At 43.3% G+C, this 72089-nt stretch overlaps 8 pseudogenes; all 8 read right to left on the bottom strand.

Moving 5' to 3' along the window:
- Positions 1-21578: 21578 nt before the first annotated feature.
- LOC128651030 (uncharacterized) lies at positions 21579-21697 on the bottom strand (annotated as a pseudogene).
- Positions 21698-51184: 29487 nt separating this feature from the next.
- LOC128651105 (uncharacterized) lies at positions 51185-51303 on the bottom strand (annotated as a pseudogene).
- A 360-nt stretch (positions 51304-51663) lies between these two features.
- Positions 51664-51782, bottom strand: LOC128650916 (uncharacterized; annotated as a pseudogene).
- A 358-nt stretch (positions 51783-52140) lies between these two features.
- LOC128650891 (uncharacterized) lies at positions 52141-52260 on the bottom strand (annotated as a pseudogene).
- A 356-nt stretch (positions 52261-52616) lies between these two features.
- On the bottom strand, positions 52617-52735 carry LOC128650907 (uncharacterized; annotated as a pseudogene).
- Positions 52736-53087: 352 nt separating this feature from the next.
- On the bottom strand, positions 53088-53206 carry LOC128651007 (uncharacterized; annotated as a pseudogene).
- A 352-nt stretch (positions 53207-53558) lies between these two features.
- Positions 53559-53676, bottom strand: LOC128651059 (uncharacterized; annotated as a pseudogene).
- Positions 53677-54007: 331 nt separating this feature from the next.
- Positions 54008-54126, bottom strand: LOC128651079 (uncharacterized; annotated as a pseudogene).
- Positions 54127-72089: the final 17963 nt, after the last annotated feature.

Genomic DNA, 72089 nt, shown 5'->3' with positions numbered 1-72089 from the left:
TTTCATGCCACCATTTAACTGCCAAACTCGATCAAATAAAAAAAAAATCAGTTAGGTGAGCCACACTGCTCCAAAGAGCAGAAGAATGGTGCCACAGTGAAACACCTATAGCATGGAAACACATAGACAACATGATCCTTAACTCCAGGGATCTAGCCGCACTATTATGGACAAATGCACAATACAGACCCAGGCTCCTGTCGGCAGATTAGGGGTTAATAATTGAAGTTAGGTGTCGGCGATGTTAGGGAGGGCAGATTAGGGGTTAATACTATTTATTATAGGGTTAGTGAGGCGGATTAGGGGTTAATAACTTTATTATAGTAGCGGTCAGGTCCAGTCGGCAGATTAGGGGTTAATAAGTGTAGGCAGGTGGAGGCGACGTTGTGGGGGGAAGATTAGGGGTTAATAAATATAATATAGGGGTCGGCGATGTTTGGGCAGCAGATTAGGGGTACATAGGGATAATGTAAGTAGCGGCGGTTTACGGAGCGGCATATTAGGGGTTAAAAGAGGGTCAGCGATAGCGGGGGCGGCAGATTAGGGGTTAATAAGTGTAAGGTTAGGGGTGTTTAGACTCGGGGTACATGTTAGAGTGTTAGGTGCAGACGTAGGAAGTGTTTCCACATAGCAAACAATGGGGCTGCGTTAGGAGCTGAACGCGGCTTTTTTGCAGGTGTTAGGTTTTTTTTCAGCTCAAACAGCCCCATTGTTTCCTATGGGGGAATCGTGCACGAGCACATTTTTGAGGCTGGCCGCGTCCGTAAGCAACTCTGGTATCGAGAGTTGAAGCTGCGTTAAATATGCTCTACGCTCCTTTTTTGGAGCCTAACGCAGCCTTTATGTGGACTCTCAATACCAGAGTTATTTTTATGGTGCGGCCAGAAAAAAGCCAGCGTTAGCTACGCGGGTCCTTACCGACAAAACTCTAAATCTAGCCGTAAGATAGCTACAATATAATTAATAATTACATTGTAGCTATTTTAAGGTTTATATTTATTTTACAAGTAACTTTGTATTTATTTTAACTAGGTACAATAACTATTAAATAGTTAATAACTATTTAATAGCTACCTAGTTAAAATAATTACAAAATTACCTGTAAAATAAATCCTAACCTAAGTTACAAATACACCTAACACTACACTATCATTAAATTAATTAAATAAACTACAATTATATAAACTAAAATACAATTAAATAAACTAAACTAAATTACAAAAACAAACAAACAAACACTGAATAACAAAAAATAAAAAATATTACAAGCATTTTAAGCTAATTACACCTAATCTAAACCCCCTAATAAAAAAAACCCCCCCAAAATAATAAAATTTCCCTACCCTAAACTAAATTACAAAAGTAATCAGCTCTATTACCAGCCCTTAAAAGGGCCTTTTGTGGGGCATTGCCCTAAAGTAAAAGAACAACCCCCCCCCACATTACAACCCACCACCCACACACCCCTACTCTAAAACCCACCCGATCCCCTGTTAAAAAAACCTAAGTCTAACCCCCAAGTGGTCCTTACCTGTCCTGAAGACCGGCGGAGAAGGTCCTGTTCCAGGCGGAGAAGTCTTCTTCCAAGCGGCGACCTCTTCTTCTTCCAGGATCCAGCTGGCATGGAGCGGAGGAGTTGAAGACCGATGACCGCGGAGCTGAAGACCGTCGACTCTGGAACTGAAGACTAGCCACGCTGGAACTGAAGATCGGCGACGCTGGAACTGAAGACTTCGGAGCCATGGAGCGTGGAGGATCCTCTTCATACGATCTCCGCCGTACACTGAATAGGAATTCAAGGTACGCGATTAAAAATGGCGTCCCTTGAATTCCTATTGGCTGATTTGAGCCTTCAAATTCAAATCAGTCAATCGGATGAGAGCTACTGTAATTCTATTGGCTGATTTGAATAGCCAATAGAATAATAGCTACTGTAATTTCCGGATTACTCCTTTGAATACTACATTGTTTATTACCCCCTAACTTAACCCCAGTTAAAATACACTGAAATAAAATGACAAATATATTAATTACCTTAAAAAAATAATACAAAATTCCAAAAATAAAAAAACCTAATATTACAAAATATGACAAGCAGAAGGAAATCTTGGTAACTATTGTGTGATTGGAGGAAGGTAGAATGGGAATCTAGAAGAGGGGGTCAGCTTGGAGGGAAAAAATAGGGGTTAGGAATGGAGGAGCAGTCTGGCTAGAGATGAAAAACTGCATACCCAATCAGACTACACCACCCAATTCATTTCCTGCCTTAGCCCAGCATTACTACTCCCACAGCAACAAATTTAACTCCACTAGCCCCTCTTTTTTCCTAATGAGCCCTCTCATTCCAGGCTCCACACCATCACATTTTTATCCTGCTTCCTTACTCAGTTCCTCCTGCTTCTATCCGGTCTACTCAAACACCTCTTCCTTCTGGATGCACATTCTATTCTCCCTTCCTACCCAACCCCCCCAGACTACTCCCGCCCTTAACAGACCCACTCCGACGTCACCTAGCCAGACTATTGCCCCACATTCCCACCCCACTTCCAAATCCACATCCTTTCTTCCCTAATCACACACCACCCAGACTTCTCCCACCCTTGCCGCACATCCATATACTAATCCCATCATGTTTTGCATATCACAGGATCATATTCCAGAATAATCCCATACCCACTTCAGCACACTACTTTCAGGAGAACTACTAGCACATTATTTCCAGGAGAATCACTGGAAGTCGCTCTGTAAGTACTGTTTGCAGTGTGGATTTGAACCACTGACTGAGTGCTTTCTAGCACAATAACTTATCCCAGCAGCTACCTAGCAACTAACTGTGATACGACATTGGAAATAATATGTACTGTCGTTTTTTATACCAGCTCACAGATCTATGGTGGCTTAGTGGGTTAAAAAGCAACCTTGTAAGCAACCTTGTAAACACACGGCTGAGAGTGTTAGTCCTGCTGGGGGAACAGGGCTATTGTAGTGTATTGCATTCTAGGGACATATCACACCTAGATAAATAATCATTTTATTTCCTGAAAGCAACTCACTGCTTATATACTATCGCTTCAAATATTGGTCTAAAAGTAGAAAAACAATGGATGCAGATCCTGTCTTCCTTTGGCATTGCAAACCATTGTGGCTCAAGTACTTATATACTTTTACTTGCTTTAATGTTCTAAATTGGTCAAAGTAATGGGTAAAAGCCCTGCAAACTCCTGACAGGGTGTGCCATTGTGGTTGAGTGGTTTCTTCTTACAAGCCAGTGGTTGTGGGTTTGATTCCAGCTATTGGTGCTAGACCATGGCCTGTTTTATTTCCTTAAGACTACCCATTGCTTGTATGTTAAAAAAGGTCAAACAATAAAAAGGACATTTGTGCGTTGATGCAATAAGGGTAAAAAAACAAAACAAAACAAAAGATCCTCTGGCACTGTGTTGTGCAAATGGAGTTTTTTTTGTTTATTTGTTTTTATTAAAGCTAGAAGAATGTCTTTGGGTGGCAAAGCTAGGGTGCGCTATAATCCGTAAAGGGATAGGAAAGTCAAAATGAAGCGTACATGATTCTGATAGAGATTGTCATTTTAATAGACTTTTAAATTCACTTCTATTTTCAAATGTGCTTTGTTCTCTTGGTACCCCTTGTTGAAAAGGAATACGCACATATTCTACACTAGTGGGCGCTGCTGCTAATTGGTGCCTGCACACAATTGTCTTTTGTAATTGGCTGACTAGATGTGTTCATCTTGCTGCCAGTAGTGCAATGCGGTTCCTTCAGCAAAGGTTTTCAAGAGAACAAAACAAATTTGATAATGGACAGCTTGTTATCAAATGTGACCAGAAGGACATGCAACGTAAGAAATGGAAGCTGTAGCCAAGTTCAAACTCACAACCGTTGGATTGTGACGCAGTTGTCCTAACCACTGAGCCGCAACAACCCCAAAGATTGAGGGCTTGCTGGGCCAGTATCAATTATTTTGCTGCTTTTAATCCAGCAATGCAATAAACGGTAAATACCGTAAGTAGCAAAGAGTCCAGTTGACTAAAAGAAAAAAAGACATTTGCTAAAATACAATTCCACTACTAAACTACCAACTGTAGACAGGCAGATCACCATGCAGAAACATAATTTATGCTTACCTGATAAATTTATTTCTCTTGTGGTGTATCCAGTCCACGGATCATCCATTACTTGTGGGATATTCTCCTTCCCAACAGGAAGTTGCAAGAGGACACCCACAGCAGAGCTGTCTATATAGCTCCTCCCTAACTGCCATTTCCAGTCATTCGACCGAAGACAAGCAAGAGAAAGGAGAAACCATAGGGTGCAGTGGTGACTGTAGTTTAAAGTTAAAAAATACCTGCCTTAAAATGACAGGGCGGGCCGTGGACTGGATACACCACAAGAGAAATAAATTTATCAGGTAAGCATAAATTATGTTTTCTCTTGTAAGGTGTATCCAGTCCACGGATCATCCATTACTTGTGGGATACCAATACCAAAGCTAAAGTACACGGATGAAGGGAGGGACAAGGCAGGTACTTAAACGGAAGGTACCACTGCCTGTAAAACCTTTCTCCCGGGACTTCCGGTTGACGGTGCTGCAAGATGGCCACTGAAAGACAGAGCTCCAAGTAAATTCTCTACTTTTTTGAGCATAGCTGTGGCTACACTCTACGCCATCCTATCCTCCTTGGCAGTTTAGGTGCCCGGAAACTTTTGTGGATCAGACATTCCAACGTCTGGCCTCCGTGAAGTCAATTAACAAGTTTGAAGCAGTTTGGCGGTTAATCTGTAAAGCAGCACACTACCAAGATGGCGCGCAGTCTTAATGACCTAACCCTACTACTTCTACCGCTACTTGATGGGCTACAACACTCACTTGAGAACTTAATACGGGAAGCCCGGTCTTCTAAGGGTTTGCTTGTTAAAGATGACGCTTCTTGCGTGCCCGAAACTAGTTATGACTGTACTGGTTTCGATTGTGAGTTCCCCCCCACATCTACCCCCTGTGATAACACCATTGCAGAAAGAGCGAAAATAGCACTAGAAGACGGAAGAAACTCAGTGGAGAAAATCGACCCCGCGCTGTATTATACTGAGCAGAATGCAGCGGCACCGGGGAACCTTCCCTGACACTGCACATTAACAACGGGGAGAACTGTGTACACGATAAGGCTATGGAAGGGAATGAAGATCATGCCTCTATTCTGCCGGACTGGGACACACTACATACCGACAGACCGCGATGGCACTTTCTGTGTGCAGTTCCAGAGACGGACCTTGTCTTGCTCCCTCCATGTCTAAAACAAGCGGACATGTGGCCTAGCACTCCTGCACAATATGATCCAGAAAGAGTCGCCAACATCACTTTCAACTCAGCAATGGCGGAGGATGTATCTCTCAGCTCCTTACACTTGTGTCTCATTGTATATGGGGCTTTACAAGAGGTAGATATTGTTAAAATAATGCCGGCACACGTTGCCATCAAATCCCCGCTGCACAGATCTGTTCAACTGGAGGGGAGACTCACAAAGGGGAAACACGATATGGACTGGCTGAAATCACTTCGTTATGGTATCCGCAAGATACCCCGCTGTTGGAAGCAGTGTAAAATCCATTTTGCTAGGGGTATTGGCTAAACAATAAACCTTTCCCCTGTCTCAGCATAATCAAACCCCGCTACCTCAAACAAGGAGATTCATATGTAGCGATGCATAATGCTAATATCATTTAATTTCAGTGAATATGAATGCTGCTATAAAACTCCAATGCTGCTTATCTTTATAATTAAATATGCATACTCAATGGACTTTACATATAAGTTGAACATGCCAGACTGCCTGATTTTACATATTTGTTTTAGATTTGTTTGTTTTTTCCTTTTCTTTCTTTTTTCTCCCTCCCTTTCCTTTGATGTATGCTGTTAGCTTAACTTACCTAGCTCATGATTGCTATGAGAAAGAAATGTGTATGTGTTCTTATCACTTTAATGTTATAACTCTGCTATCTACCCAGTAGAAACCACACTAAGCAGCCTGCCCATATCCTAATTATATCTACCAAGAATTAATTGTCATTGCGGACGGACAGGTAGCATCACGGCAGTTACATTATTCATAATGGCTTATTTTTTGATTTGTTGGTGTTGTTCTAATTTTATATACCTGCTTGATTAGAGTTATGAAACTTGAAACCCCCTGGTTCCTTCCCCTTTAGCCAAAAACTCAGTCAGGTTTTGTATCAGTTCTGGTAGATTTGGCTATCCCCTGTCTGCTTGACTGCTTGTGTTTTATGTTTTGTGTAACAGTCTGGGAGGTCGCTGTAATTAGTCAGTACCCTGAGAAGGGGCCACTAAACCACAACTATACTGCAGATCTAATAGGATTCTATCCCCTGATTGGCAACAAGGGTGAGGAGGGTTATGAGGACAATGCTGCTCTGTTTCACTGTTTGGTTGTGTGTTAAGGTTGTTTGGTCATTTGTTATGTTTGTCTTTGTCGTTCAGTTTTGTTATGTTTTGATTTTGCCCTCGCTGAGATAGCTTTCAAGTTACGCCACCATCCTACCACTATACCTACACTGGTCAACTACTAACTTAACTGTCTGAGGGGTTGGCACCGTTTGTAAGACCTGCAAAACTATTGTGACCGCTGTTATGGTTATTTTGTTATTGGTCATGTCTGTCTATGTCTTTGTTGTTTTACTTTGTTTTTGTTCTGCCCTTGCTGAGATAGCTTGCAAGCCACGCCATCATCTTATCACTATAACCGCACTTGTTAATGCGATGACAAGAAGGTTGACAACATTGGATACCGCTCTTTGGCCCACTACTGTGCTAACTCCTTTGATAATTCTGCATAACACACACTCAAATATCCCATCTGCTTGATTGTATTCCATTATATATTTAACCTTATACAGCGTCTAGACTGAGCACACAATCTCTACATTTAAATTACGATAACATCCACTCAGCTAGCAGGGCTAAAGCCTTTTTGTCACGTTTTATTTTGGTTTTGTTTTGTCTATGTTTCTGTTTATTGTTGTTTAGTTCAGTTATGTTAGAAAAAACAGAAAAATCCCAATTCTGTGTACAAATACCTCTCGAGTGAAAATTATTGATTTCTTAGTACTGTACAAGGAAAGCATACCAACAGGACTTATCTTTATGTCTATACTCACTAAAATGTGCCTGTTTTTCCACCCTTTTCACTCAATGTATGATACTAAGCCCTGCATGGCGCAATTACGTGTACTGTTTTGTGATCCTGTATACAGTGTTGGATATAAATAAAAAAAAATTAAAAAAAAACCTTTCTCCCAAAAATAGCCTCCGAAGAAGCAAAAGTATCAAATTTGTAGAATTTTGAAAAAGTATGAAGCAAAGACCAAGTCGCCGCCTTGCAAATCTGTTCAACAGAAGCCTCATTTTTAAAGGCCCATGTGGAAGCCACAGCTCTAGTAGAATGAGCTGTAATCCTCTCAGGAGGCTGCTGGCCAGCAGTCTCATAAGCTAAGCATATTATACTTCTTAGCCAAAGTGAAAGAGAAGTTGCCGAAGCCCTTTGGCCTTTCCTCTGTGCAGAGTAAACAACAAACAAAGCAGATGTTTGACGAAAAACTTTAGTAGCTTGTAAATAATACTTTAAAGCACGAACCACGTCAAGATTGTGTAATAGACGTTCCTTCTTTGAAGAAGGATTAGGACACAATGATGGAGCAACATCTCCTGATTGATATTCTTATTAGATACCACCTTAGGTAAAAACCCAGGTTTGGTACGCAAGACTACCTTATCTGCATGGAAGATCAGATAAGGGGAATCACATTGGCCTAGATTTAGAGTTGGGCGGTAGCCGTCAAAACCAGAGTTAGAGGCTCCTAACGCTGGTTTTTACCGCCCTCTGGTATTTGGAGCCAGTCATTAAAGGGTCTAACGCTCAATTTACAGCCGCGACTTTTCCATACCGCAGATCCCCTTACGTCAATTGCGTATCCTATCTTTTCAATGGGATCTTTCTAACGCTGGTATTTAGAGTCGTGGCTGAAGTGAGCGTTAGAAATCTAACGACAAAACTCCAGCCGCAGAAAAAAGTCAGTAGTTAAGAGCTTTCTGGGCTAACGCCGGTTCATAAAGCTCTTAACTACTGTGCTCTAAAGTACACTAACACCCATAAACTACCTATGTACCCCTAAACCGAGGTCCCCCCACATTGCCGCCACTCTATTAAAATATTTTAACCCCTAATCTGCCGACCGCACACCGCTGCCACCTACATTATCCCTATGAACCCCTAATCTGCTGCCCCTAACACCGCCGACCCCTATATTATATTTTTTAACCCCTAATCTGCCCCCCTCAACGTCGCCTCCACCTGCCTACACTTATTAACCCCTAATCTGCCGAGCGGACCGCACCGCTACTATAATAAAGTTATTAACCCCTAATCCGCCTCACTCCCGCCTCAATAAGCCTATAATAAATAGTATTAACCCCTTATCTGCCCTCCCTAACATCGCCGACACCTAACTTCAATTATTAACCCCTAATCTGCCGACTGAATCTCGCCGCTACTGTAATAAATGGATTAACCCCTAAAGCTAAGTCTAACCCTAACACTAACACCCCCCTAAGTTAAATATAATTTAAATCTAACGAAATAAATTAACTCTTATTAAATAAATTATTCCTATTTAAAGCTAAATACTTACCTGTAAAATAAACCCTAATATAGCTACAATATAAATTATAATTATATTATAGCTATTTTAGGATTTATATTTATTTTACAGGTAACTTTGTATTTATTTTAACCAGGTACAATAGCTATTAAATAGTTAAGAACTATTTAATAGCTAAAATAGTTAAAATAATTACAAAATCACCTGTAAAATAAATCCTAACCTAAGTTACAATTAAACCTAACACTACACTATCAATAAATTAATTAAATACAATACCTACAATTATCTACAATTAAACCTAACACTACACTATCAATAAATTAATTAAATACAATATCTACAAATAAATACAATGAAATAAACTAACTAAAGTACAAAAAATAAAAAAGAACTAAGTTACAAAAAATAAAAAAATATTTACAAACATTAGAAAAATATTAAAACAATTTTAAACTAATTACACCTACTCTAAGCCCCCTAATAAAATAACAAAGCCCCCCAAAATAAAAAAATGCCCTACCCTATTCTAAATTAAAAAAGTTTAAAGCTCTTTTACCTTACCAGCCCTGAACAGGGCCCTTTGCGGGGCATGCCCCAAAGAATTCAGCTCTTTTGCCTGTAAAAACCCCCCACATACAATACCCCCCCCCCCAACATTACAACCCACCACCCACATACCCCTAATCTAACCCAAACCCCCCTTAAATAAACCTAACACTAAGCCCCTGAAGATCTTCCTACCTTATCTTCACCATACCAGGTTCACCGATCCAAGCCTCGGAAGTGTTGATCCAAGCCCAAGCGGGGGGCTGAAGAGTGACGTCCATCCTCGGGCTGAAGTCTGGATCCAAGCGGCGGCTGAAGAAATCCATCATCGGGATGAAGTCGGAAGTCCATCATCGGGAAATTAGATTTGGATGGTTGAAAGGACCCTGAAGTAGAAGGTCCTGTCTCAGCGGCAGAGTCCATGGTGGAAAGGATGACATGTCCACCAGATCTGCATACCAAGTCCTGCGTGGCCACGCAGGTGCTATCAAGATCACCGATGCTCTCTCCTGCTTGATTTTGGCAATCAGACGAGGGAGCAGAGGAAATGGTGGAAACACATAAGCCAGGTTGAAGGACCAAGGTGCTGCTAGAGCATCTATCAGCGTTGCCTTGGGGTCCCTGGACCTGGATCCGTAACAAGGAAGTTTGGCGTTCTGGCGAGACACCATGAGATCCAGTTATGGTTTGCCCCAACGATGAATCAATTGTGCAAACACCTCCGGATGGAGTTCCCACTCCCCCGGATGAAAAGTCTGACGACTTAGAAAATCCGCCTCCCAGTTCTCTACACCTGGGATATGGATAGCTGATAGGTGGCAAGAGTGAATCTCTGCCCAGCAAATTTTCTTTGAGACTTCCAACATCGCCAGGGAACTCCTTGTTCCCCCTTGATGATTGATGTAAGCCACAGTCGTGATGTTGTCCGACTGAAATCTGATGAACCTCATTGTCGCTAGCTGAGGCCATGCCTGAAGAGCATTGAATATCGCTCTTAGTTCAAGAATATTTATCGGAAGGAGTGACTCCTCCTGAGTCCATGATCCCTGAGCCTTCAGGGAGTTCCTGGTCTCTTGATCCAGATTTAGTAGAGGGGACAAATCTGTGTAATCCCCATTCCACTGACAGAGCATGCAGAGTTGCAGCGGTTTGAGATGTAGGCGGGCAAATGGCACTATGTCCATTGCCGCTACCATTAAGCCGATTACTTCCATACACTGAGCCACCGAAGGGCGAGAAGTGGAATAAAGAACACGGCAGGAATTTAGAAGTTTTGATAACCTGGACTCTGTCAGGTAAATTTTCATTTCTACAGAATCCATTAGAGTTCCCAGAAAGGAGACTCTTGTGAGAGGGGATAGAGAACTCTTTTCTTCGTTCACCTTCCACCCATGCGACCTCAGAAATGCCAGAACTATGTCCGTATGAGACTTGGCAATTTGAAAATCTGATGCCTGTATCAGAATGTCGTCTAAATAAGGGCCTTAGGACCGCCAGAAGTGACCCCAGAACCTTCGTAAAGATTCCTGGGGCTGTAGCTAACCCAAAGGGAAGAGCTACAAACTGGTAATGCCTGTCTATGAAGGCAAACCTGAGAAACCGATGATGATCTTTGTGTATCGGAATGTGAAGATAAGCATCCTTTAAATCCACTGTAGTCATGTATTGACCCTCCAGGATCATAGGAAGGATGGTACGAATAGTCTCCATCTTGAATGATGGGACTCTGAGGAATTTGTTTAAAATCTTGAGATCCAAGATTGGTCTGAAGGTTGCCTCTTTTTTGGGAACCACAAACAGATTTGAATAAAATTCCTGTCCCTGTTCCTCCTTTGGAACTGGATGGATCACTCCCATAACTAGGAGGTCTTGAACACAATGTAAAAATGCCTCTCTCTTTATCTGGTTTGCAGATAATTGTGAAAGGTGAAATCTCCCTTTTGGAGGAGAAGCTTTGAAGTCCAGAAGATATCCCTGGGATACAATTTCCAACGCCCAGGGATCCTGGACATCTCTTGCCCAAGCCTGGGCGAAGAGAGAAAGTCTGCCCCCTACTAGATCCGTTACCGGATAGGGGGCTAATCCTTCATGCTGTCTTAGAGGCAGCAGCAGGCTTTTTGGCCTGCTTACCTTTGGTCCAGGTCTGGTTAGGTCTCCAGACCGACTTGGACTGGGCAAAAGTTCCCTCTTGTTTTGCATTAGAGGAAGTTGATGCTGCACTCGCCTTGAAGTTTCGAAAGGCACGAAAATTAGTCTGTTTGGCCCTTGATTTGGACCTATCCTGAGGAAGAGCATGACCTTTTCCTCCAGTGATATCAGAAATTATCTCCTTCAAACCAGGCCCGAATAGGGTTTGCCACTTGAAGGGAATATTAAGCAGCTTAGACTTTGAAGTAACGTCAGCTGACCATGATTTAAGCCATAGCGCCCTGCGCGCCTGAATAGCAAAACCAGAATTCTTAGCCGTTAGTTTAGTCAAATGAACAATGGCATCAGAAACAAAAGAATTGGCTAGCTTAAGTGCTCTAAGCTTGTCAAGTATGTCATCCAATGGGGTCTCTACCTGTAAAGACTCTTCCAGAGACTCAAACCAGAAATCCGCAGCAGCAGTGACAGGGGCAATGCATGCAAGGGGCTGTAGAATAAAACCTTGTTGAATAAACATTTTCTTAAGGTAACCCTCTAACTTTTTATCCATTGGATCTGAGAAAGCACAACTGTCCTCGACAGGGATAGTAGTACGCTTAGCTAGGGTAGAAACTGCTCCCTCCACCTTAGGGACCATTTGCCATAAGTCCCGTGTGGTGGCATCTATTGGAAACATTTTTTAAAAATAGGAGGGGGAGAGAACGGCACACCTGGTCTATCCCATTCCTTAGTAATAATTTCTGTAAACCTTCTAGGTATTGGAAAAACATCAGTGCACACCGGCACTGCATAGTATTTATCCAATCTACACAATTTCTCTGGCACTGCAATTGTATCACAGTCATTCAGAGCAGCTAAAACCTCCCTGAGTAACACGCGGAGGTGTTCAAGCTTAAATTTAAATGTTGACATATCAGAATCAGGTTTAATCCTCTTCCCTGAGTCAGAAAAATCACCCACAGAAAGAAGCTCTCCTTCCTCAGCTTCTGCATATTGTGAGGGGGTATCAGACATAGTTAATAAAGCGTCAGTATGCTCTGTATTTCTTCTAACTCCAGAGCTGTCTCGCTTTCCTCGTAACCCAGGTAGTCTGGATAATACCGCTGCCAGGGTATTATCCATGACTGCCGCCATGTCTTGTAAAGTAAACGCCATGGACGCACTAGATGTACTTGGCGCCATTTGAGCGTGTGTCCCTTGAGCGGGAGTCAAAGGGTCTGACACGTGGGGAGAGTTAGTCGGCATAACTTCCCCCTTGTCAGATTCCTCTGGTGATAAATTTTTTAAAGACAGAATATGGTCTTTATTACTTAAAGTGAAATCAGTACATTTGGTACACATTCTAAGAGGGGGTTCCACCATGGCTTCTAAACATGGCTTCTCTTTTGCGCTCTCTCTCCCCCTCTCTTTTGTGCTCTCTCTCTCTCTCCCCCTCTCTTTTGCGCTCTCTCTCTCCCCCATCTTTTTTGCGCTCTCTCTCTTCCCATCTCTTTTCCGCTCTCTCTCTCTCTCTCCCCCATCTCTTTTGCGCTCTCTATCTCTCTCCCATCTCTTTTGTGCTCTCTCTCTCTCCCCCTCTCTTTTGCGCTCTCTCTCTCCCTCTCTCTTTTGCACTCTCTCTCTCCCCCCTCTCTTTTGCGCTCTCTCTCCCCCCCTCTCTTTTGCGCTATCTCTCTCCCCCTCTCCTTTGTACTCTCTCTCTCCCCCCTCTCTTTTGCGCTCTCTCTCCCCCCTCTCTTTTGCTCTCTCTCTCCCCTTCTCTTTTGAGCTCTCTCTCACCCCCCTCTCTTTTGAGCTCTCTCTCTCCCCCTCTCTTTTGCGCTCTCTCTCTCCCCCTCTCTTTTGCGCTCTCCACCCCCCTCTCTTTTGCCCTCTCTCCCTCCTCTCTTTTGCTCTCTCTCTCCCCCTTTCTTTTGAGCTCTCTCTCTCCCCCCCTCTCTTTTGAGCTCTCTCTCTCCCCCCTCTCTTTTGCGCTCTCTCCCCCTCTCTTTTGTGCTCTCTCTCCCCCCTCTCTTTTGTGCTCTCTCTCCCCCTCTCTTTTGCACTCTCTCTCTCCCCCTCTCTTTTGCACTCTCTCTCTCCCCCATCTCTTTTGCGCTCTCTCTCTCCCCCATCTCTTTTGCGCTCTCTCTCTCCCCCATCTCTTTTGCGCTCTCTCTCCCCCTCTCTTTTGCACCCTCTCTCTCCCCCTCTCTTTTGCACTCTCTCTCTCTCCCCCCTCTCTTTTGCGCTCTCTCTCCCCCCTCTCTTTTGCTCTCTCTCTCCCCCTCTCTTTTGAGCTCTCTCTCTCCCCCTCTCTTTTGAGCTCTCTCTCTCCCCCTCTCTTTTGTGCTCTCTCTCTCCCCCTCTCTTTTGCGCTCTCCACCCCCCTCTCTTTTGCCCTCTCTCCCTCCTCTCTTCTGCTCTCTCTCCCCCTTTCTTTTGAGCTCTCTCTCTCCCCCCTCTCTTTTGAGCTCTCTCTCTCCCCCCCTCTCTTTTGCGCTCTCTCCCCCTCTCTTTTGCGCTCTCTCTCCGACTCTCTTTTTGTGCTCTCTCTCCCCCCCCCTCTCTTTTGCGCTCCCTCTCCCCCTCTCTTTTGCGCTCTCTCTCCCCCTCTCTTTTGCGCTCTCTCTCTCCCCCATCTCTTTTGCACTCTCACTCTCTCCCCCCATCTCTTTTGCGCTCTCTACCCCCCTCTCTTTGTGCTCTCCCCCCCCCCTCTCTTTTGCGCTCTCTCTCCCCCCTCTCTTTTGTGCTCTCTCTCCCCCCTCTCTTTTGTGCTCTCTCTCCCCCTCTCTTTTGCGCTCTCTCCCCCCTCTCGTTTGCGCTCTCTCTCTACACCTCTCTTTTGCGCTCTCTCTCCACCCCTCTCTTTTGCGCTCTCTGTCCCCTCTCTTTTGCGCTCTCTCTCCCCCTTCTCTTTTGCGCTCTTCCCCCACTTCTCTTTTGCGCTCTCTCTTCCCTCCCTCTCTTTTGCTCTCTTTCTGCCCACCTCTCTTTTGCTCTCTCCCCCTCTCTCTTTTGCGCTTTCTCCCCCCTCTCTTTTGTTTTTTCTCTCCCCCTCTCTCTTTTGCTGTCTCTCTCCCCCTCTCCCTTTTGCTGTCTCTCTCTCCCCTCTCTTTTGCTGTCTCTCTCCCCTTCTCTCTTTTGCTATCTCTTTCCCCCTCTCTTTTGCTGTCTCTCTCCCCCCTCTATTTTGCTGTCTCTCTCCCCCTCTCTTTTGCTGTCTCTCTCCACCCTCTCTTTTGCTGTCTATCTCCCCCCTCTCTCTTTTGCTGTCTCTCTCCCCCCCTCTCTTTTGCTGTCTCTCTCCCCCCTCTATTTTGCGGTCTCTCTCCCCCTCTCTTTTGCTGTCTCTCTCCCCCTCTCTCTTTTGCTGTCTCTCTCCCCCTCTCTTTTGCTGTCTCTCTCCCCTTCTCTCTTTTGCTGTTTCTCTCCCCCCTCTCTTTTGCTGTCTCTCCCCCTCTCTCTCTCTCCCCCCCTCTCTCTCCCTCCCCCCCCCCTCTCTCTCCCTCCCCCCCTCTCTCTCTCCCTCTCTCTCTCCCCTCTCTCTTTCCCTATCTATCTCTCTCCGCTCTCTTTCTTTCTCCCCTCTATCGCACGACTGCACCCACCCACGCCCCTCTCGCGGCTATTAACGCATGACCACGCCCCCTCCACGCCGACCATGCCCCCGCTCACAGCCGGCCACGCCCACTTCTGCCGCAGCTGCAGATCAGCTAGGGACTCAAAGGCCAGGTGTGTTTTTCCTTGTGCTGTCTCTACTGCGCATGACAGCTTCAGACAAACAAACACACTTGGCCTTTTATTATATAGGATGATGAAAATAATGGTATTAATTTAATGCAGAGAAAACGGTATATAATTTGTGGGTACAGTAAATGATTAAGAGGAAAATTACAGCTAAACACAAACACTGCAGAAAACTAAAAAACATAAATTATGCTTACCTGATAATTTTATTTCCATCGTGGGGAGGAGAGTCCATGCCATCATTCATTACTTGTGAGAAATTAGAACTTGGCCACCAGGAGGAGGCAAAGACACCCCAGCCAAAGGCTTAAATACCTCCCCCCACTTCCCCTATTCCCCAGTCATTCTGCCGAGGGAACCAGGAACAGTTAGAGAAATATCAGGGTATAAACGGTGCCAGAAGAAAAAAACAAAATTTAGGTCGGGCAACTGGAGAAACGGCCGGGAACTGTGGACTCTCCTCCCCACGATGGAAATGAAATTATCAGGGAAGCATAAATTATGTTTTCCATCTAAAGGGGAGGAGAGTCCACAGCATCATTTATTATTTGTAGGAAACAAATACCCACGCTCTAGAGGAGACTGAATGATACACGGGAGGGTAGAAAGGGAGGCGGACCCTAACATAAGGGCATCACAGCCTGCAAATCCTTTCTCCCAAAAGCAGCTTCTGATGAAGCAAAAACGTAAAATTTGCAAAACTTAGTAAAAGTATTTAAGGAGGACCAGGTGTCCGCCTTACAAATCCATTCTTAAATGCTTAAAAAGAAGCCACAGCTCTAGTTGAATGAGCCGTGATCCTCTTTGGAGGCTTATGTCTCATAAATCAAGAAAATCATGCTCCTCAACCAAAAGGACAAAGAAGTGGAAGAGGCTTTCTACCCCTTGTGTTTTCCTGAATACACTATAAAAACAGATCTAGTCTGTCTAAATTCCTTTGTAGCCTGAAGATAAAACTTCAAGGCTCAAACTACATCCAAATTATGAAGCAACCGCTCCGCAGAGGAAGAAGGGTTAGGACACAAAGAAGGAATAACTATTTCCTGATTGATGTTATGATTAGACACAACTTTGGGGAGAAATCCCAAACCAGTGCGAAGAACAGCCTTATCAGCGTGAAAACCAGATAAGGAGGCTCACATTGCAAGGCCACCAACTCAGATACCCTGTGTGCTGATGCAATAGCCAACAAGAAGAGAACCTTCAAAGACAGAATCTTAATGTCAATAGAGTGCATAGGCTCAAACGGAACCCTCTGCAACACTTTAAGAACCAAGTTCAAGCTCCAGGGAGGAGCAGAATTTCTAAAGACATGCCTGATTCTAGACAGAGCCTGAACAAAAGAATGAATATCAGGAAGCTCTGCTAGCCTCTTGTGCAACAAAACAGATAACGCCGAAATCTGTACCTTTAAGGAACTGGCAGCAAGCCCCTTCTCCAACCCATCCTGGAGGAAGGACAGAATCCTTGATATCCATGTTTCTCACACAAGGACAAGTAAGTCCTCCACACCTTATGATAGATGCACCAAGTGACCGGCTTCCTGGCCTGAATGAGAGTATCAATCACTCTCTCAGAGAATCCTCTCTTGGCTAGGACTAAGCGTTCAATCTCCACGCAGTCAGCCTCAGAGAATCTAGGTTTTGATGTTGGAAGGGACCTTGAACTAGCAGATCCCTGCGACAGAGTAACCTCCATGGAGGAGAAGATGACATCTCCACCAGATCCGCAAACCACGTCCTCCTCGGCCACGACGGAGCAATCAGTATAGCCGAACACAGAAAGCTACATTGCAGGAAGGGAATAGTAATATATCACAGTTGTTATCCATGTATCTCCAATTGCAGTCTAAAAATATTGTCTTGTTTCATGAGAAGACATAGAAAAACTATTCTTTAAGACTAAACAGACTAAAAAAAAAAAGGAAAAAAGGCAAATGTTTTCTATCTCCACTTACTTCTAGTTAAGTGGCTTAACCCCTTAGTGACCAGACCATTTTTTCAATTTTCTTAACATTAAGGGCCAGGGCTGGTTTTACATTTCTGCGGTGTTAGTGTTTAGCTGTAATTTTTCCTCTTACTCATTTACTGTACCCACACATATTATATACAATTTTTCTCACCATTAAATGGACTTTCTAAAGATACCATTATTGTCATCATATCAATATCATATAATTTACTATAAAAAAATTATAAAATCTGTTGCGCATCTACAACCAACAAAAACACAAATGCCAAATAGTTTCTAAATTTGTCCTGAGTTTAGAAATACCCAATGTTTACATATTATTCACTTTTTTTTTGCAAGTTATAGGGCAATAAGTACAATTAGCACTTTGCTGTTTCCAAACAATTTTTTTTTTTCATAATTAGCAAAAGATACATTTTAATATCTGCCAGGAATCCCTGAATAACTGCTCACATGTGTATATATCTTTTTTTTTTTTTTTAGTAGACAACCCAAAGTATTGATCTAGGCCCATTTTGGTATATTTAATGTCACCATTTAACTGCCAAACGCGATCAAATAAAAGAAAAAAATCAAATTACAAGATATTTAAACTAATTACACCTAATCTAATAGCCCTATCAAAATAAAAAAGCCCCCCAAAATAATAAAAACCCTAGCCTAAACTAAACTATCAATAGCCCTTAAAAGTGCCTTTTGCGGGGCATTGCCCCAAATAAATCAGCTCTTTTACCTGTAAAAAAAAATACAAACAACCCCCCCAACAGTAAAACCCACCACCCACACAACCAACCCCCCAAATAAAATACTATCCAAAAAAAACCTAAGCTCCCCATTGCCCTGAAAAGGGCATTTGAATGGGCATTGCCCTTAAAAGGGCAATTAGCTCTTTTGCGGCCCAAACCCTAATCTAAAAAATAGATTAGGGCTATTGATAGTTTAGTTTAGGCTAGGGTTTTTTTTTTTATTTGGGGGGGCTTTTTAATTTTGATAGGGCTATTAGATTAGGTGTAATTATTTTAAATATCTTGCAATTTGTTTATTATTTTCTGTAATTTAGTGGGTTTTTTTTGTACTTTAGCTAATTTAATTTATTTAATTGTTTTTAATTTAATTAAAGGGACACTGAACCCAATTTTTCTCTTTTGTAATTCAGATAGAGCAGGCAATTTTAAGCAACTTTCTAATTTGCGCCTATTATCAAATTTTCTTCATTCTCTAGGTATCTTTATTTGAAAAGCAAGAAGGTAAGATTAGATGATGGCCCATTTTTGGTGAACAACCTGGGTTGTCCTTGCTGATTGGACAGCACCAACAAACACGTGCTGTCCAGAGTGCTGAACAAAAAATTGACTGGCTCTTTAGCTAAGATGCCTTATTTTTCAAATAAAGATAGCAAGAGAACAAAGAAAATTTGATAATAGGAGTAAATTAGAAAGTTGCTTACAATTGCATGCTCTATCTGACTTATGAAAGAAAAATTTGGGTTTAGTGTTCCTTTAATTTATTTAATTGTAGGGTTAGGTTAGGTGTTATTGTAACTTAGGTTAGGTTTTATTTTACAGGTACTTTTGTATTTATTTTAGCTAGGTAGTTATTAAATAGTTAATAACTATTTAATAACTATTCTACCTAGTTAAAATAAATACAAACTTGCCTGTAAAATAAAAATAAACCCTAAGCTAGATACAATGTAACTATTAGTTATATTGTAGATAGCTTAGGGTTTATTTTATAGGTAAGTATTTAGTTTTAAATAGGAATAATTCAGGTAATAATATTCATTTTTATTTAGATTTATTGTAATTATCTTTAAGTTAGGGGGTGTTAGGGTTATACTTAGGTTTAGGTGTTAATAAATTTAATATAGTGGCGGCGACGTTGGGGGAGGCAGATTAGGGGTTAATAAATGTATGTAAGTGGCGGCGATGTTAGGGACGGTAGATTAGGGGTTAATAATATTTAACTAATGTTTGCGAGGCGGGAGGCGTTTAGGGGTTAATATGTTTATTATAGTTGCGGCAATGTCCGGTGTGGTAGTTTAGGGGTTAAAACATTTATTTTAGTGTTTGCAATGCTGGCCTCGGTTTAGTGGTTAATAGGAAGTTTATGGGTGTTAGTGTACTTTTTAGCACTTTAGTTATGATTTTTATGTTACGGCGTTGTACCATAAAACTCTTAACTACTGACTTTTAAATGCGTTAGGGATCTTGGAGGTAGAGGGTGTACCGATCACTTTTTGGCCTCCCAGGACAGACTTGTAATATCAGTGCTATGGAAGTCCCATAGAAAAAAGACTTTACAAAGTTTGCGTAAGTCGTTTTACGGTAAGGCCAAAGAAGTGTGCGGTGCCCCTATACCTGCAAGACTCGTAATAGCAGCGGCGTTAGGACCTCTGAACGCTGCTTTTTTACCTTAACGCACAACTCGTAATCTAGCCGTAAGTTGCCGGTCTGTAGGCTTTGATAAATAAGGCGAATCAAGCTCTCCTCAATTAAGCTGCGGAATTCCAGCGTATTTGCGGTTGACGGCTTGATAAATAGGCCCCTCTGTGTGTCTTTGTGATTAGTATGATTTGTCCAAGTAATACTATTTTGTGCAGGCGTTAAAGGCTATACTGAACCCAATTTTTTCTCATTCATGATTCAGATAGAGCATGCAATTTTAAACAGATTTCTATTTTACTCCTATTTTCTTCATTCTCTTGGTGTCTTTATTGGAAAAAGCAGGAATGTAAGCTAATGAGCCAGCCTATCTTTTGTTCAGCACCTGGGTAGCGCTTGCTGATTGGTGGCTAAATGCAGCCCACCAATCAGCAAGAGCTATCCAGGGTGCTGAACCTAAAATGGGCCTTACAGTCTTGCTTTTTCAAATAAATATACCAAGAGAACAAAAGAAAACTAATGATAGGAGTAAATTAGAAAGTTGCTTAAAATTGCATGCTCTCTCTGAATCATGAAATACAAATTGTTATGTTCAGTATCCCTTTAAGGTTCTGTTAATGTTCTGTTAATGTTCATGGTAATAGTAGGCTTGTCGCTTTATCACTACTTTATGCATGTTTGTGCATACTGTTAACTATCCCTTTAAGACTTTTTTGTCTACTTTAATGTTCTGTCCCTTTTATTTTATACTATATATATATTTTTTAAAAATATAATTTTTAATTGATACACTGTGTAAAATACAAACAATATATGCTACAATTTATGCATCTTCATTCAGTATGAGAAAATTAGTTTAATCTGATAAGAGTACAATGAGTACATTATTTACACAGTGATTCCTTTCACAAAGGGGGGGGGGGGGTAAAATACAAACAATAAATGCTGCAATTTGTACATCTACACTCAGTATGAGAAGTTAACATTTTGATTTTATCTGATAAGAGTACAGCGAAACAAAAAGAAATCATGTGTCTGATCCCAATCCCCTCTCACCCTCCTATTTCCATTTGAAGCTTAAATGATCTGGAACCCCCCTCTTAGAATTGCTTCCTGTATATAAACTGTATTTGATTAGGGGTTAATAAATATAATATAGGGGTCGGCGGTGTTAGGGGCAGCAGATTAGGGGTACATAAGGATAACGTAGGTGGCGGTCGGCAGATTAGGGGTTAAAAAAATTTAATCGAGTTGCAGCGATGTGGTGGGACCTCGGTTTAGGGGTACATAGGTAGTTTATGGGTGTTAGTGTACTTTAGAGTACAGTAGTTAAGAGCTTTATGAACCGGCGTTAGCCCATAAAGCTCTTAACTACTGACTTTTTTCCTGCGGCTGGAGTTTTGTCGTTAGATTTCTAACGCTCACTTCAGACACGACTCTAAATACCGGAGTTAGAAAAATCCCATTGAAAAGATAGGATACGCAATTTACGTAAGGGGATCTGCGGTATGGAAAAGTCGCGGCTGAAAAGTGAGCGTTAGACCCTTTTTTGAGTGACTCCAAATACCGGAGGTAGCCTAAAACCAGCGTTAGGAGCCTCTAACGCTGGTTTTCACGGCTAACGCTAAACTCTAAATCTAGGCCTCTGTGTGCACAGGAAGTCACCCATCCAGGTACTGTCCGGCCTGACCCTGCTTAACTTCTAAGATCAGACGGGATTGGGTGCATTCAGTGTAGTATGGCGGTAGGCATTTTCTGTTTGTACCCAGCATTAATTAAGCTTGCTCATGCCTTCATTCACAGCATTGTAAGCAGTGGAAGAGCTAAAATGGGGATAAAATTTTGATCGCAAATGAAAAAATAAAAATGCCAGTACAGGTCCAGAATAACTAACTCGCTGACCTATGACAAAAAGTATACACGGATAAGGTTACCTTCCTCTCTGTCTGTCTGCCTGCTAGTCTGTCTGTCTTTACAAAAGATAATTATCTTTATTTCAAATTGACGTGTTTTTTATGGAATTGCAAGATACAGTTGTTTCAATGAATATTTCCCCTTTCAGGAGATATTATGCATGCATAGTTGTTTTAAAAAATGAAAGCAAAAAGCCTACCTCACTCAGTGTTCCCAGGTTGCCACCCATTCAGGTACTGTCCGGGCCTGACCCTGCTTAACTTCTGAGATCAGACGGGATCGGTTGCATTCAGAGTAGTATGGCGGTAGGCATTTTCTGCTTGTACCCAGCATGAATTAGGCTTGCTCATGCCTTCATTCACAGCATTGAAAGTAGTGGAAGAGCTAAAATGGGGATAACATTTTAACCCAAATGAATAAATAAAAAATGCCAGTACAGGCCCAGAATAACTCTGTGACCCATGACAAAAAGTATACACGGGTAAGGTTACCTGCCTCTCTGTCTGTCTGCCTGCCAGTCTGTCTGTCTTTACAAAAGATAAATATCTTTATTTTATATTGACGTGTTTTTTAAGGAATTGCAAGATACAATTGTTTCAAAGAATATCGCCACTTTCAGGAGATATTACGCATGCATAGTTGTTTTAAAAAAAATCAAAGAAAAAGCCTACTGCACTCTCGGCTAGATTTAGAGTTTTGTTGGTAACGACCCGAAAAGCTAACGCCGGCTTTTTTCTGGCCGCACCATAAAAATAACTCTGGTATTGAGAGTCCACATAAAGGCTGCGTTAGGCTCCAAAAAAGGAGCGTAGAGCATATTTAACGCAGCTTCAACTCTCGATACCAGAGTTGCTTACGGACGCGGCCAGCCTCAAAAACGTGCTCGTGCACGATTCCCCCATAGAAAACAATGGGGCTGTTTGAGCTGAAAAAAAACCTAACACCTGCAAAAAAGCCGCGTTCAGCTCCTAACGCAGCCCCATTGTTTGCTATGCGGAAACACTTCCTACGTCTGCACCTAACACCCTAACATGTACCCCGAGTCTAAACACCCCTAGCCTTACACTTATTAACCCCTATTCTGCAGCCCCCGCTATCGCTGACCCCTGCATATTATTATTAACCCCTAATCTGCCGCTCCGTAAACCGCCGCTACTTACATTATCCCTATGTACCCCAAATCTGCTGCCCTAACATCGCCGACCCCTATATTATATTTATTAACCCCTAATATGCCCCCCACAACGTCGCCTCCACCTGCCTACACTTATTAACCCCTAATCTGCTGAGCGGACCTGAGCGCTACTATAATAAAGTTATTAACCCCTAATCCGCCTCACTAACCCTATAATAAATAGTATTAACCCCTAATCTGCCCTCCCTAACATCGCCGACACCTAACTTCAATTATTAACCCCTAATCTGCCGACTGGAGCTCACCGCTATTCTAATAAATGTATTAACCCCTAAAGCTAAGTCTAACCCTAACACTAACACCCCCCTAAGTTAAATATAATTTACATCTAACGAAATTAATTATCTCTTATTAAATAAATTATTCCTATTTAAAGCTAAATACTTACCTGTAAAATAAATCCTAATATAGCTACACTATAAATTATAATTATATTATAGCTATTTTAGGATTAATATTTATTTTACAGGTAACTTTGTAATTATTTTAACCAGGTACAATAGCTATTAAATAGTTAAGAACTATTTAATAGTTACCTAGTTAAAATAATAACAAAATTACCTGTAAAATAAATCCTAACCTAAGTTACAATTAAACCTAACACTACACTATCATTAAATTAATTAAATAAAATATCTACAATTACCTACAATTAAACCTAACACTACACTATCAATAAATAAATTAAATACAATACCTACAAATAACTAAAATGAAATAAACTAACTAAAGTACAAAAAATAAAAAAGAACTAAGTTACAAAAAATAAAAAAATATTTACAAACATAAGGAAAATCTTACAACAATTTTAAACTAATTACACCTACTCTAAGCCCCCTAATAAAATAACAAAGACCCCCAAAATAAAAAATGCCCTACCCTATTCTAAATTACTAAAGTTCAAAGCTCTTTTACCTTACCAGCCCTGAACAGGGCCCTTTGCGGGGCATGCCCCAAGAAGTTAAGCTCTTTTGCCTGTAAAAAAAAACATACAATACCCCCCCAACATTACAACCCACCACCCACATACCCCTAATCTAACCCAAAACCCCCTTAAATAAACCTAACACTAAGCCCCTGAAGATCATCCTACCTTGTCTTCACCTCACCGGGTATCACACTGATCCGTCCTGGCTCCGATATCTTCATCCAACCCAAGCGGGGGCTAGACATCCACTGAAGAAGTCCAGAAGAGGCTCCAAAGTCTTCATCCTATCCGGGAAGAAGAGTAGATCCGGACCGGCAACCATCATCTTCCAAGCGGCATCTTCTATCTTCATCCGATGAGGACCGGCTCCATCCTGAAGACCTCCACCGCGGACCCATCTTCTTCCGACGACGACTTCCCGGCGAATGACGGTTCCTTTAAGGGACGTCATCCAAGATGGCGTCCCTCGAATTCCGATTGGTTGATAGGATTCTATTAGCCAATCGGAATAAAGGTAGGAATATTCTGATTGGCTGATGGAATCAGCCAATCAGAATCAAGTTCAATCAGATTGGCTGATCCAATCAGCCAATCAGATTGAGCTCGCATTCTATTGGCTGTTCCAATCAGCCAATAGAATGCAAGCTCAATCTGATTGGCTGATTGGATCAGCCAATCGGATTGAACTTGATTCTGATTGGCTGATTCCATCAGCCAATCAGAATATTCCTACCTTAATTCCGATTGGCTGATAGAATCCTATCAGCCAATCGGAATTCGAGGGACGCCATCTTGGATGACGTCCCTTAAAGGAAAAGTCATTCTTCAGTTGGACGTCGCCGGATGAAGATGGGTCCGCGGTGGAGGTCTTCAGGATGGAGCCGGTCCTCATCGGATGAAGATAGAAGATGCCGCTTGGAAGATGATGGTTGCCGGTCCGTATCTACTCTTCTTCCCGGATAGGATGAAGACTTTGGAGCCTCTTCTGGACCTCTTCAGCCGCTGGAAGATGGATCGCCAGCCCCCGCTTGGGTTGGATGAAGATTTTGGAGCCAGGACGGATCGGTGAACCTGGTATGGTGAAGACAAGGTGGGATGATCTTCAGGGGCTTAGTGTTAGGTTTATTTAAGGGGGGTTTGGGTTAGATTAGGGGTATGTGGGTGGTGGGTTGTAATGTTGGGGGGGGGGTATTGTATGTTTTTTTTACAGGCAAAGGGCCCTGTTCAGGGCTGGTAAGGTAAAAGAGCGTTGAACTTTAGTAATTTAGAATAGGGTAGGGCTTTTTTTTTATTTTGGGGGGCTTTGTTATTTTATTAGGGGGCTTAGAGTAGGTGTAATTAGTTTAAAATTGTTGTAATATTTTTCTTATGTTTGTAAATATTTTTTTATTTTTTGTAACTTAGTTCTTTTTTATTTTTTGTACTTTAGTTAGTTTATTTCATTGTAGTTATTTGTAGGTATTGTATTTAATTTATTTATTGATAGTGTAGTGTTAGGTTTAATTGTAGGTAATTGTAAGTATTCTATTTAATTAATTTATTGATAGTGTAGTGTTAGGTTTAATTGTAACTTAGGTTAGGATTTATTTTACAGGTAAATTTGTAATTATTTTAACTATTTTAGCTATTAAATAGTTCTTAACTATTTAATAGCTATTGTACCTGGTTAAAATAAATACAAAGTTACCTGTAAAATAAATATTAATCCTAAAATAGCTATAATATAATTATAATTTATGTTGTAGCTATATTAGGATTTATTTTACAGGTAAGTATTTAGCTTTAAATAGGAATAATTTATTTAATAAGAGTTAATTAATTTCGTTAGATTAAAATTATATTTAACTTAGGGGGGTGTTAGTTTTAGGGTTAGACTTAGCTTTAGGGGTTAATACATTTATTAGAATAGCGGCGAGATTCGGTCGGCAGATTAGGGGTTAATAATTGAAGTTAGGTGTCGGCGATGTTAGGGAGGGCAGGTTAGGGGTTAATAAATATAATATAGGGATCGGCGATGTTAGGGCAGCAGATTAGGGGTACATAGGGATAATGTAGCTGGCGGCGGCGTGCGGACGGCAGATTAGGGGTTAATAAGTGTAGGTAGCTGGCGGCGACGTTGTGGGGGGCAGATTAGGGGTTAATAAATATAATATAGGGGTCGGCGGTGTTAGGGGCAGCAGATTAGGGGTACATAAGGATAACGTAGGTGGCGGTCGGCAGATTAGGGGTTAAAAAAATTTAATCGAGTTGCGGCGATGTGGGGGGTACATAGGTATTTTATGGGTGTTAGTGTACTTTAGAGTACAGTAGTTAAGAGCTTTATGAACCGGCGTTAGCCCATAAAGCTCTTAACTACTGACTTTTTTCCTGCGGCTGGAGTTTTGTCGTTAGATTTCTAACGCTCACTTCAAACACGACTCTAAATACCGGAGTTAGAAAAATCCCATTGAAAAGATAGGATACGCAATTTACGAAAGGGGATCTGCGGTATGGAAAAGTCGCGGCTGAAAAGTGAGCGTTAGACCCTTTTTTGAGTGACTCCAAATACCGGAGGAAGCCTAAAACCAGCGTTAGGAGCCTCTAACGCTGGTTTTCACGGCTAACGCCAAACTCTAAATTTAGGCCTCTGTGTGCACAGGAAGTCACCCATCCAGGTACTGTCCGGCCTGACCCTGCTTAACTTCTAAGATCAGACGGGATTGGGTGCATTCAGTGTAGTATGGCGGTAGGCATTTTCTGTTTGTACCAAGCGTAAATTAAGCTTGCTCATGCCTTCATTCACAGCATTGTAAGCAGTGGAAGAGCTAAAATGGGGATAAAATTTTAACCCAAATGAATAAATAAAAAATGCCAGTACAGGCCCAGAATAACTCGCTGTCCCATGACAAAAAGGCCTCTCTGTCTGCCTGCCTGCCAGTCTGTTTGTCTTTACAAAAGATAATTATCTTTATTTCAAATGGACGTGTTTTTTAAGGAATTGCAAGATACAATTGTTTCAATGAATATCGCCACTTTCAGGAGATATTACTCATGCATAGTTGTTTTAACAAATCAAAGAAAAGAGCCTACCGGACTCAGTGTTCCCACGCAGTCACACATCCAGGTAATGTCCGGGCCTGACCCTGGTTAATTTCCGAGATCAGACAGGATTGGGTGCATTCAGAGTAGTATGGCGGTAGGCATTTTCTATTTGTACCCAGCGTGAATTAAGCTTGCTCATGCCTTCATTCACAGCATTGTAAGCAGTGGAGGAGCTAAAATGGGGAAAAAAGTTTGACCGCAAATGAATAAATAAAAAATGCCAGTACAGGCCCAGAATAACTCGCGGTCCCATGACAAAAATTATGCACTGATAAGGTTACGTGCCTCTCTGTCTGTCTGCCTGCCTGCCAGTCTGTCTGTCTTTACAAAAGATAATTATCTTTATTTCAAATTGACGTGTTTTTTAAGGAATTGCAAGATACAGTTGTTTCAAAGAATATCGCCACTTTCAGGAGATATTACGCATGCATAGTTGTTTTAAAAAATCTAAAGAAAAATCGAAGAAAAAAGCCTACCACACTCAGTGTTCCAGTTTTAAACAACTGTATTTCTATTGTTCAATTTGCTTCATTCTATTGATATCATTTGTTGAAAAGCATATCTAAATATGCTCAGTGGCTACTGATTGATAACTGTATATAAATGTATCTAAAGAATGAAGTAAATTAAATAATGGTAGTAAATTGGAATGTTGTTTAAAATTGTATTCTCTATCAGAATTGTGAAAGAAAACATTTTGGATTTCATGTCCCTTTAAGTCTAGCATAGAGTAGTAGTATAATGAGGAATTGCAACATAGGGTTATTTATATATTATATGTATTACCCCCTAATCTGACCCCTCTATACTGCCGCCACCTATATTAACTATATTAACCCCTAATCTGAGCCCCCTACACCGCCGCCACCTATATTAACCCCTAATCTGAGCCCCCTACACTGCCGCCACCTATATTAACTATATTACCCCCTAAACCTAAGTCTAACCCTTAAACCCCCTAACTTATTATTATTATTATTATTATTTCAATAAATCTAAATAATATTAATATTATTAACTAAATTATTCCTATTTAAAACTAAATACTTACCTTTAAAATAAAACCCTATCGGCTAGATTTAGAGTTTGGCGGCCAAAGGGGTGCGTTAGCTACGCGTGCTTTTTTTCCCCCGCACCTTTTAAATACAGCTGGTATTTAGAGTTCACAGAATGGCTGGGTTTTCAGTGCGTTAGGCTCCAAAAAGGGAGCGTAGAGCATAATTTAACGCCACTGCAACTCTCGATACCAGCGGTGCTTACGGGCGCGGCCAGCTTCAAAGACGTGCTCGTGCACGATTCCCCCATAGAAAACAATGGGGCTGTTTGAGCTGAAAAAAAAACTAACACCTGCAAAAAAGCCGCGTTAAGCTCCTAACGCAGCCCCATTGTTTTCTATGGGGAAACACTTCCTACGTCTGCACCTAACACTCTAACATGTACCCCGAGTCTAAACACCCCTAACCTTACACTTATTAACCCCTAATCTGCCGCCCTCGCTATCGCTGACCCCTGCATATTATTTTTAACCCCTAATCTGCCGCTCCGTACACCCCCGCCACCTACATTATCCCTATGTACCCCTAATCTGCTGCCCTAACATCACCGACCCCTATATTATATTTATTAACCCCTAATCTGCTGCCCCCAACGTCGCCTCCACCTAACTACACTTATTAACCCCTAATCTGCCGACCGGACCTGAGAGCTACTATAATAAATGTATTAACCCCTAATCCGCCTCACTCCCGCCTCAATAACCCTATAATAAATAGTATTAACCCCTAATCTGCCCTCCCTAACATTGCTGACACCTAACTTCAAGTATTAACCCCTAATCTGCCGACAGGAGCTCACCGCTACTATAATAAATGTATTAACCCCTAAAGCTAAGTCTAACTTTAACCCTAACACCCCCCTAAATTAAATATAATTTAAATCTAACGAAATAAATTAACTCTTATTAAATAAATTATTCCTATTTAAAGCTAAATACTTACCTGTAAAATAAATCCTAATATAGCTACAATATAAATTATAATTATATTGTAGCTATTTTAGGATTAATATTTATTTTACAGGCAACTTTGTATTTATTTTAACCAGGTACAATAGCTATTAAATAGTTAATAACTATTTAATAGTTACCTAGTTAAAATAATTACAAAATTACCTGTAAAATAAATCCTAACCTAAGTTACAATTAAACCTAACACAACACTATCAATAAATTAATTAACCTCTTAAGGACATATGACGGAATTTTTCCGTCATAAAACAATTGAGCAAACTGAAAGCTGCGTCCTTAAAGGGTTAAATACAATATCTACAAATAAATACAATGATATAAACTAACTAAAGTACAAAAAATTAAAAAAGAACTAAGTTACAAAAAATAAAAAAATATTTACAAACATTAGAAAAATATTACAGCAATTTTAAACTAATTACACCTACTCTAAGCCCCCTAATAAAATAACAAAGCCCCCCAAAATAAAAAAATGCCCTACCCTATTCTAAATTAAAAAAGTTCAAAGCTCTTTTACCTTACCAGCCCTGAACAGGGCCCTTTGCGGGGTATGCCCCAAAGAATTCAGCTCTTTTGCCTGTAAAAAAAACACATACAATACCCCCCCCCCCAACATTACAACCCACCACCCAAATACCCCTAATCTAACCCAAACCCCCCTTAAATAAACCTAACACTAAGCCCCTGAAGATCTTCCTACCTTATCTTCACCATGCAGGTTCACTGATCCGTCCTCAGAAGTCTTGATCCAAGCCTCGGAAGTGTTGATCCTAGCCCAAGCGGGGGGCTGAAGAGTGACGTCCATCCTCGGGCTGAAGTCTGGATCCAAGCGGCGGCTGAAGAAATCCATCATCAGGCTGAAGTCGGAAGTCCATCATCGGGATGAAGTCTTCTATCAAGCAGCATCTTCAATCTTCTTTCTTCCGGAGCGGAGCGGAGCCATCTTCTTCCCAGCCAACGCGGATCCATCCTCTTCTAACGACGCCTACTAGCTGAATGACGGTTCCTTTAAATGACGTCATCCAAGATGGCGTCCGTCGAATTCCGATTGGCTGATAGGATTCTATCAGCCAATCGGAATTAAGGTAGGAAAATCCTGATTGGCTGATGGAATCAGCCAATCAGATTCAAATTCAATCCGATTGGCTGATCCAATCAGCCAATCAGATTGAGCTCGCATTCTATTGGCTGATCGGAACAGCCAATAGAATGCGAGCTCAATCTGATTGGCTGATTGGATCAGCCAATCGGATTGAACTTGATTCTGATTGGCTGATTCCATCAGCCAATCAGAATATTCCTACCTTAATTCCGATTGGCTGATAGAATCCTATCAGCCAATCGGAATTCGAGGGACGCCATCTTGGATGACGTCCCTTAAAGGAACCGTCATTCTTCAGTTGGACGTCGCCGGATGAAGATGGGTCCGCGGTGGAGGTCTTCAGGATGGAGCCGGTCCTCATCGGATGAAGATAGAAGATGCCGCTTGGAAGATGATCTTTGCCGGTCCAGATCTACTCTTCTTCCCGGATAGGATGAAGACTTTGGAGCCTCTTCTGGACCTCTTCAGCCGCCGGAAGATGGATCGCCAGCCCCCGCTTGGCTTGGATGAAGATTTTGGATCGGTGAACCTGGTATGGTGAAGACAAGGTAGGATGATCTTCAGGGGCTTAGTGTTAGGTTTATTTAAGGGGGGTTTGGGTTAGATTAGGGGTATGTGGGTGGTGGGTTGTAATGTTGGGGGGGGGTATTGTATGTTTTTTTTACAGGCAAAAGAGCTGAACTTCTTGGGGCATGCCCCGCAAAGGGCCCTGTTCAGGGCTGGTAAGGTAAAAGAGCTTTGAACTTTAGTAATTTAGAATAGGGTAGGGCATTTTTTATTTTGGGGGGCTTTGTTATTTTATTAGGGGGCTTAGAGTAGGTGTAATTAGTTTAAAATTGTTGTAAGATTTTCCTTATGTTTGTAAATATTTTTTTATTTTTTGTAACTTAGTTCTTTTTTATTTTTTGTACTTTAGTTAGTTTATTTCATTGTAGTTATTTGTAGATATTGTATTTAATTAATGTATTGATAGTGTAGTGTTAGGTTTAATTGTAGGTAATTGAAGATATTTTATTTAATTAATTTAATGATAGTGTAGTGTTAGGTTTAATTGTAACTTAGGTTAGGATTTATTTTACAGGTAATTTTGTTATTATTTTAACTATGTAACTATTAAATAGTTATTAACTATTTAATAGCTATTGTACCTGGTTAAAATAATTACAAAGTTGCCTGTAAAATAAATATTAATCCTAAAATAGCTATAATATAATTATAATTTATAGTGTAGCTATATTAGGATTTATTTTACAGGTAAGTATTTAGCTTTAAATAGGAATAATTTATTTAATAAGAGATTATTAATTTCGTTAGATGTAAATTATATTTAATTTAGGGGGGTGTTAGTGTTAGGGTTAGACTTAGCTTTAGGGGTTAATACATTTATTAGAATAGCAGTGAGCTCCAGTCGGCAGATTAGGGTTAATAATTGAAGTTAGGTGTCGGCGATGTTAGGGAGGGCAGATTAGGGGTTAATACTATTTATTATAGGGTTAGTGAGGCGGATTAGGGGTTAATAACTTTATTATAGTAGCGCTCAGGTCCGGTCGGCAGATTAGGGGTTAATAAGTGTAGGCAGGTGGAGGCGACGTTGTGGGGGGCAGATTAGGGGTTAATAAATATAATATAGGGGTCGGCGATGTTAGGGCAGCAGATTAGGGGTACATAGGGATAATGTAAGTAGCGGCGGTTTACGGAGCGGCAGATTAGGGGTTAATAATAATATGCAGGGGTCAGCGATAGCGGGGGCGGCAGATTAGGGGTTAATAAGTGTAAGGTTAGGGGTGTTTAGACTCGGGGTACATGTTAGAGTGTTAGGTGCAGACGTAGGAAGTGTTTCCGCATAGCAAACAATGGGGCTGCGTTAGGAGCTGAATGCGGCTTTTTTGCAGGTGTAAGGTTTTTTTTCAGCTCAAACAGCCCCATTGTTTCCTATGGGGGAATCGTGCACGAGCACGTTTTTGAGGCTGGCCGCGTCCGTAAGCAACTCTGGTATCAAGAGTTGAAGCTGCGTTAAATATGCTCTACGCTCCTTTTTTGGAGCCTAACGCAAACTTTATGTGGACTCTCAATACCAGAGTTATTTTTATTATGCGGCCAGAAAAAAGCCGGCGTTAGCTACGCGGGTCCTTACCGACAAAACTCTAAATCTAGCCGTTAGTAAGACAGCGCTTGTTTGTATTCTGCTGCGCATCTCTGGGAACTAATTTGGATGCGTGTCCTGCAGAGTCCTGTTTTTTTAACGCTCCTGTCTAGACAGTGAGGGTCGCTTCTCCAGACAGGTAGGCACCTCAGCAAAGTACTGCTGAGGTGTAGAGGTGTTCTGCAGGGCTATTCCAAATTTATAGTACATACGCTAATAAAAGTAAAGAAGTGAAAGTTTTAACATTTAAAGAGACAGTATCTGGGTTTTCTTTATTTGGAAATTTTGTGACCTATTGTAAAGTTAAGATGGACCAAGAGTCTTTGCAAGCTGTCACTTGTTCTTTATGTTTTGATGCCAATGTGGAACCACCAATCCCTTTTTGTTCCTCGTGTAATTTAGAGGACTTAAAGCAGGGGACAGTTAATTAATGTTGACACAGTCAAAATAATAAGTGACACAGTGTGCTTGCACAATGCTTATGTGCTATTATGACTGGCTGCTAAATTAAAATTGATTAATTCCTGGCTTGACTTCCAAGCAATTGGTTTGTGAGTGACTCGTCTCAGTCTGATAGAAATACCGCCCGGACGGCTGATCAGGGGGGTGTGTGTTAATTTTCTCTGTCACTCGCAGATGATCAGACCAGTGCCACTGTTGGCCCGCCCCCAAATTTCCCGCTCAGCGCTTCCATCCTGACTCATCACTTCCGTCTTCTTCCCCAGAGAGTCAGTCCCAGCAGTTGCGCATCATATAATTGCAGCTGCATACAGCCCACGTGACGCGTGAAGATTGCAGTGACTCGTGAGAGTCAGGGAGTGCTGAGAAGCAGCAAGATTACTTAGGCTGCTGCTAGGCTGGGGGTGGAGGTCGGTGTTTGTCTACTGTCACTGGTGAGTGAGTACAGTAATGTTATGTAAAAGCAATTAGCAAAGCAAACATGATGACATGATCATCACAGATCACCATAATTCACCAGGCAGGCAGTAGTCGATATAATAATCCAGTGGATTACATTATAGCATTTACATAATGGTTGGATGGTTCATCAGGCTCTATAATTACTTAGCAATGGCTGAAAATCTGAATCAATTTCAATTACTGCCTATTTGTTTTTCTGCACTGGGCAGGCTGCAGCAATGCCATGGGCTTTATTTCTTGCAATCTTGGCCGTTTGCTGCTGACCCTAGAGACCTGAAGTGTCTTCTTGATTACTACCAATACCCCTGGTTTTAAAAAAATAAATGTCTGTTAAGCAATCTAGGTGAAAGTAATCCTTAAGTATAATGATATACATCTCTTTTTGATGATGAGAGGATTTTATATCAGCAGCTAAACAAGCACAAGGTTTAAAACTAACACAGCCAAGGTAATTATCTGATTGAATGATGGTGTTCAGAATCACTGTATATAATGAGAGAGACTTCTCCAATAAATATATGTGTAGTAAGGAAAAAGAGCCTCTGCATTGTGGTTTTATTATTTATTTTGCAGCTTTTACTGTAACTCAATTCCCCCAGAGGAGGCTGCAGTGGTGGTTCTGAACCCTGACAATTCAATATTCCACACATTGATTGCTACATCACTAGTACAATGGGTTTGGGGTGGGTGGGACTTACAACAGATATGCGCCACTTACCTTATACAGTGATGGATGATGATCATGTTGTGTTGGTTTAGATTCGCTATATAAAGTTTAAAAAAAAATATGGGCCCCTACTTATCAAGCCATCGACTTTCTTGCATTCAACGGCACCACCTAAGTTCGCCTAACATAGCTACCGCGGACCTGAATACGATCGCCAAAATTATCAAGAAAGCTGTCAAGAAGCTGCGCACCAAGTACGGTGCGATGAGCAGCGGACTGTTGTTAACTAATAGTCATCGATCTCGCTGCTCTTCGGCTTATTCGCAGCTTTCTTGGTATACTGTCACTAAGCACCCACACTAAACTAAACTATTTACCCCCTATACCGCTACTCCCGGAGCCCACCGCAACTAAATAAAATGTTTAACCCCTAAACCGCTGCTCACGGACCCCGCCGCCACTTACATTATATGTATTAACCCCTAAACCGCCGCTCCTGGACCCCGCCGCAAATAAATAAAATGTTTAACCCCTAAACCGCCGCTCACGGACACCGCCCCCACCTACATTATATGTATTAACCCCTAAACCACCACCCGGACCCCGCCGCAACTAAATAAAATGTTTAACCCCTAAATCGCCACTACCGGACCCCACCGCCACCTACATTAAATGTATTAACCCCTAATCTCCCGCCCCCAACTTTGCCACCACTATATTAAATTTATTAACCCCTAAACCTAAGTCTAACCCTAACTCTAACACCCCCCTAACTTAAATATAATTTAAATAAATCTAAATAAATATTCCTATTGTTAAATAAATTATTCCTATTTAAAACTAAATACTTACCTATAAAATAAACCCCAAGATAGATACAATATAACTAATAGTTACATTGTATCTAGCTTAGGGTTTATTTTTATTTTACTGGCAACTTTGTATTTATTTTTTTTTTATTTTATTTTTTTTAATATTTTTATTGAAGTTCAATTAAAGGCTTACATGCAAGTCATGTCATCAAAAAGAAAACATAGATGAACTGGTAATAAACATACAAGCAATAAGAAAATAGATTAAACAGTATATAATGACCTATCATGGGGGTATAGATATAATGCTTGCCTTTCGTAACTGTATACCTCCTATTTGATAAATGAGGCCACTCATGGACCTCCTAGTAATAAGGAGAAAGCAAAGCTACAGGAGGAACTTGCTGATTGGAAGAGACCACTCTTGGATCTCATATGTTGAACTTCTATTTAGTTTTAATTTCTTAACAGCCATTTAGCGAACTGGTGTGTTATAATATGATTCTCCCCACCTTCTTAAAGGGTCAGTCCCGGGCTCAATTAAACTTATTAGATATTGTAGGGGAGAACTTATAAAAAGGGGCTGAAATAGGTGTAAAAAGCAAAAAAGGTGGAAAAGTTGATAAAGGTGATAGAAGCGCCAACAGCTGCCTAGTAACTATAGGAGAACAATGTTATTGCCTTTACGGATTCCCTCTATGTGGTATCCTAGTAGTATTAGTATAAATCAACATAATTTGACGCCTATGTCCATGTACTATCGTCTCCCTGAATTAACATTAGGGCACTACTGGTAGTTTATAGCTTGCAGAACTAGTACTTCAGTCATTTAAATTAAAATTAGTGGGACTCCCATGTGTTAGAGGAAGAGTCAGCAAATAAGAGTTAGAAGACTTACACTATATGTCACTGAATTACTATATGTGTAGGCACTGGTAATTGTTTGGCGTGCTAATCTGGTAGACATTAGGGCCATATGAGACTTATGAGCATTTGCCTATGATAGCAGCAAGTATGTAGGATCAGTGGGAGGGAGTATACCAGGCCATCCCGGCCGCAGACAGCCCAGTCACTCCAATCGCCTCTGCCTTCACTTTAAAGAAGGAAGTTAAATATTAATTTTGGCCTCAAATAGCTCCTTGCCATCAAAAAAAGAGAAAATAAATGTATTAGAGGATTGAGCAGAGATGAGTAGTTAGTGCTCTAGGGGTGCTCTTAATAACAAGCAGACTGGTAAACATATAATTTGGCCAACGTGCCTAAGAGATCCTATGCGTGTGAAATAGTTAACAATCGTCATACGCCATATATATGAATATATAAACAACATGTATGAAAGATAAATAAAAAACATACAAAGAAATGAAACCTCACAAGAAACTCTTATACTTGAGAGTAACATAGTGAATAACTGTTCCAGGGGTGCCTGTAAGAGAGAGCATACTAGTAAAAATACCATGCTACCATGCACTCAAAGGGGGTGTTTTTTTAGTTATAAAAACCACAGCACATGTCCTATTAATAAATACTCTATGTAGAATAGGGATTTACAAAAACAAACTAGCACTGTAACATGCTGCTTCTCCCAACCAACAATCCAGCTACAAAGATATGGTAATTATGACCTATGCGTCAAAGTTTATGCAGACATTAAAGTTAATAGACTGACTTCTTATATTGGGACTAGCAAATAGTAAAATGTAACAGACCCCAGCTCTTATGTTTAAAAGTTGAACAGTAGGGAAATCACAAACACGTTTAGAACACTGAGTATGCACTTAACTATAATAAGGTATTACCACTTGCAGTTACAAAGAATGATCAGCCCTGGAGCTTCATTAAGCAAGTCTATGGTGGTTATACTGTTAGGGCAATAAGTCACAGAGATAAAGTCAACAAGCGTAACCGCTCCACCTCCATCACTCTCTCCTCTCACCCAACACCGATTCTGTGAATCAAAGAAAACCTGAGAGTACTGATCTTCTTGCGTGCAAACAGGCCACCTATGATCCCCGCCAGCCTCTCGTATTGCAGTTTGTGCGCATCAGAGAATGAGAAGGGATAACTGTAGGATCCGGCTTCGCTTTTAATGTAGGGCTTGTGCGGAACATGAGGTGCGTGTCCCATGCTGCATCCAGAGGTATAGTGGCGCGAAGTGTTGCATATAGGGTCATCTAGTTCCATGGGTATATGCAGGCTAGGCTCCTCATGGGCACTAGTTAGAAGCTGTAGTTGCTGTAGCTGGGTTCCATATGACACGCTGGAAGCAAGGGTCGGAAACTCACACTCTGGCATGGGAGCAGCTGCAGCTGTGTCTGCTCGCCCAGCCGACTCGAATGGCAGAGATGGAAAAGACCCGCTCTCCCCCTCTGAGCCATCATCTGCTACTGAATCCACATCTTGCGCAGCGGGAGAGGGGATAAGCTCACTGTTCACTGGGTACGGTTGTAGGATTGTACTCAGGCGCTCCTCCATTTTGTGAAAGTGCTCTGCTAGCAACATTTTAATGCCGTTTAGCAAGAACATGCCCTCCATGGTATATCTTAAAAGAACTTATGTAGGCAGCTGTCACCTTGATCTATATTGTAATTGCACTTACTGTGCAAACTAACGACAAGAGCCAAACAGCGTCCTGCCGGGGGGTAGTTCACGTGGCTGGTGTTAAAGGCCACATCTGTAAAAGTAGCTCCGGGCTCTGAAGCTAACAGCGATCTTGTTGAGAGTAGGCTCAATAGGTAGCTTTTCGTTTGTAGATTGTTCTCATGTCAATTTCTGCTTAAGGTGCTTCCTATATATAACGGTAATGTGAGGATTATAGTAGAAAGCTGGAGCAGCTAGCAGAGGTGCGACCGATCATGGCCGCTGCCCGGAAGTTCCCCCCACTTTGTATTTATTTTAACTAGGTAGAATAGTTATTAAATAGTTATTAACTATTTAATAACTACCTAGCTAAAATAAATACAAAAGTACCTGTAAAATAAATCCTAACCTAAGTTACAATTACACCTAACATTACACTATAATTAAATAAATTACCTAAATTAAAATAAATTAATTACAATTAAAATTAACTAAAGTACAAACCCCCCCCCACTAAATTACAGAAAATAATAAAACAATTACAAGTTTTTTAAACTAATTACACCTAATCTAATCCCCCTAATAAAATAAAAAAGCCCCCCAAAATAAAAAAAAAATCCCTACCCTACACTAAATTACAAATAGCCCTTAAAAGGACCTTTTGCGGGGCATTGCCCCAAAGTAATCTGCTCTATTACCTGTAAAAAAAAATACAATACCCCCCCAACATTAAAACCCACCACCCACACACCCAACCCTACTCTAAATCACACCCAATCCCCCCTTAATAAAACCTAACACTAACCCCTTGAAGATAACCCTACCGTGAGACGTCTTCTCCCAGCCAGGCACAAGTGGTCCTCCAGAGGGGCAGAAGTCTTCATCCTATCCGGGCAGAAGAGGACCTCCCGACAGGCAGAAGCCTTCATCCAGGTGGCATCTTCTATCTTCATCCATCCGGAGCGGAGCGGGTCCATCTTGAAGACATCCGATGCGGAGCATCCATCCAGACCGATGACTACCCGACGAATGAATATTCCTTTAAATGACGTCATCCAATATGGCGTCCCTTGAATTCCGATTGGCTGATAGAATTCTATCAGCCAATCGGAATTAAGATAGGAAAAATCCTATTGGCTGATTGGATCAGCCAATAGGATTGAAGTTCAATCCTATTGGCTGATCCAATCAGCCAATAGGATTGAGCTCGCATTCTATTGTCTGATTGGAACAACCAATAGAAAGCAAGCTCAATCCTATTGGCTGATGCAATCAGCCAATAGGATTTTTCCTACCTTAATTCCGATTGGCTGATAGAATTCTATCAGCCAATCGGAATTCAAGGGACGTCATCTTGGATGATGTCATTTAAAGGAATATTCATTCGTCGGGTAGTCGTCGGTCTGGATGGATGCTCCGCGTTGGAGCCGCTCCTCACCGGATGGATGAAGATAGAAGATCCCGCCTGGATGAAGACTTCTGCCCGTCTGGAGAACCTCTTCTGCCCGGAATGGATGAATGCTTCGGACCGTCTGGAGCACCACTTCTGCCCGGTTGGGTGAAGACGTCTCAAGGTAGGGTGATCTTCAAGGGGGTAGTGTTAGGTTTTATTAAGGGGGATTGGATGGTTTTAGAGTAGGGTTGGGTGTGTGGGTGGTGGGTTGTAATGTTGGGAGGTATAGTATTTTTTTTTACAGGTAAAAGAGCAAGGCCCTTTTAAAGACTATTTGTAATTTAGTATAAGGTACAGCTTTTTATTATTTTGGGGTGCTTTTTTATTTTATTAGGGGGATTAGATTAGGTGTAATTAGTTTAAAATTCTTGTAATTATTTTATTATTTTCTGTAATTTAGGGTTGTTTTTTTTTTGTACTTTAGTTAATTTTATTTAATTGTAATTCATTTATTTTAATTTAGGGAATTAATTTAATGATAGTGTAGTGTTAGGTGTAATTGTAACTTAGGTTAGGATTTATTTTACAGGTACTTTTGTCTTTATTTTAACTAGGTAGTTATCAAATAGTTAATAACTATTTAATAACTATTCTACCTAGTTAAAATAAATACAAACTTGCCTGTAAAATAAAAATAAACCCTAAGCTAGATACAATGTAACTATTAGTTATATTGTAGCTAGCTTAGGGTTTATTTTATAGGTAAGTATTTAGTTTTAAATAGGAATAATTTATTTAATGATAGGAATATTTATTTAGATTAATTTAAATTATCTTTAAGTTAGGGGGTGTTAGGGTTAGACTTAGGTTTAGGGGTTAATACATTTAATATAGTGGCGGTGACGTTGGGGGCGGGAGATTAGGGGTTAATAAATTCAATGTAGATGGCAGCGGTGTAAGGGGGTCAGATTAGGGGTTAATAAATTTAATGTAGGTGACGGTGGGGTCCGGGAGCGGCGGTTTAGGGGTTAAACATTTTATTTAGTTGCGGCGGGCTCCGTGAACGGCGGTTTAGGGGTTAAACACATTATTTCGTTGCGGAGGTGTAGGGGGCAGATTAGGGGTGTTTAAACTCGGGGTTCATGTTAGTGTGTTAGGTGTATCTGTAGTGACGTAACCATAGATCTGTGTTGGACTGAGTCCGATGGCTCGTATGTTACGTCACTATATTCTACTTTTGCCGGTCTGTAGGGTTTGATAACTACAGCAAATCAGGCTCGCCACAAATACGCTGTGGAATTCCAGAGTATTTGCGGTTGACAGCTTGATAAATAGAGGCCATGGTGTCAACTAAAAAAAAATTACTTTCAGTCAGGGAAAGCTCAGCTGCCTGTGTAACTTGTTGAGTTAAAGGGACATGAAACCCAAAAATTTTCATTCATGATTCAGATAGAGAATACCATTTTAAACAACTTTCCAATTTACTTCTATCATTAAAATTTGTTTCCTTCTCTTGTTATCCTTTGCTAAAAGGTTTATCTATGCAAGCTCAGAAGCAGCAGAGAACCTAGGTTCTAGCTGTTGATTGGTGGCTGCATATTTATATTGATTGTGATTGGCAGGACAATGCTCCATCACACGCGTCCAAGTACTCCGCAGCTTGGCTGGCAAGAAAGGGTATAAAAGAAGAAAATCTAATGATATGGCCTCCTTGTTCACCTGATCTGAACCCCATTGAGAACCTGTGGTCCATCATCAAATGTGAGATTTACAAGGAGGGAAAACAGTACACCTCTCTGAACAGTGTCTGGGAGGCTGTGGTTGCTGCTGCACGCAATGTTGATGGTGAACAGATCAAAACACTGACAGAATCCATGGATGGCAGGCTTTTGAGTGTCCTTGCAAAGAAAGGTGGCTATATTGGTCACTGATTTGTTTTTGTTTTGTTTTTGAATGTCAGAAATGTATATTTGTGAATGTTGAGATGTTATATTGGTTTCACTGGTAAAAATAAATAATTGAAATGGGTATATATTTGTTTTTTGTTAAGTTGCCTAATAATTATGCACAGTTATAGTCACCTGCACACACAGATATCCCCCTAAAATAGCTAAAACTAAAAACAAACTAAAAACTACTTCCAAAAATATTAAGGTTTAAACCATCTATTCCGTCCTTCTTACTGTCTAATACCTTATCTAGTAAATAAGACACAACACCACTTGTTTGGGAGAAAGAACCGGTCACGGTTCACGTTTATTAAATAAACGCTTTAACTTGTGCCCAAGCGTCATTCAAATTACCCTTAGGCACTTGATCAACCTATCAACGAAACTTGGCAACAAGTTCGTGATCCTAAACGTTGGCGGCATCTCACCCTAACCTAGCCCCTACTAGCAGATGGTCAAGGCCCCTTTCGATACCTGCAGCGTGACACCCGGCTGTCACGCCCCATGGCACTCAGAGAGAGCTGTGATGTTCAGAGGTCTTCGGTCCCATTGCGAGGGAGAGGACCCCCAGGCCGGCGCCTGGCAGGCATAATCCCTCCCTTTTCCAGGACCGTCACTCTTCTCTCCTTGTGCCCGCTCCCCAGGGCATTGACCACCCGCCACAAGAGCCAGGCGAACTCTTGCCGCCAAACAAAACCAACAGGAACCCAGTAATTAACTATAATTTAACTAACATAACAATAACAATATAACGATTTAACAGATTGCAACACCAACCATTTCAGCACTTATATTAACGAATAATTACCAACAATGCTCCCCTGATGTCCCTTAGGAACATATCCAACCCTACGTCCGTAAGGTGTACTCCATCTGGCCTAAATAGGTCCCTTTTGTCGGCCGTTATCATTTCGTGCCTAACCACGAAACCCCCAATGCCCGTGACCGCTCTTCCCATCTCCCTGTTCACCTTCTTGCGCACATTATATGCAGCCCTCTGTGTGACAATGTGCCGCCAGTGCAGTCGAGCAACTACATTTGACCACCCCAAAGTCACACCCTGCAACCAAGTGTGCATCCATTGCACATCCGCTGTCATTCTCTTGATCAAATCCAGCGCGGGCAATGCCCCCAAGTCATTTCCCCCGAGGTGCAGCACTAAAATGTTAGGCTGCCCCCACCTTTTGTGCGCCTACTGTAAGAGTGCCGGCAAATCGGCCCACGACAATCTCCTGCGCCCTAACCACCGAAAGCTTGCCTTGGACGTTGGGAATCCAAGTTGCTGTCCCTCCGGCGATCGCAACGCCCTGAGATGAGCCCAGTGGATGTATGAATGGCCTACTATCCATACACGAACTGGAGGCGCTTTCACATTCTCAACACCTGATGAAACAGAGTACACCACCATGAACAAAACTGCCCCTGCACAGCCTGGGTCCCCCAAGAAAAACCCCCTCCTTGGAATATTGACCCTTAACATGCCTGCGCTCTAGCAGTGCCCTTTTGCCGGTCTAATATAAGTTTTGTACTGGGAGGATTTCCATCTACCCAAGCGCTTAATCTCCGCCACAGCAACTCCAGTTTGAGCTGCGTTGGTCGCTGCGCCTATTCTAAAAGAATGCGGGGCGATCCTGCTCGGATCCAGCCCTGCATGTTTAGCCGTCTTTGCCAGTACCTGGCGGAATTGAAAGACCGACAGGGCCAAACCGTCCTCATGTATCAGAAGCAGTTGCCCTACCTCCGGCCTCACCTTAAGGTATTGCTCCACACAAAACACCGGGCAGCAATCCTCAAACTCCTGTCGTTCTAGGGGTAACCATGCCCCCACCCCCTCCTGGTCTGTCTTGGACCTGGGTACAAACAGCAGGAGCCCCCCGTCCATCAAACGGACGTGCTCTAACTGTATTCCACCGCGGCCCTTATCTTTGGACGACGCCACAAGCTCCCCCACCCTGAGCGCTCTTGCAAACGCCAATGCAAATGCCGTTCTAAAAAGAAGCTGCTCGTAATCTGAGGTGCAAACCTTTGCCACGCCCTTTGCCAATGCCCTCAGCCGCTCCTGGGTAATGGGTTCCCTCCGATGTTTTTGACGGGGGGCCAACCTGCCCCACCCTTTCAACACCTTCCTTACTAGGCATGTTCCAGAGTGGTCCTCAAAGCCAAGCGCCTTGTTAAAGAAAGCCAACGCCGATAGCCTACCGCTCGCGCCAGCCTTACTGACCCCTTCTGTCCGCAATAAAGCCAACCAATCTAACACCAGTACTCTAGAAGCCCTTTGTACCTGCACACCTCTGCGTTGACAGAACGCCTCCCAGCAGTCCCAGTGACTCTTATAAGCTGACCATGTCCTTGGCGCCAAGGATGCCTTAACCAAGGCCAGTATGCTCATCCAACCTTCACCAGCTGCCAAAGAAAAGAAGGGCATGTTAACCCCTCCTCTGCCACCATGGGTGCCGCTGCTCTAAACTGCTCCCATTTAAATCGAGAGAGTGCATCCGCAATAATGTTCTGCACTCCCGGGACGTGTTTGGCGGTAAAATGTATATTGCACTGCAAGCATCGTAACACCAGATGCCGCAGGCAGCACACAACCGCTGGCGATGACGCAGACAGCCTGTTAATGGCGTACACCACACTCAGGTTGTCCGTCCAGAACACCACCGCTTTATTAGCCAATCTATCCCGCCAAATTTCCACAGCCACCACTATCGGGAATAATTCCAAAAGCGTCAGGTTTTTGGTGTATCCCGCAGCTATCCAGCCCCTCGGCCATGGAGCAGCGCTCCATTCACCATCCAGGTATGCTCCATACCCGAAAACCCCCGCTGCATCCGTGTACAAGTTTATTGCCTAGTTAGGTACTTTCCTACCCCTCCATAGGCACACCCCGTTAAAATTCACCAAGAATTTTTCCCATATCTCCAGGTCCTCCCTGACGTCTGCCGAAATGCTTGACCATTTCGCCAGACCGGTAGGGCCTTTCAGAAGGCCCTCCAATCTGCGGTTAAATGCTCTTCCCATCGGGATCACCCTACCCGCAAAATTCAGGAGGCCCAGCAGTGACTGCACCTCTTTTATTGCCACCCTGCTTGCCCCTTTCAGCCTTCGGACCGCATCCAACATCCGGATAACCTTGTCCATGGGCAGCCTGCATTCCGACTGCACTGTGTCTATTTCTATCCCCAGAAATGTGAAACAGGTGCAAGGCCCCTGCGTTTTGTCGTCCGCGAGCGGCACTCCAAAGCATGACATCATGTCCTGCATGACTTCCATAAGCCGTTCACACTCTGTGGAACCGGCCCTCCCAACCAACAAGAAATCGTCCAAGTAGTGTGCCACTGCTCCCCCACTGGACGCCTTGTACACTACCCAATGCAGGATCGAGCTAAAACACTCGAAGAGGGAACAGGACAATGAGCAGCCCATCGGCAAACACCTGTCCACATAATATTCCACTTCAAACTTCATGCCCATGAGTCTGAATGCCGAGGGGTGCAGCGGCAGTAGGCGGAAGGCCGACTCAATGTCTAGCTTCGCCAACAACGCCCCCGGCCCGCACGCCCTGACCACGTTCAGCGCACGATCAAATGATTGATAGTGCACAGAACTCAATACTGGGTCAATTGCGTCGTTAACTGACTCCCCTTTCGGGAAAGAAAGGTGATGTATTAACCTGAACTTCCCTTCCTCTTTCTTGGGCACCACTCCCAATGGGGAGATCACCAGATCTTCCATCGGGCAGGTGGAGAATGGCCCTGACACCCTGCCCAGCGCCACCTCCTTTGCCAACTTTTCCCGAACTACGTGTGGGAATTCGTAGGCCGTTTTCAAATTTCTGTGCACTGAAGAACCCACCACCCGTCCCATGACCGGTATCCGGAAACCCCATTCCAACCCCGACCTCAGCAGCTCAGCTGCCTCTATGTCGGGGTAGTTCGCCAGCCATATCAACATGGCCTTCAACCTAAGCGGGGTTGGTGCCCTTGACTGTAACTCCCGACTTAGGCGTGATTTTGGGCTGTCCCTGGTCCTTTAGTTTTCCGCAATCGGCTCCTGGGTGAGGCCCTGCACAGAACTTGCAGATGTGACGAAAGGAGCAACTGCTCCCCCTATCACACTGCCTATCCTGGAATTTCCAGCATTCCCTCCCCTTCCTGCCCAGCCGCGGACCTTGGCGCGGTGGTGCTTGATGTGACGCCACGGGGGAGGGGGAACCGCCCTCCACTCCCAGTTTGGACCACAAGTGCATATCCTGCGTCCCAAAATGCAGTAGGGGGTTCCCTACCATCTTTCTCCTGAAGGCCATGTCGTATTCACGCCATGCACCTTCCTTAAATCTCGTATGGATATCCTCTATGGTATCCTGGTACTTAAACAGGTTGTGCCCCTGCAACGGCCATCTGTCAACATAACACGCAGCCAGCAATGCACCAGACATCATGCACACTGACACAGGGTCATCCTCTAGTGAGTCAGGATCAGATAGCGGGGAGGATCTCGGATTAGTGGGGAAGGGTCAGCGCAGGATGTTTAGGTGGATAAAGAAGATGGCATCGGCGCAAGCTAAAGACAAGGCAGGCCATTCCTCGTACGTCTCCGGCCTATGCACTTTCTTTGGGCCTGAGCCGTCAGCCGCTCTTTCTTTGGCCCTAAACGCGTCTAGAGAGAGCTCAAATACATTAACGTACCTTCCCTCCTGTATCTTTTTAACGACCTTCGCTTTCAAATGGCCGTAAAGCGAGTGGACCAAACAGGGGTATGTATCCCCTTGTGCCGTGACTTTACGTGGCACTGGTCCCACTTGCATTATAGCGCCCCCTAAAGATTGCGACCCCTGCAGCTCAAGTGCCTGATCCCTAGCGCCTGCCTTGTCTTTAGCTTGCGCCGATGCCATCTTCTTTATCCACCTAAACATCCTGCGCTGACCCTTCCCCACTAATCCGAGATCCTCCCCGCTATCTGATCCTGACTCACTAGAGGATGACCCTGTGTCAGTGTGCATGATGTCTGGTGCATTGCACTCACCCTCGCCTTGTATCCCTGCTCCAGAATGGGTTGCTTGACTTGCAGCACTCTGGATTCCGCTGGGCCCTGCCACTGCCAGGGCGCTGCTTGGGCTTGATGCCATCTCTGCTGTGCTCGCCTGAACCTGTTGAGACAAAACAACTTGGGGGGTACTCTGGTCTGCGAAAGGGGCAACAGGTGAAACTCCCTCTCTCCCCTCCCCCTGCCTCCCCCCAACTGACATACCGAGCACATTAGCCACAGCATTCCTAATAATTGCCTCCTGCGCAGCCCCCTCCCGGGCGAAACCACTAAACCCAGGCTGGGGCCTCGCAGTATCCCTTGCACGTAGCGCTGCCTCAACAGCTCTCCTGATCATATCCTCATCCACCCCACTATGTGTCTGACCACCTCTAGGGATCTGCCCCCTGTCATACTGCATATCATTCGGCACATCACTCGGTCTCACAACTCCCCCAGCCCTAAACTGAGAAGTTCCCTCATATACATGCGTTATCCCCGCATGTCCCCAACCCCTATGTGGTTCATAACTCATTCCAGTCTCCAATCGACCATATGCCCCCATAGGCCCACAGGCCTCTGATACCGCATCTGCGCCTGCAAATCTCAGGTTCATACCCCCCCCTCATGCAAGCTTGTCCCGATGTGACCCCTCTACCAGCGCTCCGTAATGTGTCTCCACTCTCTCTCACAACAACCGCGGGCCTTTGCCCTTCATTGCCTCTATCTGTAGCCACCACCTGTGCACTCGTGCTAGGCCGCTCTGAAGGCCTTTCACCTGAACACACTGATCTGCCTGACACACCTGATGGGCCCGCATGAGGACCGCGATCTACTGCAATGAGCGCATGCGCACTATCAACAGGCATACCCACCTGGGGACCAACTGCGCCACTCGTTCTCCTCCCGGCACCCGGACCATCAGCCATACTCCTGCCCGGTAAGTGGCCCCCACTGCTCCCTGCCTGCCCCCCTGGTGACCCGCTCGTGACCCGGAATCCCCCCAAGTTACCTTCGGGGCTCCGGTCGCGCGAGCCGGTCCGTTCTCCTCCATGTCCTCCCTCAAAATGGCGGCCGCGATCTCCTTCATCCTCAGAACTCTCGGAGGAGGTGATCTCGCGGGAACCGCCACCCGAAGGGCCAGACTCCGCTGCGCACTCTGCAATGTGGCTGCACTCTGGGCCTGGTCCCATACCACCGCCGGCCCCCACGCCAGCCACGCCAAGGCCCTGATCCCCCTGAGGAGAGCCCCCAGTGAAAGACTGGGCCAAGGCCAAGACTGCCACCAAGGCCGCCGGCGGCAAGGCCGCAATCTGCCCTGCTAGGCTGGCCCCTGCATCCGCTGGGGCCACCGGATTTGACCCCCTCTCAGTTCCCACCATAGAACCCCTCAAAGTTGGGATAACCCTGCCGAGCTGCGGCCCAGGGCTGGATGCTACCTCCTTAACCCCACTAGTCTGGGCCTTCCCCTTAGGGCCTGTACCCCCTGCGGTTCCCCCAGCTTTCCCCTCTCCCTTATTAAAACTCCTAGCAGGTGAGGATTTTTGGGGAGTGGGGGGTACCACATCTTCTGACACATCTTCTGACTCAGGCTCCTGTCTTTGCTTTGCAGGTCCTTTTTTCCTCGCAGCCATCTCCACCACCTCCCTGTAACGCATGTTCATTGAGAACATGGTTGTTGTTCAATAATAAAATTAATCCTCAAAAATACGCCTAATAATTCTGCACTCCCTGTGTATATATATATATATAATGTGTGTGTGTTTGTGTGAATGTTTTTTTTCATGATAAAGCATGGAATTTAACTTTCAATTATTCACATTATTTTAAAGTACTTTCTGATGTACTAGTTCCTAATGAGTATGTACAAGAGGTTACGCCATGTTTGTTTTAAATTACATGGGGACGGGAATAGGTGGGCGGGTGGACTATAGGAGGGATAGGGTTCACCTAGAGATATCTTTATTACTGATATTAGGAATTCTACAGTAACCCGCCTATAAGCAGGTTGTGGTTGATTAGTGCGACCTCGCTAAATGCGGAGAGCAATATGTCTTTAGACCGCTGCTTCATAACTGCTGTTTCTGACGAGTCTGAAGATTTGCCAGAAACACGGGCCCACAAGCTCCATACAGAGCTTAATAAATGGGCCTCTATATCTCATTTTCTCCAGCCTTAAATTGTGACCTCTTGTCACAAATAATTTTAATGAAATAAATGGGCCTTGAATATTCTATTATATAAAAGGCCAAGTGTGTTTGTCCGAAGCTGTCATGCGCAGTAGAGACAGCACGAGGACAAACACACCTGGCCTAACCTGACATGCTGTTGCAATGAAAGTTGGCGTGGCCGGACGGGAGTGTGGGCGTGGCCGGACGGGAACAAGGGTGTGGTCAGGGTGTGCGGTGGGGGCGTGGCCGGGCGCGGTCAGCGTGAGAGAAGGGAGAGAAATAGAAAGAGAGGGGGAGAGACAAAAAGAGATAGGAAAGAGAGGGGAAAGTGCAGAAAAGAGGGGGAGAGAGAGCAAAATAGAGGGGAAAGAGCAAAAGAGAGGGGAAAGAGCAAAATAGAGGTTAAAGAGAGAAAAAGAGAGGGGGAGAGAGAGCAAAAGAGGGGGGAGAGAGAGCAATAAAGAGGGGGAGGGAGAGAAAAAGAAAGGGGGGAGAGAGAGCAATAGAGAGGGGGAGAGAGAGAGCAAAAGAGAGGGATGGAGATAGAGAGCAAAAGAGAGGGGGGAGAGAGGGGAGAGAGAGAGCAAAAGAGAGGGGGAAAGAGAGAGCAAAAGAGAGAGATGGAGAGAGAGAGCAAAACAAAAGGAGAGACAGAGCAAAATAGAGGGGGGAGAGAGAGAGCGCAAAAGAGAGGGGGAGAGAGCGCAAAAGAGAGGGGGAGAGAGCGCAAAAGAGAGGGGTAGAGAGAGAGAGCAAAAGAGAGGGGTAGAGAGAGAGAGCAAAAGAGAGGGGGAGCGAGAGAGCAAAAGAGAGGGGGAGAGAGAGCAAAAGAGAGGGGGAGAGAGCAAAAGAGAGGGGGAGAGAGGTAGCAAAAGAGAGGGGGGAGAGAGAGCGCAAAAGAGAGGGGGGAGAGAGACGCAAAAGAGAGGTGGGAGAGAGAGCGCAAAAGAGAGGGGGGAGAGAGAGAGCGCAAAAGAGAGGGGGCGAGAGAGAGCGCAAAAGAGAGGGGGAGAGAGCGCAAAAGAGAGGGGTAGAGAGAGAGAGCAAAAGAGAGGGGTAGAGAGAGAGAGCAAAAGAGAGGGGGAGAGAGAGCAAAAGAGAGGGGGAGAGAGGGAGCAAAAGAGAGAGGGGAGAGAGAGCGCAAAAGAGAGGGGGGAGAGAGGGGGAGAGAGACGCAAAAGAGAGGGGGGAGAGAGAGAGCACAAAAGAGAGGGGGAGTGAGAGAGCGCAAAAGAGAGGGGGGAGAGAGAGAGCACAAAAGAGAGGGGGAGATAGAGCGCAAAAGAGAGGGGAGAGAGAGCGCAAAAGAGAGGGGGAGAAAGAGAGCGCAAAAGAGAGGGGGAGCGAGAGAGCAAAAAAGAGGGGGAGCGAGAGCAAAAGAGAGGGGGAGAGAGAGCAAAAGAGAGGGGGAGAGAGGGAGCAAAAGAGAGAGGGAGAGAGAGCTCAACAGAGAGGGGGAGAGAGGGCAAAAGAGAGGGGGAGAGAGACGCAAAAGAGAAGGGGGAGAGAGAGCGCAAAAGAGAGGGGGCGAGAGAGAGAGCACAAAAGAGAGGGGGGAGAGAGCACAAAAGAGAGGGGGAGAGAGAGAGCGCAAAAGAGAGGGGGAGAGAGAGCACAAAAGAGAGGGGTAGAGAGAGCGCGCACAAGAGAGTGGGAGAGAGAGCGCAAAAGTGAGAATGCAAAAGAGAAGGGGGAGAGAGAACGTAAAAAAGAGGTGGTAGAGAGAGCGCAAAAGAGATGGGAAGAGCAAAAGAGAGGGGGGTGAGAAAGAAAATGAAAGGGGAGAGAGAGCAAAAGAGAGGTGGAGAGAGAGCAAAATAGAGGGGGAGAGAGGGAGCAACAGAGAAAAGGAGAAAGAGAGAGCAAAAGAGAGGGGGAGAGAGGGCAAAAGAGGGAGAGAGCACAAAAGAGAGGGGGAGAGAGAGCAAAAGAGAGGGGGGAGAGAGAGAGCAAAAGAGAGGGGGGAGAGAGAGCAAAATAGAGGGGGGAGAGAGAGAGCAAAAGAGAGGTGGAGCGAGAGAGAGCAAAAGAGAGGTGGAGCGAGAGAGAACGCAAAAGAGAGGGGGAGAGAGTGCAAAAGAGAGGGGGAGAGAGCGCAAAAGAGAGGGGGAGAGAGAGAGCAAGGGGTGGGACCGATGTACTGCAAAAAATGGCCCGTGTGAACAGGATTTAGGACTAGTAGTTATATAAAGTAATCACGTCAACTCCCAAGTGCATTTCTTCTAGAGAAAACAGACCCAGTTTGGCTAACCTCTCATCATAGCTTAAATTCCCTATTCCCATTATTAGCTTTGTGGCCCTTCTTTGAGCTTTGTCTAAGTCTGCAAAGTCGTTTTTTTTTTTAGATTGTTCCCCAGAACTGCACTCCATACTCAAGGTGAGTATTTGTGTGTTTAATACCCATAAATGTATATGTGGCCCTTAAAGGAATCGGAAAGTCTAAATTAAACCTGCATGATTCTGATAGAGCATGTCATTTTTAGACACTTTTACATTCACTTCTATTTTCAAATGTGCTTTGTTCTCTTGGTACCCCTTGTTGAAAAGGAATACGCACATATTCTACACTAGTGGGCGCTGCTGCTAATTGGTGCCTGCACACAATTGTCTTTTGTAATTGGCTGACTAGATGTGCTCATTTTGCTGCCAGTAGGACAATGCTGTTCATTTAGCAAAGGATAACAAGAGAATGAAGCAAATGTGATAATGGAAGTAAGTTGGAAAGTTGTTTAAAATTGTATGTTCTATCCAAATCATGAAAGAACATTTGGGGATTTTGTGTCCCTTTAAGGCATCTAAACAGGGCCGGATTGGCTGGCCTGGATGCCAGAACTTTTCCTGGTGGGCCGCTGCAGTGCAGGACCACATCATTTGGTAACCAGCTGAGCAAAGGGAAACCACATAGCGAGGTTTATGCGCATAGCGCATAATTTTGCTCAGTTCCTGGCATACAAGTTTAGTGGCTGCAGGTAGGGGTGCAGATCTGGGGCCTCATCAGCAGCACTGCCTGTATGAGGGAAGTAACTCTTAGCTGAATGAAAAGAGGGAGCCACTCCAGGCCATGTAGCAAAATAATCTATTTTTTAAAAAAAATAATTTATTTTTCTAGTAATCCTGCCTAATTTTATGTTGCAATAATAAAATGTGTGTGTGTGACTGTGCGGTGTCTAGGGCACACTACCCAACCCGTGCTGCCTGTCTCCCCCCTCTCTATGGTACCTGCAGATTTCCCCCTGTGGTGCATGGATCCCCCTCTCTATGGTGTCTGTAGTTCTACCCTGTGGTGCAGAGATCCCCCTCTCTATGGTGTCTGTAGCGCTCCCCTGCAAAAAATTCTAGCTGCAGACTGGAGCTCTGCTTTAGACAGGAAACATGTGACCTCCACTCAAAGTTTTTTTTTTAATCAACTTTAATGTAACAAACAACAGGATACTGTAGTATGGCGGTAGGCATTTTCAGCTTGTACCCAGCGTGAATTAAGCTTGCTCATGCCTTCATTCACATCATTGTAAGCAATGGAAGAGCTAAAATGGGGTTAACATTTTGACCGTAAATGAATAAATAAAAAATACCAGTACAGGCCCAGAATAACTCGCTGACCCATGACAAAAAGTATACACGGATAAGGTTACCTGCCTTTCTGTCTGTCTGCCTGCCAGTCTGTCTGTCTGTACAAAAGATAATTATCTTTATTTCAAATTGACGTGTTTTTTAAGGAATTGCAAGATACAGTTGTTTCAATGAATATCGACACTTTCAGGAGATATTATACATGCATAGTTGTTTTAAAAAAATCAAAGAATAAAGCCTACCACACTCGGTGTACCCAGGCGGTCACGCATCCAGGTACTGTTTGGGCCTGACCTTGCTTAACTTCCGAGATCAGACAGGATTGGGTGAATTCAGAGTAGTATGGCGGTAGGCATTTTCTGTTTGTACCCAGCGTGAATTAAGCTTGCTCATGCCTTCATTCACAGCTTTGTAAGCAATGGAAGAGCTAATACGGGGTTAAAATTTTTGACCGCAAATGAATAAATAAAAAATGGCAGTACAGGCCCAGAATAACTCGCTGACCCATGACAAAAAGTATACACTGATAAGGATTCCTGCCTCTCTGTCTGTCTGCCTGCCTGCCAGTCTGTCTGTCTTTACAAAAAATAGAATTATCTTTATTTCAAATTGACGTGTTTTTTAAGAAATTGCAAGATACAGTTGTTTCAATGAATATTGTCACTTTCAGGAGATATTACGCATGCATAGTTGTTTAAAAAAATAAAAGAAAGAAGCCTACCGCACTCAGTGTTCCCAGGCGGTCACGCATCCAGGTACTGTCCGGGCCCGACCCTGGTTAATTTCCGAGATCAGACGGGATCGGGTGCATTCAGAGTAGTATGGCGGTAGGCATTTTCTATTTGTACCCAGCGTGAATTAACCTTGCTCATGCCTTCATTCACAGCATTGTAAGCAGTGTAAAAGCTAAAATGGGGATAAAATTTAAACCCAAATGAATAAATAAAAAAATGCCAGTACAGACCCAGAATAACTCGCTGTCCCATGACAAAAAGTATACATGGATAAGGTTAACTGACTCTCTGTCTGTCTGTCTGCCTGCCTTCCAGTCTGTTTGTCTTTACAAAAGATAATTATCTTTATTTCAAATTGACGTGTTTTTTAAGGAATTGCAAGATACAGTTGTTTCAATGAATATTGCCACTTTCAGGAGATATTGCGCATGCATAGTTTTAAAAAATCAAAGAAAAAAGCATACCACACTCGGTGTTCCCAGGTGGTCACCCACCCAGGTACTGTCCAGGCCTGACCCTGCTTAACCTACAGAGATCAGATGGGATCGGGTGCATTCAGAGTAGTATGGCGGTAGGCATTTTCTGTTTGTACCCAGCATTAATTAAGCTTGCTCATGCCTTCATTCACAGCATTGTAAGCAGTGGAAGAGCTAAAATGGTGATAAAATTTTGATCGCAAATGAAAAAATAAAAATGCCCGTACAGGTCCAGAATAACTAACTCGCTGACCCATGACAAAAAGTATACACGGATAAGGTTACCTGCCTCTCTGTCTGTCTGCCTGCTAGTCTGTCTGTCTTTACAAAAGATAATTATCTTTATTTCAAATTGACGTGTTTTTTAAGGAATTGCAAGATACAATTGTTTCAATGAATATTTCCACTTTCAGGAGATATTACGCATGCATAGTTGTTTTAAAAAATTAAAGCAAAAAGCCTACCTCACTCGGTGTTCCCAGGTTGCCACCCATTCAGGTACTGTCCGGGCCTGACCCTGCTTAACTTCCGAGATCAGATGGGATCGGTTGCATTCAGAGTAGTATGGCGGTAGGCATTTTCTGCTTGTACCCAGCATGAATTAAGCTTGCTCATGCCTTCATTCACAGCATTGAAAGTAGTGGAAGAGCTAAAATGGGGATAACATTTTAACCCAAATGAATAAATAAAAAATGCCAGTACAGGCCCAGAATAACTCGGTGACCCATGACAAAAAGTATACACGGATAAGGTTACCTGCCTCTCTGTCTGTCTGCCTGCCAGTCTGTCTGTCTTTACAAAAGATAAATATCTTTATTTGATATTGACGTGTTTTTAAGGAATTGCAAGATACAATTGTTTCAATGAATATCGCCACTTTCAGGAGATATTACGCATGCATAGTTGTTTTAAAAAAATCAAAGAAAAAAGCCTACCGCACTCAGTGTTCCCAGGCGGTCACCCATCCAGGTATTGTCAGGGCCTGACGCTGCTTAACTTCCGAGATCAGACGGGATCGGGTGCATTCAGAGTAGTATGGCGGAATCGTTTTCTGCTTGTAGCCAGCGTGAATTAAGCTTGCTCATGCCTTCATTCACAGCTTTATAAGCAATGGAAGGGCTAATATGGGGTTAAAATTTTGACCGCAAATGAATAAATAAAAAATGCCAGTACAGGCCCAGAATAACTCACTGACCCATGACAAAAAGTATACACGGATAAGGTTACCTGCCTCTCTGTCTGTCTGCCTGCCAGTCTGTCTGTCTTTACAAAAGATAATTATCTTTATTTCAAATTGACGTGTTTTTTAAGGAATTGCAAGATACAGTTGTTTCAATGAATATCCCCACTTTCAGGAGATATTACGCATGCATAGTTGTTTTAAAAAAATCAAAGAAAAAGCCTACTGCACTCTGTGTGCACAGGAAGTCACCCATCCAGGTACTGTCCGGCCTGACCCTGCTTAACTTCCAAGATCAGACGGGATTGGGTGCATTTAGTGTAGTATGGCGGTAGGCATTTTCTGTTTGTACCAAGCGTAAATTAAGCTTGCTCATGCCTTCATTCACAGCATTGTAAGCAGTGGAAGAGCTAAAATGGGGATAACATTTTAACCCAAATGAATAAATAAAAAATGCCAGTACAGGCCCAGAATAACTCGCTGTCCCATGACAAAAAGGCCTCTCTGTCTGCCTGCCTGCCAGTCTGTTTGTCTTTACAAAAGATAATTATATTTATTTCAAATGGACGTGTTTTTTAAGGAATTGCAAGATACAATTGTTTCAATGAATATCGCCACTTTCAGGAGATATTACTCATGCATAGTTGTTTTAACAAATCAAAGAAAAGAGCCTACCGGACTCAGTTTTCCCAGGCAGTCACACATCCAGGTAATGTCTGGGCCTGACCCTGGTTAATTTCCGAGATCAGACAGGATCGGGTGCATTCAGAGTAGTATGGCGGTAGGCGTACCCAGCATGAATTAAGCTTGCTCATGCCTTCATTCACAGCATTGTAAGCAGTGGAGCAGCTAAAATGGGGAAAAAAGTTTGACCGCAAACGAATAAATAAAAAATGCCAGTACAGGCCCAGAATAACTTGCTGTCCCATGACAAAAAGTATGCACTGATAAGGTTATACGTGCCTCTCTGTCTGTCTGCCTGCCTTCCAGTCTGTCTGTCTTTACAAAAGATAATTATCTTTATTTCAAATTGACGTGTTTTTTAAGGAATTGCAAGATACAGTTGTTTCAAAGAATATCGCCACTTTCAGGAGATATTACGCATGCATAGTTGTTTTAAAAAATCTAAAGAAAAATCAAAGAAAAAAGCCTACCCGCACTCGGTGTTCCAGTTTTAAACAACTGTATTTCTATTGTTCAATTTGCTTCATTCTATTGATATCATTTGTTGAAAAGCATATCTAAATATGCTCAGTGGCTACTGATTGATAACTGTATATAAATGTATCTAAAGAATGAAGCAAATTAAATAATGGTAGTAAATTGGAATGTTGTTTAAAATTGTATTCTCTATCAGAATTATGAAAGAAAACATTTTGGATTTCATGTCCCTTTAAGTCTAGCATAGAGTAGTATTATAATGAGGAATTGCAACATAGGGTTATTTAGATCTGATTCCTCAGTATCTCTAGCTTTAAATCAGGTGAAATACAAATGTAGGGCCCGATCCGATATGCAGCGTCGCCCGCAAAAGCCTGCGACGCCAAATTTTGCACTGGTTTGGTATCCTATATACGGCGTAACATAGAAGTTACGCTCGTATATTTCACCCTTCGGCCATAGTTTCTTGACCCATAGACTGGTATAGAAAAGCCGTGCAGTTTGGTATCCAATATACAGCGTAAGGACTTAGGTAGTGAAAATGGAGAAATCTTACTCCATTTTCACCTCGCCACAAAATGCAGGCGTAGTAAGCCTTACGCTGAGTATTGGAGCCCCGTAACTTCCTAAACTGCCTGCAAAATAAAACCTAACACATAACGCATGTGCAATGTCTATCTACCTGTAAACCACAATCCCCCACCGCAAAACCTAATAAAGTGTTTAACACCTAAACCGCCGCTCCCGGACCCCACCGCCACCTACATTAAATGTATTACCCCCTAATCTAACCCCCCTACACCGCCGCCACCTATATTAAATATATTAACCCCTAATCTAATCCCCCTACACCCCCCCACCTATATTAAATATATTAACCCCTAATCTAATCCCCCTACACGGCCGCCACCTATTTTAAATGTATTACCCCCTAATCTGACCCCCCTACACTGCCGCCACCTATATTAAATGTATTAACCCCTAATCTAATCCCCCTACACCGCCGCCACCTATATTATATGTATTACCCCCTAAAATGACCCCCTACACCGCCGTCACCTATATTATATGTATTACCCCCTTATCTGACCACTCTATACTGCCGCCACCTATATTAACTATATTAACCCCTAATCTGAGCCCCCTACACCGCCGCCACCTATATGAACCCCTAATCTGAGCCCCCTACACCGCCGCCACCTATATTAACTATATTACCCCCTAAACCTAAGTCTAACCCTTAAACCCCCTAACTTATTATTATTATTTCAATAAATCTAAATAATATTAATATTATTAACTAAATTATTCCTATTTAAAACTAAATACTTACCTTTAAAATAAAACCCTAAGGCCTAGATTTAGAGTTTGGCGGTAGCTGTGAAAACCAGCGTTAGAGGCTCCTAACGCTGGTTTTAGACTACCTCCGGTATTTGGAGTCACTCAAAAAAGGGTCTAACGCTCACTTTTCAGCCGCGACTTTTCCATACCGCAGATCCCCTTACGTAAATTGCGTATCCTATCTTTTCAATGGGATTTTTCTAACTCCGGTATTTAGAGTCGTGGCTGAAGTGAGAGTTAGAAATCTAACGACAAAACTCCAGCCGCAGAAAAAAGTCAGTAGTTAAGAGCTTTCTGGGCTAACGCCGGTTCATAAAGCTCTTAACTACTGTACTCTAAAGTACACTAACACCCATTAACTACCTATGTACCCCTAAACCGAGGTCCCCCCACATTGCTGCAACTCGATTAAATTTTTTTAACCCCTAATCTGCCGACCGCCACCTACGTTATCCTTATGTACCCCTAATCTGCTGCCCCTAACACCGCCAACCCCTATATTATATTTATTAACCCCTAATCTGCCCCCCACAACGTCGCCGCCAGCTACCTACACTTATTAACCCCTAATCTGCCGTCCGCACGCCGCCGCCAGCTACATTATCCCTATGTACCCCTAATCTGCTGCCCTAATATCGCCAACCCCTATATTATTATTTATTAACCCCTAACCTGCCCCCCACAACGTCGCCGCCACCTACCTACAATAATTAACCCCTAATCTGCCGACCGCAAAGAGCCGCCAGCTACATTATAGCTATGTACCCCAAATCTGCTGCCCCTAACACCGCCAACCCCTATATTATATTTATTAACCCCTAACATGCCCTCCCTAACATCGCCGACACCTAACTTCAATTATTAACCCCTAATCTGCCGACCGAATCTCGCCGCTATTCTAATAAATGTATTAACCCCTAAAGCTAAGTCTAACCCTAACACTAACACCCCCCTAAGTTAAATATAATTTACATCTAACGAAATTAATTATCTCTTATTAAATAAATGATTCCTATTTAAAGCTAAATACTTACCTGTAAAATAAATCCTAATATAGCTACACTATAAATTATAATTATATTATAGCTATTTTAGGATTAATATTTATTTTACAGGTAACTTTGTAATTATTTTAACCAGGTACAATAGCTATTAAATAGTTAATAACTATTTAATAGTTACCTAGTTAAAATAATAACAAAATTACCTGTAAAATAAATCCTAACCTAAGTTAAAATTAAACCTAACACTACACTATCATTAAATTAATTAAATAAAATATCTACAATTACCTACAATTAAACCTAACACTACACTATCAATACATTAATTAAATACAATATCTACAAATAACTACAATGAAATAATTAAGGTAGGAATATTCTGATTGGCTGATGCAATCAGCCAATCAGAATCAAGATCAATCCGATTGGCTGATCCAATCAGCCAATCAGATTGAGCTCACATTCTATTGGCTGATCGGAACAGCCAATAGAATGCGAGCTCAATCTGATTGGCTGATTGGATCAGCCAATCGGATTGAACTTGATTCTGATTGGCTGATTCCATCAGCCAATCAGAATATTCCTACCTTAATTCCGATTGGCTGATAGAATCCTATCAGCCAATTGGAATTCGAGGGAAGCCATCTTGGATGACGTCCCTTAAAGGAACCGTCATTCTTCAGTTGGACGTCGCCGGATGAAGATGGGTCCGCGGTGGAGGTCTTCAGGATGGAGCCGGTCCTCATCGGATGAAGATAGAAGATGCCGCTTGGAAGATGATGGTTGCCGGTCCGGATCTACTCTTCTTCCCGGATAGGATGAAGACTTTAGAGCCTCTTCTGGACCTCTTCAGCCGCCGGAAGATAGATCGCCAGCCCCCGCTTGGCTTGGATGAAGATTTTGGAGCCAGGACGGATCGGTGAACCTGGTATGGTGAAGACAAGGTAGGATGATCTTCAGGGGCTTAGTGTTAGGTTTATTTAAGGGGGGTTTGGGTTAGATTAGGGGTATGTGGGTGGTGGGTTGTAATGTTGGGGGGGGTATTGTATGTTTTTTTTTACAGGCAAAAGAGCTGAACTTCTTGGGGCATGCCCCGCAAAGGGCCCTGTTCAGGGCTGGTAAGGTAAAAGAGCTTTGAACTTTAGTAATTTAGAATAGGGTAGGGCATTTTTTATTTTGGGGGGCTTTGTTATTTTATTTGGGGGCTTAGAGTAGGTGTAATTAGTTTAAAATTATTGTAAGATTTTCCTTATGTTTGCAAATATTTTTTTATTTTTTGTAACTTAGTTCTTTTTTATTTTTTGTACTTTAGTTAGTTTATTTCATTGTAGTTATGTGTAGATATTGTATTTAATTAATGTATTGATAGTGTAGTGTTAGGTTTAATTGTAACTTAGGTTAGGATTTATTTTACAGGTAATTTTGTTATTATTTTAACTAGGTAACTATTAAATAGTTATTTAACATGGTTAAAATAATTACAAAGTTACCTGTAAAATAAATATAAATCCTAAAATAGCTATAATATAATTATAATTTATAGTGTAGCTATATTAGGGTTTATTTTACAGGTAAGTATTTAGCTTTAAATAGGAATAATTTATTTAATAAGAGATAATTAATTTCGTTAGATGTAAATTATATTTAACTTAGGGGGGTGTTAGTGTTAGGGTTAGACTTAGCTTTAGGGGTTAATACATTTATTAGAATAGCGGTGAGCTCCAGTCCGGCAGATTAGGGGTTAATAATTGAAGTTAGGTGTTGGTGATGTTAGGGAGGGCAGATTAGGGGTTAATACTATTTATTATAGGGTTAGTGAGGCGGATTAGGGGTTAATAACTTTATTATAGTAGCGCTCAGGTCCGGTCGGCAGATTAGGGGTTAATAAGTGTAGGCAGGTGGAGGCGACGTTGTGGGGGGCAGATTAGGGGTTAATAAATATAATATAGGGGTCGGCGATGTTAGGGCAGCAGATTAGGGGTACATAGGGATAATGTAAGTAGCGGCGGTTTACGGAGCGGCAGATTAGGGGTTAATAATAATATGCAGGGGTGGCGATAGCGGGGGCGGCAGATTAGGGGTTAATAAGTGTAAGGTTAGGGGTGTTTAGACTCGGGGTACATGTTAGAGTTTTAGGTGCAGACGTAGGAAGTGTTTCCGCATAGCAAACAATGGGGCTGCGTTAGGAGCTGAACGCGGCTTTTTTGCAGGTGTTAGGGTTTTTTTCAGCTCAAACAGCCCCATTGTTTCCTATGGGGGAATCGTGCACAAGCACGTTTTTGAGGCTGGCCGCGTCCGTAAGCAAATCTGGTATCGAGAGTTGAAGCTGCGTTAAATATGCTCTACGCTCCTTTTTTGGAGCCTAACGCAGCCTTTATGTGGACTCTCAATACCAGAGTTATTTTTATGGTGCGGCCAAAAAAAAGCCAGCGTTAGCTACGCGGGTCCTTACCGACAAAACTCTAAATCTAGCCGTAAGATAGCTACAATATAATTAATAATTACATTGTAGCTATTTTAAGGTTTATATTTATTTTACAAGTAACTTTGTATTTATTTTAACTAGGTACAATAACTATTAAATAGTTAATAACTATTTAATAGCTACCTAGTTAAAATAATTACAAAATTACATGTAAAATAAAACCTAACCTAAGTTACAAATACACCTAACACTACACTATCATTAAATTAATTAAATAAACTACAATTATATAAACTAAAATACAATTAAATAAACTAAACTAAATTACAAAAACAAACAAACAAACACTAAATAACAAAAAATAAAAAAATATTACAAGCATTTTAAGCTAATTACACCTAATCTAAACCCCCTAATAAAAAAAAAGCCCCCCAAAATAATAAAATTTCCCTACCCTAAACTAAATTACAAAAGTAATCAGCTCTATTACCAGCCCTTAAAAGGGCCTTTTGCGGGGCATTGCCCTAAAGTAAAAGAACAACCCCCCCCCACATTACAACCCACCACCCACACACCCCTACTCTAAAACCCACCCGATCCCCCGTTAAAAAAACCTAAGTCTAACCCCCAAGTGGTCCTTACCTGTCCTAAAGACCGGCGGAGAAGGTCCTGTTCCAGGCGGAGAAGTCTTCTTCCAAGCGGCGACCTCTTCTTCTTCCAGGATCCAGCTGGCACGGAGCGGAGGAGTTGAAGACCGATGACCACGGAGCTGAAGACCGTCGACTCTGGAACTGAAGACTAGCCACGCTGGAACTGAAGATCGGCGACGCTGGAACTGAAGACTTCGGAGCCATGGAGCGTGGAGGATCCTCTTCATACGATCTCCGCCGTACACTGAATAGGAATTCAAGGTACGCGATTAAAAATGGCGTCCCTTGAATTCCTATTGGCTGATTTGAGCCTTCAAATTCAAATCAGTCAATCGGATGAGAGCTACTGTAATTCTATTGGCTGATTTGAATAGCCAATAGAATAATAGCTACTGTAATTTCCGGATTACTCCTGTTACAGAAGCATTAGTTATTTTGTTGTGAAGAGCTTATTTCCCAGCAGCAATGCCTGAACCAGCCAAGCCAGCGCCTAAGAAGGGCTCCAAGAAAACCGTAACAAGTATCATTTCATAAAGAGTTAACTTTTTTTTCAGCTTTTAGAAACTATTGTCTAATCACCTCTGGAGCCAGACTGCTAATTGATAAGATGAACTTGTAAACTTGTTATCTTAAGTACTGTAATCCTATTGTGGCCTGTCAAAGGACATTGCTCTCTATCTAACTGTGTGATGGGGGATTTTGTGCTTTCCCCCCCCCCCCCTGGGAGTGCCCTGTGTGCATGTAACCTTAATAAAAAGCAGGCTGGGCATCCCAGTCCTGAGTTCTTGTTTGACCCTCAATCGCAGCGTTGACTCGTTTTTGTGGGCAGAAGGGTATCCTAGCTGTACTGCAGCTAAGGGAGATTATTCTATATTTGCGAGACTCATATAGAATACTATGGAAAGCAGCTTCTCCCCTCTTTAGCAATAGGGATCCAGGCTACTAAGCGGTCCATCTCTCAGCGAGACTAAGGGTAACCGTAACATTTGGCGGCAGTGGCGGGACTTTCCTGGATTTCCTAGGAGAGGTACAGAACGGATGGAGAGCCCTTACGAAAAATTGAAGCGTACAACCCTAAAGGATTTACTTGAAAGCAGAGGGGGGTACGCCAGCAACCGGCTGGGGAGAGAGCTGATCGCAGAATTGACCGAACTGGATCAGAGCTTCACAATGGCGGAAACACCGACCACGATTAGTGACGAAAAAACCAGGATTGTTCGGGAAAGGCTCTCATTATACGGGCCGAACCCCTCCATGGAATTGGTACAGCAGTTGATGGCGGAGGCGGACGAGGATATACGAGAGACTCGAGCCCACGAACTCATCCTAGCGAACGCACACCGCAATGCTGAAGCCCCGCAGGTAATCATCCCTGTCGAAAATGCTGGGAGGCCCAAGATACCCTATGCGGCATTTCGACCCTTCCTAGAGAGCGGGACAGGGATTGATGAATATTTGGCGGACTTCGAAAGGCAATGTGCCCTGCACCAGATTCCCAACAGAAAGTGGCCCACGATATTGTCTGGGAAACTATCCGGGCGAGCCCTGGAAGCCTTTCGTACTCTGGGTGCTGAGGAAGTGACACAGTATGAGCTAGTTAAGGAGACACTGTTGCGACGGTACGCTGTAACTCCGGACACGTATCGCCGACAGTTTCGGGGCACGAAAAAGAAGCCTAACGATACCCATATGGAATGGGCGCACCGAATGCGGAGAGTGGCAAATCACTGGCTGAGCGGAAGTAAAGCGGTGACTGGTGAGGAAATTTTACAATTGTTTCTCTTAGAACATTTTTTATAATGGCATGGAACAGCAAGGGAAGGAATGGCTGCGAGACAGGCGGCCTTCTACCTTAGAAGAAGCAGCCAAATTGGCCGATTGAACATTATGACTCCCGTCTTCATGAACCCATGAACTACCGAGCTCCAGCACGGGTCGAACCCAGAGAGGTTTACCGTGCACCCCCTCTTGCTGAATTCCGAGCCCCGGTGCCCACAGGGCCCGTCCGACACTCAGGACCACACAATAACAGCTCTGAGCGTCCCAGACCGACTTGCCACCGATGCAAGCAACCAGGGCATTTCATGGCTAGCTGCCCCCTTAATACGCACCAGACACCCAGGAATTACAATTACCCCTCTGGGTCCTATCGTCCGGCCCGGGCCCTCTGTGTTAACCAAGAGGCCCCTATGGAGGGATATGTGGGGCCGCTTCACGAGGTGGACCCTGTATATGCTGCCTCAGATAACCGCCAGCACCATCGGCAGAAGGTATGGCTCGAGGGGCGATCTACAGAGGGATTGAGAGACACAGGGGCTACTATCACGCTGGTACAGAGTCATTTGGTGCCAGAGCACAAGCGATCCGGACAGACTGTGGCCGTTAGAGTGGCGGGGGGGGATGTGTACAAAATTCCAACAGCTCAAGTGCATCTTGATTGGGGAGCGGGAAAGGGGGCTGTGAACGTGGGCATAATGGATAATTTACCTGCCGAAGTACTACTGGGCAACGATTTGGGCCCCATGACTTCTGCCTATGCTCCAGTATGCAACAACGAGGCGGACCCAGTGACTACACGGGCCCAAGCCCGGATGGAGCGAGAGCTCTCACCAGTGCGGGAGACACAGGTAAGACCTACCCCGACCTTGCCTGACATGTTAGGCCCCATACCCTGGGACACCCAAGATGCTTTCGAGACAGAGTCTAAGACTGACCCGACTTTACAAAAGTACCGGGAACGAGCAGAGACCGGAGGGGGCGGGGCAGATAACGAAACATTCTTATGGGAAAAAAGGAAAATATACCGCTGGACAGAGAAAAGGGGACAGCGTAGGCGACAGCTGGTAGTGCCCCACAAATACCGTCAAGAAATCCTCAAGATAGGCCACGACATCCCCTTAGCAGGCCACCTAGCCGTAACCCGTACCCTACACCGCATTACTCACACGTTCTTTTGGCCAGGGGTGCACGCTGACGTTAGAACTTACTGTAACACCTGCGATGTGTGTCAACGAGTAGGAAGGCGAGGCGATCACCCTAAAGCCCATCTAGTAAATATGCCCATTGTAGAGGAACCCTTCAGCCGGGTTGCTATTGACCTAGTGGGACCACTGGCTACCCCTAGTCCCTCCGGTAAGCGCTACATTCTTACCGTAGTGGACTACGCTACCAGGTACCCAGAGGCTGTCGCCCTATCCAACATACAAGCGGATACGGTAGCGAATGCACTAGTACAGGTGTTCTCCCGGGTAGGATTTCCAAAAGAAATCCTATCCGACCGAGGCACCCAATTTACGGCTGAATTGACCCAACAACTCTGGCAGGTTTGCAAAATTAAGTCCCTCCTGAGCTCCCCATACCACCCCCAGACGAACGGGCTGTGTGAGAGTTCAATGGGACCCTCAAGCAAATGCTCAAGACGTTCACTCAGGAATACCGAGACTGGGAACGCTTCCTGCCGCACCTCCTATTTGCTTATCGGGAGGTGCCCCAGGAAACGACAGGGTTCTCTCCCTTTCGAGTTGCTCTCCGGAAGAAAGGTACGGGGACCCCTAAACCTGATCCGGGAGCACTGGGAGGGAGAGATGGAGGCTGACGGTGTCCCCATTGTGCCATACGTGCTGGAACTCAGGGACCGAATGGAGCAATTAGCCAAATCCGTGCGGGCTAATCTCCAGTTGGCCCAGAGAAGACAGAAAGTATGGTACGATCGGGGGGCCCGAAAGAGAATCTTCACCATAGGACAAAGGTGTTAGTACTTAAGCCGGTGAAGACAGACAAATTGCAGGCGTCCTGGCAGGGTCCCTACCAGATCGTAGAGAAAAGGGGAGACACCACTTATTGATAGCTAGCTGCCATGACAACAATCTTAGAAATACATTCCATGTAAACATGCTCAAGGAATATTTTGAGCGACCATAGAACGTGACGGGCCGTATGTTGTTCCCCTCAGGAAGACCCCGACAGTCTACCCATTCCAGACCTATTAGAAAAGAGTCTCCCCACAGGGTATATGGGGCTCAGGTTCAGATAGGAGACCGACTTAGCCCCACTGAAAGGGAGCAGCTCAGCCAACTCCTCCAGTCCAAACACCTCACCTTCTCCCCGAAGCCAGGGGTACACTACTTTAACCACCCACCAGTAGATACTCCGGGACAAGCTCCCTTGCGCCAGGCTCCGTACCGAATCCCCGAAGCAGTTAGGACAGGAATGAAGAAGGAGATCGATGAGATGCTCCAGCTCAGGGTAATTGAGCCCTCCGATAGTCCCTGGGCCTCCCCAGTTGTCTTGGTGCCCAAGAAAGATGGGACCACCCGGTTCTGCGTAGACTATCGGAGGCTCAATGAAAAAACCGTGACGGACGCTTACCCTATGCCCAGGGTAGACGAGCTACTCGATCGTATAGCCAGGGGAAATTACCTGACCACTATTGACCTCTGCAAAGGTTACTGGCAGATTCCCCTGGCCCCGGAGGCTATCCCCAAGTCGGCATTCGTCACCCCATTCGGCTTATATCAGTTTAGGGTAATGCCGTTTGGGATGAAGAATGCCCCAGCTACATTCCAGCGCTTGGTGGATAGGCTCCTGGATGGCTTCCAGAGTTTTGCTTGCGCCTACCTGGACGACATAGCGATCCACAGTGAGTCCTGGGAGGACCACTTAGCTCATGTAGGAATGGTTCTGGATCAGATCCGGGCTGCTGGCCTGACTCTGAAGCCAGAAAAATGCCACTTTGGGATGGCCGAGGTACAGTACCTGGGTCACCGGGTGGGGTGTGGAAAGCAGCGACCAGAGCCGGCCAAGATAGAAGCTGTCGCCAATTGGCCCACCCCCATCACTAAGACTCAGGTCCTAGCCTTCCTGGGCACGGCAGGGTACTATAGACGGTTCGTACCAGACTACAGCACACTTGCCAAACCCCTAACTGACTTGACCAAGAAGAACTTACCTCGACAGGTCCTGTGGTCTCCCCACTGTGAAACGGCTTTCCAGGCTCTCAAAAATGCTCTAATTAACGCTCCTGTCTTGGCGGCCCCAGCCCTTAACAAACGTTTTATCGTCCATACAGATGCTTCCATGTTCGGGCTGGGAGCCGTCCTCAGCCAAGTAGGCGAAGATGGAGGGGAGCATCCAGTTGCCTACATCAGCCGGAAGCTCCTGCCCCGCGAAGTCAGCTATGCAGCGGTCGAAAAGGAGTGTTTGGCTTTGGTGTGGGCATTAAAGAAATTGACTCCCTATTTATATGGTCAGGAGTTCACTCTGGTCACCGACCATAACCCGTTGGTGTGGCTGAACCGGGTCTCTGGAGATAACGGCAGGCTATTACGTTGGAGCTTATCGTTGCAACCCTTCAATTTCACCATTACTTACAGACCTGGGAAACAGAATGGCAACGCCGACGGGTTGTCCAGACAAACCGACCTCAGCCCCGCATAACCAGCGGTCTGGACAGCCTTAGTCTGCCCCGAAAAGGGGTCAGACCGTGTCTGCCAGAGTGTTCCACAGAAAGGGAGCACTGTTACAGAAGCATTAGTTATTTTGTTGTGAAGAGCTTATTTCCCAGCAGCAATGCCTGAACCAGCAAGCCAGCGCCTAAGAAGGGCTCCAAGAAAACCGTAACAAGTATCATTTCATAAAGAGTTAACTCTTTTTTTTCAGCTTTTAGAAACTATTGTCTAATCACCTCTGGAGCCAGACTGCTAATTGATAAGATGAACTTGTAAACCTGTTATCTTAAGTACTGTAATCCTATTGTGGCCTGTCAAAGGACAGTGCTCTCTATCTAAATGTGTGATGGGGGATTTTGTGCTTCCCCCCCTCTCCCCCTGGGAGTGCCCTGTGTGCATGTAACCTTAATAAAAAGCAGGCTGGGCATCCCAGTCCTGAGTTCTTGTTTGACCCTCAATCGCAGCGTTGACTCGTTTTTGTGGGCAGAAGGGTATCCTAGCTGTACTGCAGCTAAGGGAGATTATTCTATATTTGCGAGACTCATATAGAATACTATGGAAAGCAGCTTCTCCCCTCTTTAGCAATAGGGATCCAGGCTACTAAGCGGTCCATCTCTCAGCGAGACTAAGGGTAACCGTAACAACTCCTTTGAATACTACATTGTTTATTACCCCCTAACTTAACCCCAGTTAAAATACACTGAAATAAAATGACAAATATATTAATTACCTTAAAAAAATAATACAAAATTCCAAAAATAAAAAAACCTAATATTACAAAATATGACAAGCAGAAGGAAATCTTGGTAACTATTGTGTGATTGGAGGAAGGTAGAATGGGAATCTAGAAGAGGGGGTCAGCTTGGAGGGAAAAAATAGGGGTTAGGAATGGAGGAGCAGTCTGGCTAGAGATGAAAAACTGCATACCCAATCAGACTACACCACCCAATTCATTTCCTGCCTTAGCCCAGCATGACTACTCCCACAGCAACAAATTTTAACTCCACTAGCCCCTCTTTTTTCCTAATGAGCCCTCTCATTCCAGGCTCCACACCATCACATTTTTATCCTGCTTCCTAACTCAGTTCCTCCTGCTTCTATCGGTCTACTCAAACACCTCTTCCTTCTGGATGCACATTCTATTCTCCCTTCTACCCCAACCCCCCCAGACTACTCCCGCCCTTAACAGACCACTCCGACGTCACCTAGCCAGACTATTGCCCCACATTCCCACCCCACTTCCAATTCCACATCCTTTCTTCCCTAATCACACCCCACCCAGACTTCTCCCACCCCTTGCGCACATCATATACTAATCCCATCATGTTTTGCATATCACAGGATCATATTCCAGAATAATCCCATACCCACTTCAGCACACTACTTTCAGGAGAACTACTAGCACATTATTTCCAGGAGAATCACTGGAAGTCGCTCTGTAAGTACTGTTTGCAGTGTGGATTTGAACCACTGACTGAGTGCTTTCTAGCACAATAACTTATCCCAGCAGCTACCTAGCAACTAACTGTGATACGACATTGGAAATAATATGTACTGTCGTTTTTTATACCAGCTCACAGATCTATGGTGGCTTAGTGGGTTAAAAAGCAACCTTGTAAGCAACCTTGTAAACACACGGCTGAGAGTGTTAGTCCTGCTGGGGGAACAGGGCTATTGTAGTGTATTGCATTCTAGGGACATATCACACCTAGATAAATAATCATTTTATTTCCTGAAAGCAACTCACTGCTTATATACTATCGCTTCAAATATTGGTCTAAAAGTAGAAAAACAATGGATGCAGATCCTGTCTTCCTTTGGCATTGCAAACCATTGTGGCTCAAGTACTTATATACTTTTACTTGCTTTAATGTTCTAAATTGGTCAAAGTAATGGGTAAAAGCCCTGCAAACTCCTGACAGGGTGTGCCATTGTGGTTGAGTGGTTTCTTCTTACAAGCCAGTGGTTGTGGGTTTGATTCCAGCTATTGGTGCTAGACCATGGCCTGTTTTATTTAAGACTACCCATTGCTTGTATGTTAAAAAAGGTCAAACAATAAAAAGGACATTTGTGCGTTGATGCAATAAGGGTAAAAAAACAAAACAAAACAAAAGATCCTCTGGCACTGTGTTGTGCAAATGGAGTTTTTTTGTTTATTTGTTTTTATTAAAGCTAGAAGAATGTCTTTGGGTGGCAAAGCTAGGGTGCGCTATAATCCGTAAAGGGATAGGAAAGTCAAAATGAAGCGTACATGATTCTGATAGAGATTGTCATTTTAATAAACTTTTAAATTCACTTCTATTTTCAAATGTGCTTTGTTCTCTTGGTACCCCTTGTTGAAAAGGAATACGCACATATTCTACACTAGTGGGCCTGCTGCTGTAATGTGCCTGCACACATTGTCTTTTGTAATTGGCTGACTAGATGTGTTCACTTTGCTGCCAGTAGATGCAATGCGGTTCCTTCAGCATAGTTTTCTAGAGAACAAAACAAATTTGATAATGGACGCTTGTTATCAATGTGACCAGAAGGACATCGAACGTAAGAAATGGAAGCTGTAGCCAAGTTCAAATTCACAACCGTTGGTTGTGACGCAGTTTCCTAACCACTGAGCGCAACAACCCAAAGATGAGGGCTTCGGCCTGGGCAGTATCAATTATTTTGCTGCTTTAATCCAGCAATGCAATAAACGGTATATTACAGTAAGTAGCAAAGAGTCCAGTTGACTAAAAGAAAAAAAGACATTTGCTAAAATACAATTCACTACTAACTCCAACTGTAGACAGCAGCATCCATGCAGAAACATAATTTATGCTTACCTGATAATTTTATTTCTCTTGTGGTGTATCCAGTCCACGGATCATCCATTACTTGTGGGATATTCTCCTTCCCAACAGGAAGTTGCAAGAGGACACCCACAGCAGAGCTGTCTATATAGCTCCTCCCCTAACTGCCATATCCAGTCATTCGACCGAAGACAAGCAAGAGAAAGGAGAAACCATAGGGTGCAGTGGTGACTGTAGTTTAAAGTTAAAAAATACCTGCCTTAAAATGACAGGGCGGGCCGTGGACTGGATACACCACAAGAGAAATAAATTTATCAGGTAAGCATAAATTATGTTTTCTCTTGTAAGGTGTATCCAGTCCACGGATCATCCATTACTTGTGGGATACCAATACCAAAGCTAAAGTACACGGATGAAGGGAGGGACAAGGCAGGTACTTAAACGGAAGGTACCACTGCCTGTAAAACCTTTCTCCCGGGACTTCCGGTTGGCGGTGCTGCAAGATGGCCACTGAAAGACAGAGCTCCAAGTAAATTCTCTACTTTTTTGAGCATAGCTGTGGCTACACTCTACGCCATCCTATCCTCCTTGGCAGTTTAGGTGCCCGGAAACTTTTGTGGATCAGACATTCCAACGTCTGGCCTCCGTGAAGTCAATTAACAAGTTTGAAGCAGTTTGGCGTTTAATCTGTAAAGCAGCACACTACCAAGATGGCGCGCAGTCTTAATGACCTAACGCTACTACTTCTACCGCTACTTGATGGGCTACAACACTCACTTGAGAACTTAATACGGGAAGCCCGGTCTTCTAAGAGTTTGCTTGTTAAAGATGACGCTTCTTGCGTGCCCGAAACTAGTTATGACTGTACTGGTTTCGATTGTGAGTTCCCCCCCACATCTACCCCCTGTGATAACACCATTGCAGAAAGAGCGAAAATAGCACTAGAAGACGGAAGAAACTCAGTGGAGAAAATCGACCCCGCGCTGTATTATACTGAGCAGAATGCAGCGGCACCGGGGAACCTTCCCTGACACTGCACATTAACAACGGGGAGAACTGTGTACACGATAAGGCTATGGAAGGGAATGAAGATCATGCCTCTATTCTGCCGGACTGGGACACACTACATACCGACAGACCGCGATGGCACTTTCTGTGTGCAGTTCCAGAGACGGACCTTGTCTTGCTCCCTCCATGTCTAAAACAAGCGGACATGTGGCCTAGCACTCCTGCACAATATGATCCAGAAAGAGTCGCCAACATCACTTTCAACTCAGCAATGGCGGAGGATGTATCTCTCAGCTCCTTACACTTGTGTCTCATTGTATATGGGGCCTTACAAGAGGTAGATATTGTTAAAATAATGCCGGCACACGTTGCCATCAAATCCCCGCTGCACAGATCTGTTCAACTGGAGGGGAGACTCACAAAGGGGAGACACGATATGGACTGGCTGAAATCACTCCGTTATGGTATCCGCAAGATACCCCGCTGTTGGAAGCAGTGTAAGATCCATTTTGCTAGGGGTATTGGCTAAACAATAAACCTTTCCTCTGTCTCAGCATAATCAAACCCGCTACCTCAAACAAGGAGATTCATATGTAGCGATGCATAATGCTAATATCATTTAATTTCAGTGAATATGAATGCTGCTATAAAACTCCAATGCTGCTTATCTTTATAATTAAATATGCATACTCAATGGACTTTACATATAAGTTGAACATGCCAGACTGCCTGATTTTACATATTTGTTTTAGATTTGTTTGTTTTTTCCTTTTCTTTCTTTTTTCTCCCTCCCTTTCCTTTGATGTATGCTGTTAGCTTAACTTACCTAGCTCATGATTGCTATGAGAAAGAAATGTGTATGTGTTCTTATCCCTTTAATGTTATAACTCTGCTATCTACCCAGTAGAAACCACACTAAGCAGCCTGCCCATATCCTAATTATATCTACCAAGAATTAATTGTCATTGCGGACGGACAGGTAGCATCACGGCAGTTACATTATTCATAATGGCTTATTTTTTGATTTGTTGGTGTTGTTCTAATTTTATATACCTGCTTGATTAGAGTTATGAAACTTGAAACCCCCTGGTTCCTTCCCCTTTAGCCAAAAAGTTAGTTTAATCTGATAAGAGTACAATGAGTACATTATTTACACAGTGATTCCTTTCACAAAGGGGGGGGGGGTAAAATACAAACAATAAATGCTGCAATTTGTACATCTACACTCAGTATGAGAAGTTAACATTTTGATTTTATCTGATAAGAGTACAGCGAAACAAAAATAAATCATGTGTCTGATCCCAATCCCCTCTCACCCTCCTATTTTCATTTGAAGCTTAAATGATCTGGAACCCCCCTCTTAGAATTGCTTTCTGTATATAAACTGTATTTGAAATGGAAAGATTATCTGTTTCTGTATATCTGGAGGATGAGTCCTAATAAAATCCCCCCATTTTTAAAAAAAGGTAGAAACGTCAGTCGTTATATCGTGCATCGAATTGTTATATTATCATTTTACTCATAACTAGTTCCGTGATTTTTTTTAAACTTGGGGGTCTCTTCTACTTCCAAGTAGAGAAGATTACATTACGACCACATAGGATAACAAAGTTAATACATTTTACATTAATAAGTCATTTTTCCATTTCCTTTTAGGAAAATTATGTCTAATAAATTAATCAGCATCTGGAGTTAGTATTTTAGAGATCCAATCTTTGATCATGATCCAAAATTTCTTAAAGGGACAGTCTACACCTATAGCAACATCATTTCAAACCATAGATCGGGTTCCGATTGTTCTAACTCACCCCCTCTACCCTAACGAGTCTGCTACACAAAGCGAGTTATTAGAAATAAGAAGTTTGATTTTGGACGTTAGAAATGGCCGATAAACTCCGCCCAATCCCTTCTCCTCCTACCTTGTTGTCCTGTTCTTAAGTTAGCTCATACTCGTGCATGTAGCACAAAGTGACATAATGAGCCTCCTAACACGCCTGTGAATCTTTTGTGTTTTGTGTAACCGGAAGTCCGTCCCCGCATCTGGAACCTACAGCCTCCGCAAAAGAACAACAGCATATTGCGCTTGAATAAAATTAGGATTTAAACAATTGCAAAATAATATTTAATTCATTAATTTGATCGTCGCTTCAATCTATACTTACACTCTAAATAGCTTTTCCACAGAATAATTTGATTTGTGTTCAAATTTAACATATGTTTGAGTTCTGGGGTTTTTTGCTCATATGCTGCTGCGCATGCGCGAAAAAAAACAAAAGCGCAGGACAGATTTTTAACCTGTGGTCAACTTTTGATTGGATCGTTGAAAATAAGAGAGTCTATGATGTCATTTATAGGAGGAGCTTGACGGCCATTTCTAACAATAGAAATCTAACTTTTGAATTCGAATAACTCAGTTGGTGTAGAGGACTCGTTATGGTAGTGAGGGAGAGTTAAATAATCGATCTATGGTTTGAAGTTATGTTGCTATAGGTGTAGACTGTCCCTTTAACTTTCAGACACACTCCTAGGCAATAGTCATATTGGCTTTCCGGTCCCTTTAAGGCTGTGTGCATGTTGAATGTGCTTCTCCTTTAAAGGGATACTGAACCAAAATGTTTTCTTTCATGATTCAGATAGAGCATGACATTTTAAGCAACTTGCTAATTTACTCCTTTTATCAGTTTTTCTTCATTCTTTTGCTATCTTTATTTTAAAAGCAGGAATGTAAATCTTTAGCAGCCAGCCCATTTTAGGTTCAGAACCATGGATAGTGCTTGCTTATTGGAGGCTGACATTTACCCACCAATAATCAAGCATAACCCAGGTTCTCCCTCCCTTTCCTTTGATGTATGCTGTTAGCTTAACTTACCTAGCTCATGATTGCTATGAGAAAGAAATGTGTATGTGTTCTTATCCCTTTAATGTTAT

This window comes from Bombina bombina, chromosome 2, assembly GCF_027579735.1.
Source record: "Bombina bombina isolate aBomBom1 chromosome 2, aBomBom1.pri, whole genome shotgun sequence".
In the NCBI taxonomy this organism is placed as follows: Eukaryota; Metazoa; Chordata; class Amphibia; order Anura; family Bombinatoridae; genus Bombina; species Bombina bombina.
This window is presented reverse-complemented; position numbering and strand designations above follow the sequence as displayed.